This window comes from Epinephelus moara, chromosome 5 (assembly GCF_006386435.1).
Source record: "Epinephelus moara isolate mb chromosome 5, YSFRI_EMoa_1.0, whole genome shotgun sequence".
Taxonomy (NCBI): domain Eukaryota; kingdom Metazoa; phylum Chordata; class Actinopteri; order Perciformes; family Serranidae; genus Epinephelus; species Epinephelus moara.
Genome location: NC_065510.1, coordinates 8,404,498 through 8,476,294, shown reverse-complemented (window position 1 = coordinate 8,476,294; position 71,797 = coordinate 8,404,498). Strand labels below are relative to the sequence as shown.

Genomic DNA, 71,797 nt, shown 5'->3' with positions numbered 1-71,797 from the left:
ATAACTTCTTTGAAAATGGTCATTTAAAATAAACTAAGCTTCTCAAATGTTAGAACTTGCAGCTTTTCATTGTATTATATTTAAGTCAGTTGAATATCTTTGTGTTTTACTGTACAGTCAAACATAAGACATTTAATGACATCATCTAGGATGGGCACTTTTCACCGTTTTATTACATACCATAGATCAAACTATAATCAACTGAGAAAATTAATGGCAGATCAGTTGATCACAGTAGCTGTTCAATAGGGCTGCCACTAACAATTATTTTCATTGTCGACTAATCTGTCGATTATTTCTTCGATTAGTCGACTAATCATTTCATCGAAAAATGTGTTAAAATGTTGAAAAATGTCGGTCAAAACTTTGAAGAGGTTACTTCTTTTAATATTTCTCATACGTATTCAGTCTCTCTTTCAAACTCAGTGCAGAATAATTTGGAACCTTGTCTGAGTGCTGCTTGGGTGGAGATGGATGGTATTTTTTGTTGGCACGTCATTACATCTTTCCGGTACAGGGGCTAAAATAAGAGCGTTCACCTGGGTGTTGTAGTTCCATCACTGCCGACTAATAACCACGACTACTACTGAGTCATTTGACCTGGATGGGAATGCCCATTGCAACCTTTCCCATTACATAAAAAAGCCAGATATTAGCAGGTGTTAAAGGGTTTCTTGTGCAGTGCAAAAGGAGCTTTTCTCTGCCACTCAGCAGTGGTGGAATGTAACTAAGTGGACCACTTTGCTTTGCTTTACCACAAGGTTTTCAGAAATATTTATAGTCTGTAACTGCAGCTTACCAAATATGTTGTTTTATTAAAAAATATGACCACGCAAACAGCAAAAATGTATCTTAATGATTAAGCTGACATGTCAAAGAATTTTGACCTCTGTATAAACCAGAAAATCTTGATCAGGTGCAACAGCAGTTACAGTCACTATAATACCACTGAGCTCAAAGACCAACTATCTATACAGGCTGACAAGTCACAACAGAAGCATGGGAGGGTTTATGACTGTGGTGAGGTAATTGAAACCAACCACAGCTCAGGGTAGAACTCAGCCTTCACTTCAAGACATGCACTCAAAGTGTGGCCAACAACAACGGCTTTAATCCCCTATTTACGGTAAACTTGTACGGGCTGCATGGCACGTTTTGAGTCAACAACACTCCCTCACACATCCTCCATTTTCCTGTGAAAGCCAGCGCAGCACGACGACGCGCACTGTACCGTCGGCTCCAAGTTCAACTCTCCCTCAACAATGGAAACAGCAGAGCAGCAGACTCCCTGCAGCAGAGACACACCTCACAATTACACAATCCAGCTATGTAACTCAATCTCAATCCAAACATGCACAACACACACACACACACACACACACAGGGAGGGAGCCTCAGTGACCCACTCTCCTACCAAGGGTGTGTGGAGAGAGATGCCAAATCAAAAACAGAAAAATGTGGAGAAAGTGAGAACTTAAGAGGCTCCAGAATGAAATGATGGATGAGACACAACTGCAAGAAAAGGCTTTGATTAAAGGAAACAACATAAAACAGTCGAGGAAAGTAAAAAAAAAAGTGCAAGAATGTGAAAAGACCCAAAAGCAAAAACAAGAAGTCTCAAGTGTCCAGGGACAGAATATAATAATGCATTTGTGGTGTGTGTCCATGGAAATGTGTCTGTGTTACTGACTGAACAAAGCCTACGAGTTCTCATTTGTGTGTTGTGCAGAGAGAAAGTGACAGACTCCTTTTCTTCAATTTCCCTTGAAGGAACTCTGTCCTTGTCTGAGACACGAGACATCAATCAAGCTGTTGCACTACAACTGATCTTTGAACCCAGACCATGAGCACACAGACATGACGCACCTATGAACTCTTCTTGCTGCTTTACAGTTTAATTGACCTTTCTTTGCATGTGTCACCATATTGCGTTTCAACACCAGCTTAAGGAACTCAGCAACTCCCGACATATATGCTGACTTTCATGAAAAGCTTAAAAACATGAGATCATTTCGAAGGAAATATGAACTAGAAATGTGTGATTCCTGTGAAAACACACTCATCAATTCTATGTGAGCCCACCCACCAGTGGCACGTTGATTAGGGATGTCTGACCTTTTCTCTCGTCACACTGATTCCAACTGAAGGTATCCAAAGACACTGAGGACTGATAATATAATATTCATATACACTAATTAACTAACCCAGCCCGAGCCTTTAGTAGAACATAATGCCACTGTGAGTGTGTGTAAGAGGGAGAGTGATAGAGAGGGGGGAGAGGAGGTGGAAGGTGGACTATTGCGTGCATTGTCTCTGTGAGTTATTAATAACTCAGAACACTGCAGGTCTGACCGCATCACTGCTTGCAAAGCAAGTGCTTCACTTCAGTTGCCAGCCACGGATAAGAGTCCACATCGAGTCCACATCTTGTCCCACCTTTTCCTTTTCCTTTTCCTCTTCCTTGATGGACAGCCAATTTAGTTTTCTGAAGAGGGGGTCCGTGACTGAGGACACTGGCCACATTCGTGTCTGACATTTGCTACCTCCTTTCAATTTCCTCCACAGGTTTAAGAGTAGGAAAAAAAGAAACATTCAAATACTGAGTTGGATGTCGGCTACCATGGCAACAACTACAGCTTCGCAACCTAGAAGCATTCGGGCCAGCCCTAAAAATATGTTTACTTTATTACTTGGTACTTGGGGAGTTTCTTGCAACCCTAGAATTAAGATAAAAATATTCACAAATGAAAAAACACTTCTGGTTGCTGATAAGTAGTGTTTAACTTTTGATTTAACACTAAAAATTAAAACCCTCGGCGCGCACTGTAGCACAAGCAGACAGATGCGCGACTCAGAGCAGCATGTGTCACTGACACCAGACTCAGAGCACAGCGGACCGGTGGAAAATGTCACCATCAGCATATCATTTTACATCAATAAAATAAATTCATTAATTCAAATATATATCATTATTTTGAGTGTTCAAGCAGGATAATTGGTCTCCATTCATTGCACGTCAGGCTTTCTATTTCCTTGTCGGAGATGGTGTTGCGTTCAAGGTCCCCCCAAAAAAACGGGAGAAAAAAAGGCTGAATATTCGAATTTTTTTTTTTTTCACAATCGAACCCGTGCCATCAAACGAAGCTTCGAAGCTTCCAATTTTTTGGGTCAGCCCTATTGTCGACTAATCTGTCAATTATTTCTTCGATTAGTCGACTAATCATTTTATCGAAAAATGTGTTAAAATGTAGAAAAATGTCGGTCTGTCTCTCCCAAACCCCAAAATTATGTCATCTAATGTCTTTTTTCGTACTCATGCTAAAGGGTTTTAGTTCACCATCATCTCGTGTAAAGCTGCCAATATTTGAACGTAAGAAGCTGAAATAAGAGTATTTTGGGGTACTTTATAGTACTTTTACTTTTAAAATAGTCACCGATTACTTTAATAGTTCATTAGTCAACGATTAGTTGACTAATCGTTGCTACCCTATACTGCATATGTAAAAAAAAAAAAAAAAAAAAGAAGTTGTGTCTCCAGAAGAAGCTGCATGAAATCTGATAAATTACCTCAAGTGATGTCACTCGAGTCGAGTTGAGGCTGCAGGCTACAAATTTGAATATGAAAAAACTGAGGGTGTGGGGTAGGGATGTCATGAGAGCCGATGCCTCTGCACCAAGTCGAAGCCAAGATTCTGAATACATGATGAAACTTATTTTTTTCCAGTGCTGTGGGTACTGCGTATGCAATTCTTCTGGACATAACTAGACAGTATTTGCGCCTACAAGTGTTCCAGTGTGTTGTTAAATGGCAAAGGAAGAAGAACGCCTTCCAGCAGGGAAGAAACAAAAAGTGCAGCTGCAGCAACAGCTCCACCTCGACTTGTTCAAATGAAAAGTTTTTCCTGAGGCCAGCATATCTAGTTGATTCTTTGTAATGGGAGCGCCATATATTTCTGCTACAAACGCCAACAGCCTGACGAGACACTGAGAGTCCATGCTTGGCATTTTTTATTCTTGACATCGAGAGTTGAAAAATATTCAACTTTTGGTAAAATGCTGCGCTACTCACTCACTTTTTAGCCGGCTGTCCAATCAGAATGGAGGAGCAGGAGGACAAACAGCCGACCTCAAAGACCTCCCATCACATCTTACATGTACAAGTGCTGAACAACAACAACATTGGGGGAGAAATGCGCTCTGGGCTATATGTAAATATGTTTCCTCGCCCACAAAATCTCATGAACCCACACAGACCGGTACTTTAGGTTCAAGGTGGATCATCAGGGATTAATGATAAAATTAACTGGTATTGTACAAATACTACATTTCTGGTATGGTGACACACCTTATGTAGGGTTAGACAGAAGTGAGCCACACCTCTGTAGCTCTTCACCTCTGCTCGAGGCCAGCAGCTTGAGGCTAATAGCTACTAGTACAACATATTCAAATCTACAACCTAACAGTCCACGACCAAGTTGGATTGTTGGTAATATAAGCACCAGGTTTTGGTGAGGAAGGAGAATGCATGGAATGAAAGTTTCGATCCTTTGTTTTTCAAACTGTCCTTGATGAGTCGAACCATGCTATTCTAAAACGTTCATGACTCATATAATCACGACCAATTTTATACTTAATTATATTTAATAAAAGTTCTTGTACAGCTGCTTGTTTGTTAGACAACATTTCACATTTGAAAAACTGTGGATTCTTTGTCTGACTGACTTATAGATGTTTTAGTTCATCGTTCATTTGGTTGTTCAGCCACCAATTCTTGTGACTGAACACTAGCTGCATTTCAGTGTGAAACCTGGAGGCTAAAACCTTTGATCATTTCTTCTGGTGCAATTTCACAACTGACAATCAAAGCAGCTGCAAAGCAGTCGAGTGAATTTCAATCTGTGACTTAAGTATCAAAAGGTCACAAAAGAACAAAGTTGTTGTTCAACAAAGTACAACAAACGCTTCCCTGTTGTAGATTAGAGTGTACAAAAGATCAAGACGGAAGCCATTATTTTTGTAAGCTTGATGCAGCTCAAAAGGTCGAAAGATGCAGTTGGAGACAAACACCAACTTCATGTCTATCAGATTAGAAAGTCTGAATACACTGTATTTGGTGCAATAAAACCATGTGTCTGGCAATTCCGGTCTTCAATAACTAATACATCTTCTCAAATATGCATGAAACCAGACATAGAATATGCAGCTACAGATTTTAGATATATGCAGCTGCAATCACAGGATGTGGAAACACCGCAACCAAATCCCCACAGAAACCCAGCTCTCATTTCACACTCTCGTAGCTGTTTTTAGCTAAAAAGCTCCAAAAACCAACTGCACACAACCTGCAGCACTAAGAGAAAAGTGATTAGTGTATTTAAAACAAAAAAACCTTAATATGGTAGAATAAGTTTTCCAGACACGACTTCAAAACAATGTTAATGGTGCTAAAAAAAATAGCACAACAGGTTATTTAATTTCTTGCAGAAAGTTAGAGACTGATACTTCTCTCATATCTGTACAGTAAATATAAAGATACCACCACAAACCAGTTAGCTTAGCTTAGCTTAGCTTAGCACAAAGACTGAAAACAGGGGGAAACACTTATGCTGGCACTCTCCAAAGCAGGGACAGGTATCAAGAACTGGTACTAAACGGGCACCTGGCCAAACCGTGCTGCTATCTGTAAAACATTAATTAATTCTAACATAACTGGCATTTTCAAATTCTTAAGTTCTCTAATGATGAAGGAGCTGATAATCAGGCGATTACATCGGACACTGCAGTACTGCAAGTTTACCTTCTGTGCTGTCCATTCATGGCTAACAGGGGAAAACACTCCAAAGTGTGGGCTCACTTTACTAACTTTTATGAAAGTGCTGCTAAATACAATCAATGTCAAAAGGTAGTTGCGTGCAAAGATGGTAACATCAGGAACCATGTGAAACACTACAATCTATACATCTAAAGCAGTGGAGCATGTTTGACTGCTGTGATGCTGATGGGATCTGTCAAACTAAAATTACGACTGTCTTGACCTTGTCAAGTCGAGGACAAATTAACACTCGTCATAAAAATAGATCTGTTGTTATTAACTCAGGACACTGTTAGCATCAGTTTTAACCACTCCCTCATCATGCATAGAGGAACCTCAGAAACAATTAAACTTGTTTCTGCAAAAAGTAACATCAAAATAACGTCTGAATCTTTTCACATCGTTTCATGTCATGTCTTAGCCTGGAAATCCAGACTCACATCTAGAAAGATTTTGAGTCTGGCCCTCACCGATACACCCTTCCTACCCAAGGGGCGGCACTAACTGAGGCATATTAAATGCCGCCGCATGCAATTGGATAGCATGATAGCCAATCAGAGCAAAAAACAAGGTGACATATTCATTGCAGTTAGCCCCATTTGTTTGCCGACCAGTGGGGCTAACTGATATATTATGCTTTTTCCGTGTCCCATCTGCAAGACAGCAAAAACGTCCTTCCTGGAAATGAAGGCTTCTAGGGCAGTCTTCTGTTCCTCTCTCAAGGAAAAAGATAAGTGTAGTTGGCTTAATGTTTCTTACAAAGCTAAATTGAATGGACGCGGTCCCTGTGGCAGCTGCCATCTTAGCTGTTTACTTTTCGACTCCTACCTCGCAGCGCTGTCCTCATCATGTTACGCCCGCCCAGAGCCCACCTCTGTCAGATAGACTGATCTGATTGGTCCGATAGCGAATCACCGGGCTCTGCTTGTCGGGGCCAGATCCCCGTGCAGTGCAAATTAGAATTTGCTAGGGGCGGAGCATCTGGATTTCCAGGTTAGTCATGTCTTTATTTTTCACACCAAATTACAGAGAGTAGCAGGCATGGGACGATACAAAAATTTCACGTCACAATCATCCCTAAAGTTATTGCAATTCATGATATTATCCTGATTATCATTAAAATATGCGCAAAACTCTTCATTAACTTTTTATTGCATAGGACACAAATCTTTTTTAGTAAACAACCTTTTTAACGAAAAACAAACAATCTTAAAAAGTCAGGCCATCATATCGTTCGTCACATAAAATATACCAATACTTGATTAAGATCTTTTGCATTTTTGGAGGTTGCTGCATATGCAGCCTGTTTCTGACACAGTATTCACAATTATGCTGATAATGGCAATTTACAACAAGTTATTGTAAGTGTTTTCATCTGGATCCGCGATAATCTCGCACATCATCCCATCCCTGCAGAGTAGTATCAATAATACACCTTTTCATCAAAATTAGCACTTGTTCGCAGGTTTTGAGCACTGCTTGGGCAGAGACAGACTGTATTTGTGGTGGTCATCATTGCATCCCGCCGGTAAAGAGACTAAAATCAGCGCTCTCCCCCAGGGGCTGTGTTTCAATCAATGCCGATCAGAACCGGATAAATAACTGTGACTACTGCAGAGTCATTTAACCCGGTGTGAATGCTGATTGTAAGCTTTTCCATTACATTAAAAATCCAGACTTTAGCAGGGGTTAGCAGTTTTTTTTGTGCAGTAGAAAAGGGGCCTAAAAGTATCAATACACCAAAGTATCAGTATCAATTAAATCCTAGCAATACTCATCCTTAGTCCAAAGGAAACACAACCTGCCTTCCAGCACCTCTAAGGCTCAGTAATTAGCTTTTCATATCGAAACTGTTTAATCCACACAAAAACAAAAATATAAAAACAACTTTGGCTCTGAGCCGTCGACTGGCAACCTATGGAGACTCCAGAAAGTTACTGGTTGAAACGAATAAATAGTCCAGCACACAAACTGCCATGAAACACTCCTCCACTTCAGTTCTTGAACAAATTAAACAAAGAGAATTTCCTCTAAGGTATCTGGCTGCTGGGTGTAGCCTTAAATTAAGCATACAGTCATGAGCGTGGGATCAATTTTCTACCTCTCTGCCAGAACGCGAATAAGTGTATTTTCCAATGTGTCGAACTATTCCTTTAGACCTTTATTCTAAAAGGTAACGCACGGACTGCTTTGTTTTTGTTTTCTGTTATAAAGCATTTAAGTGATTATCCTGGTGCTACACAGATTTAACTGTAAAAGTACACCAAAAAACACGAATAAAATATCCCGTTTAAAGAGACTCATGTGATCTTTCAGCATCAGAGTAAAGTAATGTCTGATTATAGCATTTCCAGCGTAGCTCATTAAAACTTTAGGTGCATTCCTAAACTTGACCTCATGGTATTTCCCCTCCCAAAGAAACTGACAAAGCATTTGCTTCCCTGACTCTGGGCACCAAGTTCACTGCGGTGCTTCCACTCTGTGTGGTTCTAAGAGGCCTGCATTTGCATGACCGTGTGTTTTTATGCATCACATGTCTGTTTGTGTGTGAATGGACTTGGCTGAATCAGTAAACACCAGTTTGAATGCAAACCAGTTATTACCGGGGCTGCCACACCCGAGTCTCTTCTTCTCCCTCCTCCCTGCTCTCTGAAAGTGGAGCCTCAGCACATCAGCTTCAGCTAGCAGCACAGAAGATTTACACCACACACGCATCTGTGACTAAAACCAGTCCTGCTGCAGAGGTGGTGGTGGTTTGTGACGTCTAATTCCAGGTAGAATCTGAGTTTCCACTCACCCCCGCAGGCACACTCTCTCTGGTTGCATTTCTTCCAATTCTAAAATGAGTCCATCCAGCTGTGAAGCATGGACATGCAGCTAATGAGACTGACCGTGCGTCATCGGCATAATGATTAACTTTAGCTATTTAATCACACAGACGCATGCATACACACTTTCTTTTTGAACACACATGAATACCAATGTCATCAGCCCACCAGTGAGGCTTTTAAAAACATAGCTATTGCTTCGTTCACACATAGTGGAACCCCTAAAACACAAATCTTCGAAAACGCTGACCACGTTTTAGTATGAAAACTATGGGCTTGCATTTTCGTGTAGACGGACGGAACCATGATGCAGACACCCATGTTCGCTTTCCAATTGGGTTTTATCAGTCACAGCTTGTCAAGACATTATAGCCAGGTCTGCATTCCTTTTATGATTTTACCTTTCTCGTCTTGATACTCCTCCACTATTGTAATAGTTTCCTCCGGCGATGGATAATGCTCCTGTTACTGCTCTAATATGTCGCCATATTTGCTTTGTGACGACTCCCAATCTGTTTTCCACCACCTTGACCGCCTTACACTCACGTTACTATCAGTAACAGTTCAACCTTTGTCGGTAAAAGCAAAGAAATCTCTGGTTTTACTTTTCGCCATCTCTGTATGCAACCGCAGAGTAGGCAACCTGCTTCCTGTTTACACCTGCACATGCATGCCCAGTGTACAAAAACAGTTATGTGAAATGTATCTTCAGGTGTGTTAGTATGGATGGAGAGTAATTCTGAAATGGAGCTAAAATCCTCATGTTCGGGGATCGTTTTTGCTTTAAACGAAAACATGTTAGTGTGGATGTGGCCTGAATCTCCGTATCATAGTGACGTTCCTGCAGGTGATTTACTTGAAGTATTTTAGATAAGACTGGATTACAAGTACATAATGACTGTATTTCCCCTCAGTGACTCAACTAGTCTGAACATCTCATGTTTCTCTTGAACAAATTAGTCATCTGTTCACCTCATAACCTGTGTTTACCAGAAACATCAGTTTGATAAACATGGCAGTGACTAAACTGTCCCATATTTTATACATTAATGTATGCACATCAATAATCAATTAACTGATAAAGCAGTACATCAGTCACAAACACTGTCCAGTTCCAGCTTCTCATATGTGAAGATTTGTTTTATATCACTGATAATTGAATATCTTTGGGGTTTGGACCGTTCAATGGACAAAGCAAGAAGTTTAGAGATGTCACCTCGGGCTCTGAAAGGCATTTTCACCTTGATTGAACTCTATGGTTTTCTTTGAGGCTGTAGGTCGTGATGATTGGGTCTTGGGATCATTCAACAGTGACATTCAGTATGATACCAAAACGTTACATTTCGATCTCACTTAGAGAAATATGAACAGGTTTTTAGACAAAAAAAAAAAACATGTCATTCAACAGAAGACGCCAAATGCTGATTGTTGTCTAACTCCAGCAGTCATACCAGAACTTGACCTGAGCAACAACAGTCTATAAGTGAGATAATCTTGACTTAGATCAGAAACTATCTGATCAAACAATAAGTCAACAAGTTCGCAAATTCAATCACATTCAATGTAGTTTGAGCACTTTTTGATGAAGTCTTACAGACACATTTTGGTTGATACCAAAAAAGTATTAGCCTAAGGTCCGACAACCAGCTCTAGATGCTGCATTGGACTTGAGATAAGTATTTGTGCATTTAATCTATTAAGAAAAAATGTAGTAAAATGACTATAATTGTATTTTAGACAAAAAAATGCTATTTAAAGACATAAATTTGGGCTCAAGGACACTGTGGTGAGCTATTTCTCACCATTTTCTGATAGACAACATGTCTAATCAATCAATTGACTGTTTTTTTTAATGTATTTTTTGGCCCTCCATTAATGTAAATGGAAAGAAAACTAGGAACACTTGAATTTTTTTGCAGTCCGGCACAACTCTACCACTTTTTACAGCCTCAACAAAACTGCTGTTAAGGTGAGTCAACACTCTGTGACACAGTGTCAACACTACAGGTACAGTATGACCTTCACAATGATTTACCGCGGAGCTGTTGTGTGTCTGATTGCATTAGATTGTACAGGTAACTAAAACACTGCAAACACCTGCACTGTAGAATGTGAACCATTAAGCAAGTCATGTTATCTGTCTCTCTTGCCTGACACAATGAAGGCTTAGGGGAATCATTTATACTGTAGGATACACCCTGATAGATTCAAAAGAAGGACACAAAAACTGAAATATCAAATGGAATATCTTGAATGGAAGAAAGATTACACTGCTTTTGTTTAAGGATAAGACAAGAAGAGAAAAGGGCATGGTGTTGAGGATGTTGAGGCTGTAATGAAGTCCAGACTCCCTCCACACCGCTGAGAGACAGTGCAGATGCCTCAGCATGCTGATGGAGCCCCGAAACAATAAATACCAACAACTCGGTCTGCTCTCCAACTGCGCTCATTTCAAACTCACAGGAGATATACTCAACACAACAATGAAATGTATATGAAGACTACTGAGGAGAAACATCTGAACTCACCTTTTCCTTTCGTCTATGAACTCGTTTATCAAGTAAATCCAGATCCTCGTCCAGTAGAGAAACAATGCTCAGTCGTACCTGGAGCCACCTCCTGCGCACTTTCACCGCCCTCTCAGCACCAGGTGTAAAAATGCGCCACAATATTTTAAAACAAAAAGCACGTTATTGTTATTTGTCTCTTTTTATCGAGGCTCCATTCCAGTTTTTTCTTTCTGTCCCGCACAAACTTGGTGGATACTCCCCTTCACCTGTGTTTGGACTTGTCTCCTGCTTCCGGTGGTTTGAACGGTAGTTACCTGTGCGGAGTGATCCGCGCTGTGAGTCCCAGGAGGAGCAAAAAGGGTGCGGCACGACTCTCCGCTGACTCTGCTGCTGCTGCTGCCGCCTGTCTTTCACAAAGGAGCGAGATGGTATGCTGCTCCAACCAACCTGAGGGAAGGAGCCCCGCCCCCAGCGGCCCCCCTCATAGTTGACGTGGGGAGGGAACAGCCAATGAGAGTGCAGCTGGAGAGTGATTGACAGCGTGGGTGGGGCTGATATTCAGGCGGGTTTATATGATTGTGATAGTGGGAGGTGAATAAGATGCTCTAAGGTTAGTTGTACTACTTAAATTTTTCAATTCCCCCTTTTTCTGAATTAACAAGACTTTTATCTCAGAAGTCTAACAACTGTTTTTTTTATTTGTGAAAGCAAGACGAGTACAACTTTTACATTTGTTTACATATCACTAACATCACAGCTTAAAGGGGAACACCACCCAAATTAAGAATTCCAATATCCTCCTGAGACCATTGCTGTGTCTCAAATTGCATACTTCTGTACTTACATTTAATATTTTGAGGGCATAAGTGCGTTCACACTGAACGGTTTTCTGTGAAAACGGTCAAGAAGTTGAGTGTGGAACTATGGACACTTCTCGCCCTCAATGGTCGCCATCTTGGCTACATAGAAGGAAGGGGAGGGACCACTCGAGGACTGTGCGACCATGAACGTCGCTGCATTGTATAAATGTAATGGTGTGTCTCAAATCACATACTTCAGTTAGTATACTTCTATGTAGTATACTATGTGCACTATGTACTCATTGGCGTAGTGCGCAAATTTCGACAGGGTAGTGTTGTCTCAAACCAAACACGACCGTTGTGCACTCACCGGAAATGACGACTGCAAATTAGCTAATCAGGAAACTAGCATTAGCATTTGCATTATCGTTCACAGTACCAAATCATTACAGACTGCTAAATTAACCCAATAAACATACTGCTGGCTTATATCCGACAACAGTATAGTGGTGCTTAGCAAAAACACATGTATTTGTACACTTTAGTGGCATTCACAGTCGCACAGTCCTCGGCCGCTATTTCCAGTTTGAAAAGTGGTCCCTCCCCTTCTGCTACATAGCCAAGATGGCGACCATTGAGTGCGAGAAGTGTCCATAGTTCCACACTCAACTTCTTGACCGTTTTGAGTGCACCATCCTGGTACTCAGAGTGCACTGCATTTTCCATACTTCTCAGTGTGAACGCACTTATGCACTCAAAATATTAAGTGTAAATACAGAAGTACGCGATTTGAGACACAGCAAAAGTTATACACGTTTTTTGCACTAAGCACCACTATCCTGTTGTCGGGTATAAGCCAGCAGTATGTTTATTGGGTTAATTTAGCAGTCTGTTATGATTTGGTACCGCGAACGATAACACGAATGCTAATGCTAGTTTGCAAATTTGTTATTTTGTTAAAGTGCACAACGGCCGTGTTTGGTTTGAGACAACACTACCATGTCAAAATTCACGCACTACATCAATAAGTATATAGTGCACATTGTATACTACATGGAAGTGTACTAACGGACGTATGTGATTTGAGGCACGCCACATGTGTTCATCACATTTTGGGTTTACTTGACCTTACACTTCATTCTACTTTACTCAGACCTGTTTTGTGCCATCTAGTGGTAGCTAGAGCACAGTACACTAATCCATGTAAAAACAAGATGGCAGCCATTTCTGCCAAGTCAGTCTGCAGCCAATCCCAACTCAAGAGTGGATAAGGTCCAAAACCTGATCATATTTTATGGTTGACATTTTTTTTTTTTTATGATTAATAGTGTTTAATGACAGTTTTATGACAACAAATCTGACCAATTTTAGCAACAGTAGGAAGCTAAGACACCGTTAATTAGAGAGTACTCGTTTGAGGCCATTGGGACCTAATTATCGTTTAGATACACATCAGGTCCTACTGATCCCAAACAGCTAGAAGAAATTAAAAATGCATACCAAACAAAAGTTCAGGTCTCAGGAGAATATGTTATTTCCATGGCCTGGAGGAGTGGTTATTAAAATACTCAATAAATGGTGTCTGTAACTTAAAGAAGCCATCAGCTCCTCTATGAGAGAATTTTTTTTATTTCCAAGCCTAGAAAAAAACATCACATCATTCAGCCGGATTGAAAAGGTGGGTGTTTTTGGAGATTTCTATGTGAACATTTTTCATGGCAAAATTAATTAATGTGATGATTTTTTTTCCGATTCATAAAAACTTTTCTCAGAATTCTGAGAAAATGACCTTGTTAATTCAGAAAAACAGAACATTTGTTTTCCATTAAGTGAAAGCAATAAGTTTATGTAGGTTAGGACTACCTGTATGTTTCTTATATATTATGGTCTTGGGCGGATTTTGAGACAGTATGGGTCCCAGATCAAGGAAGGAGAGAATGAGAGAAATAAGAAACAGGCACAAGTCCATCAAAGAGAGTGGATTTTATGAGCTTGTTAAATGTAATTCTTCATCTGCAAAGGTCTATTGTTGGCTTCTTGGTTAAAATGCATGACATAAACATGATTGCGGCATCCCTGGTTCAACGCCAGCCGCAGGCTTTTGTTGCACGATCCCTCCCCCCTGTTTCCTGTCACCTTTCAACTGTTGACTGTTGAATGGGGGGAAATGCCTGTGATAGTTTAATCTCCCACTACTGCTTTAAAAGTAACTAAGAGAGAAGGGGAAGTCCCTGAAGAATAAAAATAACCATGTAAAGTACGCATACCTCAGAACTGTAATCAAGTACAGTTCATTTTTTCCACCACTGTCAATTACATTTGAGCAACTTTCTTCTTTCCTCGTGGTATCATAACAAATCCCTTCAGTGTTCTGCATTGTATATAAAAATGTTGATGTATGTCAATTTTGATTGTATTTAAAGCACACGTCAGCATTCTTACTCTGTAGGTTGAATCTTCATTTTTAATTCGCTGTTTCCTTTTGTTTGACATCAGGTTAGTTTCACTGTCACATTTTGTTTAAACAACTCAGGAGAGAAGAGAGCCGCTTGAAGGCAAATATAAGAAGTAGGTGCTTTTACTTTTCAGAGGTGTGGACTCAAGTCACATGACTTGGACTTGAATCAGTCTTGAGTCACAAATATTGTGACTTTAGACTTGACAAAATCAAAAAAGATTTGCAACGCGACTTGGACTATAACACCAATGACCGGTGACTTCACTTGGACTTGAGCCTTTTGACTTTAAAATACTTGAAGATTAACAAGTATGTTATTGAAAAAGTGCGCCATTTGCTGAATCAACTAACGTTAGCCTATGCATCGCCAGCGAGTCGACGCTTAATTCCCCAGATCTACTTTGTTTGAACAATCCAACATCATCCAGTCAAGTTGCAGGGGAATGCCATGAAGAACTAACGTTATGTTAGCACCAGTGGGAAAAGAAGATACCAAAGATAATTTTGTTCACGTACAAAAATTACGCTGTAGTAAAAAAATGAAATAAAAAAATTGCGATGTTCAAAACAAGTGGGTCAAAAATTACAGACAGAGACACAACAACTTCCAACCTTGCTCGACGTTTGAAACTGCATTAAGAACGGGGGAAGGAGCTGAGGGTACTATTAACATAGTTAGCGAGCTGTGGCGACCTCTAGCTCAGTGATTCCCAAGTGGTCCAGCCACAAGGGTCCATATGTCTCCTTAGTCATGAGTTCAAGGTCCACATAGTTTAATATATGCGTCATACTTGCATTTGGCCATGACATCAAGCTAGTTTGCTGTCTCTGTCAAGTAGCTGTCTGTTAGTCACTCACTCTACAGGAGGAAACTGCACTTTGAAATAAAAGCTCTACGCCAGAAATTAAATAAAGTGTGGTTGTTTTTTTTACTACTTGACACATTCTCGAGTCACTTGCAGTCCATTCAGAATGGATCTGTGAACCACTGCTCTAGCTCACCTGGTAGAATTAGCGTCCCATATAGACTGATTTCTTTGCAATGGCAAGGATTCGAATCCAACCCGTGGCCCTTTGCTGTCTCACACTTGTTTTAACAAATAAATACACATTTTAAAAAAGCATTAACAATTTTTATACGTTTAAAACGGCATTTTGGCGAGGAGCACATCATGACCTGTTTAGGACTCGATACTCAAAGTTTAGGAATTGGGACTTGACTTGAGACTTGTCACAGACTTGGTCCCACCTCTAGCGATTTTTAGATAGGATTTGTGCAAATTTGCAGGAAAGCCCAATCAGTCTTCTTTCAGCATTGGCAGTATAAAAACAAAATCAGGGAGTGCGGCAAAATGCCACCTGCCTTATTTTGTCAATACAGAATGCGCCTCTTTCAGGGCAATGGGGGGCGTGAGCAAGTAACAAAACGTGTAGCTCAGCGTGTGACGTAAACAGTGACGTGGGAGGGAAGCTGCGGCTGGTCAGTCCTTCTGCGATTCTCTCGTAAGTCGGCCCGTTCTTCACCTTCCCCATCATCTGACGGTTAATGGCCTCTTCATTTGCGAGGGCAAGGAGGGCGCGCAATTCCTTCGCAGCTTGACGGCAAAACGTCCCAACATTCGCTGAAAATCTGGCAGTGTAAAAGGGGCTACTGTTACTTTGTGATGTCAGAAGCTATGGCAATAATGACCAATTACATTCCGTGGGCCAGCATAACACACACATACCCACATAATTGTTAAGTGTAACAACTGTAGAAACACACAGTCCCTCAGTTTATAATGATTCTATTCCAAGATACACAATTTAACTCCTAAACCTTTTTTATGCATCTGACCTACTGACCTTGTCTTCATCCTCATCACAGCCAAATCTGCCTTTCAGTACAGTACAACAATGACAATAGCAGCCCCAGAAACACCACCACCAACCTCCAGCAACAATGGGCTGTCAGGCTCATCTTTTATTCAGAGGACGAGGGCACGAGGCCCACAGGCAGCCCAGTTCACCACTCCAGTGAGAGGGCAGAATCCAGTCACAGAGATGAGATGAAACTATGACTGGTTATCTTTGTTTTTCCTCCTCAGTTTGGCACAGGGATGACAGGGGATGAACCTGTAATTTAGGACGGGCTGTTTACACTTGAGATTGCTGCAATAAGGTTTATAGAACTCCAGTGGCCTATCAAAAGTGCAAACTCCTGTCTCATAATGAAAATGAGCCGAGGAAAGAGGGGAAAAGATAAGAAGGAAATAACAGGAAGATTGCACGGCAATCAGAGATGGAGCAAGAGTGAAGAGGCGGGTGCGAGGAAAAAGTGGACACTCTTTCCTGTTTACGCAAATGGCCGAGCGTGTGGAGGTTAGCGTGTGAGAAATGTGACAGGCCTGTTTGTATAACATGTACAATCTGCTTTCCTTATTAGGTGGGTTGCGTGTCGCAGTGTGCCGAAGCGTGTGTTCCAGCGGTCATAGTTTCCACTTTGTTGTATAGGGGTCATTCTGTTTTTTCCTCTCAGCGTCACAGACAGCTGCCCGGTGGCTGGGTTCTCCATCACCATGGTGATGAAGATGCTGATTGCCCTCCATGCCCTCCACACCTGTTTCACATGACCAAATAAATCTTTCATGTTTGGGCATAATACCCACCCTGCCAGGGTTACCAGCCGGCCAGGGTGATATACTATTACATCTAACGTCTGAAATTCTCTGTTATTGCACCGTGAATTACATCATATGACAGTTTGTCAGGGTTTGTCTACCTGCCCTGACGGTAACATGAGAAAAAATGATTGTGATACCATGGTTGATTTTCTAGGATCAAGATTAACGTCATGGGTGTGAACTGATGGCATTAAGACAAACCAGCATCTGAAATGAGGAAATGCTGCAATGAGTCAGTTTAAGTGGAAGTGGTCACTGTGGTCCTGCACTATTTCATACTGATTCTTTTTTGTTTGACATGAGGCACAAAAGCCTACAGTTTTGCTAAATCAATGTCCCATAAGTCTTGACTCTCGACTTGAAAGGCACCCTGGGTGCTTTGGTTGTTGAAGTTCTGGGAGACCATGTCAAGTTCTGCCTGTTACATGCATTGTCTTCTTTCAAAATACAGCACCATTTTCACAAGAAATTTACCATTTACATACAGTCTCTTTCAAAATAAATGCACTACAACAACGCACACTGACATTTTTTTCCTCCAACAACAAACACACGTGGTTGGGTTTAGGAAAAAAGAACAGGGTTTGGCTTAAGAATCCTACGGGACACAAGCACTGGTCTCACAGGTGAAACTCGGTGTTTGTTGGACCAATCCATCACAACTCCCACTCGGACTTTCGTTCTTGTCCTGCCACGTTTCCCCCTGACGCCGCTGAGCACCAACCGGCCGCATATCATGCCAACGTTAAAGGACAGCTTTTTTCATCAGTGTCTGACACCGCAAGTCACTGCCATAGCGCTGGATTTCGATGACTTCGACTGGATTGGTTTGAACTATACCAAAGAAGTCAGAGTTTTGCAAATTCTTTTTTTTTTTACAATACATTTTTTAAAATAAAATGTTCAACAGGAAAATCAGAAACAAAACCAAAAAAATGACAATAGATAATCTAGCGAGTATTGACAGACATTAATACAAGAAAGAAAGCTATTTAGTCACAGTAATGTGTCAAGCATTAGTGTAAGATGTCACTCACAAGTGTACTACACTGCATCATCAGTGTCCTTGCATGATCTGATTGTTCCCTCCTGACATACATCCGCTGAAGTTGTACCACTGTTCATTAACCATGTCATTTTTTCAGTTAAGTCTTCCTAACATCTCAAAATTCTTTGGAATTTATCTGAATCAGCTGCTGCAAAAATTTAGCATAGCGTTACTTCAGGCAGGACACGTTGTCAAGCTCAGCTCACATCCCAGCTACATCAGCTGATCTCAAACAGCCCAATCAACTGATGAAGCAGCTGATTGATGGAAGGGAGTCAACTGACAGATCCCATGATTCCTTTCTATGCAACCAATTGGCAAATCTCATTCAGGGCGCCCTATTTAAACTGCTCTGGCCTGCCTACTGTTGCTGCTTCCTCTGCAAGCCGCTTTGCAACCCGCCTCCACCCCAGCTCCTCCTTTTCATGCTGTGTCTGACTTATCAGTGTCATTTCTGTTTGTCACTGATGCTGCTCTGTTCTGTTCCTGGGGGGTCTTTGCTGCTGCTCTCCGTGCCTTAGGCTTTCTATGTATGCACATGGAAGGGCAGGGAGGTGTGCTCTCTCTGCCTCAGGATTTCCTTGTTTGCATGTGGAAGGGCAGAGAGGTGTGCTCTCTCTGCCTTAGGCTTTCCATGTAGGCACATGGAAGGGCAGGGAGGTTTGCTCTCTTTGACTTATGCTTTCCTTGTTTGCATGTGGAAGGGCGCAGAGGTGCGCTCTCTGCCTCAGGCTTTCAAAGTAAGCACATGAAAAGGTAGAGATGTGTGCTCTCTCCGCCCTCTCCAAACAGTGCTAAAGAATGGAAATAGCCCATTGTTTAGCACTGTTTATGGAATGATAGCTGGTTTGGAATCCTAGCTCCAATAGCTGGAGCTGGCTACATCTACTTTGTTGAGATTGTTTTGTCAATTTCTGTTCCCGAGTTCTGTTTCCTCCTACTATGAAGTCAATGAACTTACAGGCCTTTAATTCAACTTGTCATCCCTTATGGCAGATCCTAAACCCACAAGGTTGGGAACAACTGCCAAATAGCTAACTCACTGGGCCTATTTATGTCACCAGGGGGTCATAAAGAAATAAAAATGTAAAAACAAAGCCAAAAGGTTATTTCGAAAAAAGAGAGCTCTGTTACTAAAAAAAAAGTCAAAACAGACAAAAGGAAGCTCTATTTTAAAACAGGACGGAGAAATTGGAGGAAAAGGAAATGTACTGTGGATCCCAAGGCAACAAGGAGGAAAAGCAGAAGTGCTTGGGAGTGATTTATTGAGGACGGCGCGAACATTCTCAACCAGTGTGTGGTGAAATGGCAGAGACAGAGAGGGAAGGCCCAGTCAACAACTGAATGACAGCCAGATCACCTCCCACAGGCGACCATGTGCGCCGTAAAACAGAAAACTGCAGCTCATGAGAGCAAGTTGCGTGTGAGCAGCAGAGTGTGTCAGCAAGTGTGTGTTTTTGTCAGACTCATGTGGGGTCTTGTGCAACATGCTCAAGTCTGAAATGTGACTGTATGTGTTTGCGCGTGCATAAATCACACATGGAGCTGCTTATTGTCATCTGGCATCAATTTTTGGGAGTGCCTTGATGTCCCAATGATTGCCCTCATCACTGATTTCCACCCCCCACTGCTCTTAATGCCATTAACGGGAAGACTGCAGCAGTTCTTACCCAATCTGGGTGCGGAGAGGAAGCCATACATGTGCAGTACGAACTGGCAATGTGGTACTGTACGTTTCTAAAGCCCCTCCATCTCCCCCCTACCACACAAACACAAATGCTCACATTTTTCTCTCTTAAAAGATGACATCAGAGTTATCTGAGCAGATGCAGCTCTCTGTGTGGTCATGCCTGTTAAAGAGACAATGTGGATTTTTGGGTTTGTTTGCTGTAGCAGAGACAAAGTGCCTCAATATAAACATAAATTGGATGAAATCTAAATTTGTTGAAATGTTTGTACTGTTGTCTGCCAGAAAACGGTGGATTGTCCCCTCTGGATTGGGAGAGACTTACTGCCCCAAGCAAGGGAGTTCAAATACCTCAGGGTCTTGCTCATGAGTGAGGGCAGAATGGAGTGTGAGATGGATCAGTTGTTTGGCGCGGCGTCTGCAGTGATGCGGGCGCTGAAAAGATCTGAGCTGGAAGGCAAAGCTTTTGATATACTGGTCCATCTATGTCCCCAACGCTCACGACCAAAAGAATGAAATCAAGGATACAAGCTGCCGAAATGAGTTTCCTCAGTAGTGGCTGGGGTCAGCCTTAGAGATAGGGTAAGGAGCTCAGACATCCAGAGGGAGCTCAGAGTAGAGCCGCTACTCCTTTGCATTGAAAGGGGTCAGTTGAGGTGGTACGGGCATCTGAGCAGAATGCCTCCTGGGCGCTACCCGTTGGAGGTGTTTTCTAGGCAGGTCCTACTGGTAGGAGAAGGGATTACATATCTTGTCTGGCCAGGGAGCTCCTCGGGGTCCTCCAGGGGGGGCTGAAAAGTGTTGCTGGGAAGAGGGACGTCAGATGTAGAGACGGACCTTTCGACTGAAGAGTAAGATCCTTTTTGTTTAACCCAAAACAGCCCCAAAATTGCTTTCACCAAACCCACCAGACCATTTAAATAAACAATCATTTATCATCGTAAAACAACACTTTATTCAAAGTGAACAGAAACATATAAAACACTCAAAGGCTGTCTTGGTTTGTCTTTCCACTGTCCCAACAATCATCAACTCTGGTTTGGTTGAAATAAACCCTTACATCATCCAGTTAGATGTGAAAATAAGCTGCCTCTATACACGCTAAAATTACTGTTTGTATATATGGAGTCTGGTGGGATTGGCGATAGCGATTTTGGGGCTGTTTCTGGTTAAACAAAAGGTCTACCTCTGTGGGGATCCTCTCCGTAATGTTGTCAGATACTGAGCCTGACAGTGGTAGAAACTAGTTGAAGTAAACGGACGTGCATAAATGCCCCAATTGCTTACAATGCATCCAGCAACGTCAGCAGTGGTATTGCTCAATGCTAGACCAAATACAAAAAAATGTTGCTCCCATCAGACACTCCGACACAAAAACATGGGGGAAAAGGGTCTGTTTGAAACATCGTGAACGTACCCTTTAAAAGGTCACAAACTTTAAAGACTTTTCAGATGTTTCACTCTGAAATGTGGTGAAAAACCCCCACAACAGAACAGATTATAAAACTGCTTAATAAATGAGTAAATGTACTTTTCTCCTGTGATAAAAAACACACTGGACCTGAAAGGAGGAGGTCAAGAATGCAAAGAGCCTCTCTGCCTCTATAAGAGTGTCACATGGCTGCTCCACGAACACTCAGAGCTTACTCTCTAGTATCTGTTGCCACATGCAGTAGTAACTAATGTTTCTCATTCCTCTTCTGCTATTCATCCACCTCTCGATATCTTTCTGCCGCTGTCATGCTTTCCCCCGCGTCTCGCCATATTTTTCACTTCTTTATTTGTTGAGCCACAAATGCTCCCAGGTTCCCTTTTCCATGTTACATTTCTAAATCCCACTTCAAGCTGCCAGCAGCCTTTGCCACAAAACTCTCAGCCTTAAGTATTTTCACATTCCCGGACTATTTGCTTTCTTTCTCCATTATTATCTTTATCTGGAGAAGGAAGAAGCGAGCGCAGTATATCACCAGCATCCCTTATCTCTGTGCTGGTCTTTTCTCATCCTCACCTGATAAATTCAGAGGCCTGCTTGGCAGTTTCCCCACATTCAGTTTCACTGATCTCTCGTCCAAGTGTTTTGGAAATGCAGTAGGTTTCTGTCACGCCCTGGACTTGATTTTAACAAGTTAAATGCAATGCAAAAACCACAAAGGCGCTCATTTGAAAGTCAAAGGCGATGGACAGGAAGAGTTTTCTGCTCGCTGAGGAAGATAAAGAACAGTGGAGCAGAGCAGATCGTCACAACAGCAGGGTTATCAGCGTACATGTTATCAGACTGCTCAAGGCCTCGGGAGACACAGTTTAGGATACAGTTTAAATAACTGGAGTTTTATTAGCTGTGTGTGTGTGTGTGTGTGTGTGTGTGCCAAGGCTTCAGATGTTTGATACATGAGACTTGCAAAGCGGCGATGTCTAAACTTGCTGCGGATCTGTTTAAATCATGTGACTGAGGACGTTTGAATGTGCCTGCTGCTTCTTTCCAACCTGCGGCTGGTTTGAACTGGTCTCAACCACAACATCCTCTGTTGCTCTGTTGTAAAAGCACATCCTGCACAGTGGTCCAATTACAGAGAGTGTCCTTTAACACCTTCGAGTCTCATGAAACCTCGTGTCCTTCTTGCTTTTCACTGGCTTTCATTTCCTTTCTGTTTGTGTATTTCCTATTTTTATCACACGTTATTTCCACAGCAGCATCCTACACTCCCAAATATGCAAAGAAATAGCTAAATAAACTCCAGATATCAATGTTTTATTCATACTTTTCTTGATTCACATTTTTTTTTTACATTTTTCTTACTGACAGCATCCTAATAAATGATAATAAATGAATAAAATACAACATACCACACTTTGTTTGGACAAAATAATGAAGCCCTGGATGTATCCAACACTGTCCCGTGTTTATATTTATACAGGTTAATGCAGCTGTGACTTAATTTATAATCCCTTAAAGGAGCAATACTGGTATCTAACGGTGATGACTGCAGATTGCAACCAGTTGAAACTTCTCCGTTGTACAAAACGTGAACTCTCGGTTAGGATTCCTTAAGTGTTTACTGTTTAGGAGCCGAATTGACCCGTCGCAAATCCCACCCCTCGAATGCAGACTGGCTAATCATAGCTTAGCATCAGACAGCTCCAACAACACAGCTGTGCTCCATTGACTCTAATGCAGTCGTTTCCGATTTCCTTCATTTTCAGGCTGGTTTTGTGGATTTGGAGCCAAATGTTGTGCCTGGGCCACGTCGTGTATTAATGATACTCGTTACCTGGAGAGGTTGGAAAAAGATATACGTTTCTTCCCTGTTCCAAAACCAAAATCAGACCCTGAAAAGTGTAGGGTTAGCTAGCTAGCTACTGAAGATATAGCCTACTGAATGTATACACATGCTGCTTTTGCTTTTTAATGATTATAACAGTGAAACAAAGACCGACCCTGCTGTACAGGAACCAGTGAAGTGAAGCAGGGAAACTTTGCTGATATTCAACCAGCTGTGTGTCATTACAGTGTGTGCGGATGAATGTTGCTAGGCTTCCCTCAGGGTTCTCCGCCCATCCGGGAGCAGAGGTCCGCTGGCTGAAGCCAAACACTGTTCACCTGCGCACACTATGGTTCAATATCATCAAAGTTTCCCTTTATATTCATTGTTTTCTGTGGCGATCAGCAGTGATGTGATGGTTCACCTTTGAGGGAGGAAATCTGAACCATGCTGCAAGGAGTTGCACAGACAAGTCGGTTTATTGTAATTTGTTTGTTTCCATAGAGGTGTATTTTATCATGTACTATTTTCATCCAAGACCACTTTGGGCAGACGTGTTTTTAGGAATGCTTTAATGTGCTATCCTCTGGGGCTTTTGTGTCATGATAATTCTTTAACTTGTTGTGCTTTTAAATTTCTAATAGAAATCATCAAATCAAAGCCATGGACTTGAATCTCTGGACAGGGATGTCCACATACTTTTGGCTACATTGGGTATGTTGTGTTCAAAGCAGTGAATGCGCTCCAACTGTACTTCTTTCTTTATAGCGCCCCCCTTTGGCTGAAACTGGATCATTGCAGCTCACAATTAAGACCACAGAAACACAGTTTATGTGTGCATAAGACAAAAACACAAATACAAGATTTTTAAACTTTTTTTTAAATATTATTTTAATACTTTTCTTAAAAAAAGATGTTGTACTCCATAATCTGAACAAGATGAATCTATTGACCTCAATGCCTCACTCACCAACATACCAACAGGTTGTTCTGGGGTAAAATAAATCAAGAGGAAAAAATAGCAAAGGGAAAAGAGAACAAAATAAACTCAAAACAATCAAATATGAAAAGGGAAAAGAAATGAATGAAACATTAAAAAAAGAAAGAAAAGAAAGCGATTATAGAATCGAAAACACTCACAGATCTCTGGGCCAACCTACGGAAACCGAGAAAACCTCCCGCTTCCAGAAAAACACAATGGCACACGACATCCCAAAAACAGATTATGGACGATGAAAACATTTTTAAAAATAAAAACTAAAAGACAAGAGAGACAAACAAGAACCTATTATACAGACTGGAGAAGCTGTGAGGGAGATAGTGGTGGACGAGATGGCTAAGAGAGACTAAAAACATGTACATGATGAAAGGAAATAATAAAAAAAGAGAAGATGCAACTAATGAAAGAGTTAAGTGCAGCTGCAGAATGATGGGGCCTGGTAAGGAAGTGACGTACAATGATTTTGGAACCGCTTCTTCAAACTATAACAGAGCAAACTGCTGCGTGACGTCGGATTTAAAAAGGGGATAAAGGAAAATTAAATAGCAATAAAAACATAGCCTTTAATATAAAGTGAAAAGAAGATGCATTTTACATGTAAAAAATGTGAATGAACTTTCAGCACTCAATAGATTGGTTTTGGCATAGAGTTGAGAAAAAAAAACAGAAAAGGTATGAGAGAGAATAAGACAGACGAAAAACAATCCTCTCAATAGAATCATAAAAAAGTTTTTTTTTCTTCTTTACAGTAAATTCTACAAAATCAAAACCAGAGCTCAGAGATGAACACAGAGACGAGCTTTGCTCCCCGAAATCCAAATTCCTCTCATGTTCGTTTTCGTTGACGTTTCGTCGTATATAATATATATTCATGTATCTATTTATATATATAATATGTATAATTTGTAGGGTATGATTGTTAGTTTACAGGCCAGAGCGCTAAGGCAAAGGACACACTCTGAAACTTTTAAAATGCCATCGTTTCCCTCCTCATCGCCCCCCGGATGTTCAACAGATCGAAGCCTCCACCTCTCCAATTAGTGACTGAAGAGAGAGAAACAGAAGGAGGTGAAGGGAGGAAAGATGCCTTACAAAAGTGTGTGAATGTGGCCGGGGTGTTGCGTTCCCACTGTGTCCTGAGAAAACAACCGACTCTCAGATGACCACTGGACCTGACAAACTAGACCACACCAGCCCGCCCCCCCTCCCAGTTAAAATCCAACTTAAAATAAAATAAAAACAGAGACAAGATTAGGAGAGAGGAAAAAACAAAAAGTGATCTGTCCATTTGTAATTTGTTCACCCGTTCCTTTAAAACCCTCTTCTCTTCTCTTAGACATTAGAGAACAAGGTTTTTTGTAAATTTTCCACACAATTTCTTAAATTAAATCCTCTTCGCCGCCATTATTTTATTTTAAAAATGTAAAAGTTCTGTCCCCTCCTTTTCATTCTGCCTTTCTCGTTTCCCCCGAGGGAGCCGACTATCTGATTATTTCGCTCTCCGTTTTCCACCTGTCACTCCGGGAGACCCAGAACCAGCAACCATAAACGCCAAGCCAGACACCAAAACGTATCTGAGGTTGGAGGAAAACAGGGCTGCTTATTTCAGTTTCACTTCCCCCCTCTCATTCACATGACACAAGCCAGCTGTTTCAACTACTGAGAGAAAGGGACAGTTACTATCAAGTCTGTGAGTGTGTGTGAGTGTGTGTGTGAGTGTGTGCGAGTGTGTGTGAGCAGCGACCGTGTATATCAGAGCATCGTGGTTTATATGCATGTTTGTACTGATGTTATTTACGTATGTGTGTCTATAGGTCCGTCTCTCACTCCTATCATCTGCTTTTTCCCTTTCAGAACAGATTCTCTTCAAAAATGGCCATCAGGTCGCTCTGGAAGTTGATGTCAATGGTGTCGGCCATCTGCAGGACAGAAGAGAAGAACAAGAAGTGTTAAAGACTTAGTTTAGAAATCAAGAATTAGTGTTTCCTTTTTTAGTTTTGCGCGTACCGCCTCTCTCCTGCGCCTCTCCTGCTCGCGGCGGCGTGCCATCTCCCTCTGGTCGAGAGTGTTCTGCGTCGCAGAGGAGGGTGTGGGCGGTGCCTGTGGCTGTGTGGGTGGGGCCTGTGGGGAGTGAGTGGGCGGGGTGGAAGCCGGAGGTGTGGGAGCAAGCGGTGACTGTTGCTCCTGGCGACGGCGGGCATCTTCTTGCGCTCGACGAGCTTGCTCTATGGTGTCCTCGTCATCACGGCTACTAAAAACAAAACAAAAAACAGGAGTAAAAAGTGAGACCCCGATCATATAGAAAGTGTTTCAGCGTTTTTGCCAGAGCGCTCTGAACTCCATGAGCTGAAAAAACTTCAACTCAAAGCGGAAAAGCGCCCCACGCCATCTCTTTTTTGGGTCATCTTTTTTCCCATTGTCTGATCGGATGATTTGAGAGGCGGGCCTTCTGTGGTGGTCACGACAAGTTTACAGTCATCTGTAAATATGCCTGGAAACGTCCATCATGGAGGAGAAGCTCCTGGACCAACTGGTGGTGCTCCCCATGATCCACCCTCTTTTTTAGGGTCTCATGTACCCACACAGATCTCTGTTTCCCTGTGCCCAACAAACTATTTGCTGACAGCCTCTCACCCTCAACCAGAGCTACAGCAAGTACCCTCTGCTTCAACATGTCAGGAACTAGCTACTAATTACTGTGAAATTAAAAAACGGTAGATTGATTACACGGGAAGGTCAGGGTAAGGACGTGATGGAGTGGTTGCCGAACCAATACTGGATTTCTCAGACTGACACACAGGGCTGTGAAGGTATGGATTTTACTACTACTACTTACTTACTGTGGTTAAAATGCAACATTACACCATGGTTTGAAAGTTACCTGCCTACACAGAGTGTTACACTCATGTACATCATGAATTTAACTGTACAATTCTCTGACTTATCAGTGAAGTTTAAGAACTACACTGCAGACTGGATGTTCCTCTCTCAGTGACAGAGTAATGTGACGGCTGACTCAAATGAAAGGGTCCAACCTGGGTTGAGTACACATTGGCAGGTCTGCCTCATGGATGTGTGGTATGAACGGTCATCACTGCACTGCATTTTAATGAACTGGTCATTTGGTCACATCTCTGGCTTGCGTCAAGCCCCAGTTTCACTCCCTGTTCCTCTTCTTACATTTCTCATACTCATACGCCTGCAGTTACATCTAGGAACTTCTGTTACAAACAGCAGCACTCCTTTAGTGTGGAGGACTGTGATATTTACTACAACTTCGGTAGTATCTGCTGCCTTAAGCTTGACACACAGCTCTGCGCAATCACCGGAGCAGCAGCTCCAGCCTTTCAACCTGACTGTGGCATGGCAGCCTTCACTGCTGACAGGCTATGTCTATATAATATTTAACAAAATAAAGGTGCGACCAACTGAGAAAGTTGTGGGAAAAGTTAGTCTGGAGTCCTGTCTCCTGGAAATCACTGACTAAAAGTTGTTTTGGGATGTATAAATAGACCCATTTTTCAAAGCACAACAGTTTTCTTTTAAATTTTACACACTGCAAGCAGCTTTTGCTTTACAGTCTTTCAGTGCAGTATTAAAATACAACTCTGATGTGTCGGCTGATTTGAAGCTTGAAGAACTTGAGTTAAAAGCTGCAGATGAAAGTGTGATTTGCGGGGAATGTCTGACATTTTGACCTGCGTAAACAATGAGGGCAGATTTATGACCCTTTTTCAAATTGAACACGCAGCGACACTGGACAAGAAGTTCACTGAGAGGATTATCTATCTCAAGGAATGTTCAAGTCTCCGAGTTGTGTTAAATTCTTTACTGAAATTAATGAAAAGCAATCGCTGCTTGGAAAGAAAGCAAGGCATATATGAAAAAATAAAAAATTGAAGTACTCATAAAAAAATGGAGGTGGCTTGTTGAATGTGATGATAACTGGTGTAATTTTCAAACCTCTGATCATTTCTCAGAAGTCTCTATATCTCCTTCTGAGACAGTGACTCATGCTGATGACTCATTACACACTTGTCCTCCCACCTACCGTAGCTTTTCTTGCTCTCTCCTGGCCTGTTCAGCCTGTGCTTTCAGCTGCCTCTCCCTCTCCTCCTTCTCCCTGGCGGCCCGTCTGAACTGTTCAAAGCTGTCGCTGGAGGAGCGCACGGAGGACGCCGGCGTGGACTGAGACCTCTGAGCCAGGCTGGCCCAGGAACCCATGTTCTTTAACTTCACATCCTGTGAGCAGACAGGAGACAGAAGGGGGTCAGAGAATGACAGCAAACAGACAAACCAGAAGGAGTTGTGTGGATCTTCTCATCTCTCACACTCACACACACCTGTGTCTTCTTGGGAGCAATAGGAGTTTTGGGCTCTTGCTTGATTTTGTTGTCTTGCTGGGAGCAGGGTGGAGCTGGGGAGTCAGGGAGGCGAGAACTTGGGCGAGAACCATCCAATGGCTTCAGGTCTAATCCTGAGGGAGACATAAGTGGGGATTAACAATACATACAGATGTAACTTAAATTATCAGAGAAGGGATCATAAGCAATAATGTCTCCTAAAGTAGCTGTTGATAAGTTTGGTAGGAAGCACACAATTTTTTCTGAATTCAAAGTAACAAAAAGAGTGACACGCCTTTGACTGCAGGTAGCTTCTCGTGCTCTCTGACATGTTCTGACACCTCACTCAGCTTTGGTAACCAGAATTTTGATAAAACAAGATGTTGCTCTCACTGTGTTTGTTGTCGTGTTTGTGTGTGTCTTGACGCATGGCAGGGCTGAAGGGCGAGGGGGGCAGGACTGGCGACTGAGAAGGCTTCTCTTCTTTGACCGCCACCAGGTTGGACCTCTGCTCCTACAGGCAGACACAGAGCACATTAACAGACTATTATCAAGACTCAAAAACAAAACAAAAACATGTTTTCAGCATTGAAATTGAGGACGTTTATTAAACCTTCAACTGGCTCAAAATACACCCATGTAAATGAGGCACAGCAGATTTTTTTTGCGAGCACACACAGTCAATACACACACACAGCATTAAAATAAAGGCGCTCGCTCACATGTTTCTTGGTCTGTGAGGGTGACTGCTGTCCCATTGTGTGGAACTGAGGCATCTGAGGAGAATGCATCATCAGGGGAGAGGGACTCTCACGCAGGCAACCTAGAGAAACAGAACAAATATTGCAAAAACTCCTCTTTTTAACTCACAGCAAACATTAAATGTGCAGTACCAGGTATGATAAGATTACGTCTAGTGATTCCAAAACATAAGGGTCAATTTTGTAAACAGAAATAATCTCAATCTCAGAATAAAATGATCCAAAAAGGCATAAGTGCTTTAATGTCAAAGTACCGTTTACCACTGCAGAGAATACTGCAGTGCTTCAATAGAGACCATCGGCTTGTAGGTTGTAGCTGTCCTTTTTGAGGAAGCTAGCTTGCTCCACAACGTGGCCAGACGCAGGTATGACACAATATATATTTAACCTAAGTTTTACTGTCACGGACGACAAACAAGACACACTGTGCTGTATGTATTAAAAGTAGAGCCCCAATTAGTTCTCCTTGCAAATGCTTTGAGTATTTGGGTGCTGTTTAAGATTTAATTGTACTACTTTGCTGCAAAACTGTTCACTTCACTTAGTCTTAACCCCCATCAGCAACTGTTTATTACCTCCACCAAGGAGGTTATGTTTTCGCCGGCGTTGGTCTGTTTGTTTGTCTGCAAAATAACTCACAAAGTTCTGAACGGATTTTGATGGAAATTTTCAGGAAAGGTTGATAATGGGACAAGGAACAGATGAAAGGTTGAAGCGAAGTGTATAAAATAATAAAATGGCGGGAAATCCGAGCTGATTGGCGGAGGTCTGCCCTCTCCGAGTGCTTTTCTAGTTTATAACCTGTATTCCTGCTTTTACTTCAAGGAACAGTGTGTAAGATTAAGGGGTATTTAGTGTCATCTAGCGTTGAGGATTGCATATGGGAACCAGGTCAAACTTCTCCACAAAGGTCTCTTCCTCTCCAAAACAAACAGACCCGATGATTTAAACCAATAAAAACACAGAATACACTGTACAGCAGATTCATATTACAAATCAGTGTCTCTCCTATACTTTTCAGCATATCGGAAATGGGCCACTAACCCAGCACCTGCCAATGTGCGCTCATCTTCTTACTGAAAACTTTTTACTGTCAGAAAAAAAATATTTGTGGAACAGAAATATATGTTTTTATTCACTCTGATTATTATAACCTCTACCACTTCTTACCTGTTGAGAAAGGCTCTGCTTTGCTGCGTGGCGATGGCTGTTGTTGATGTTGCATCTGTTGTACCTTCTGCTGCAGGGCCACCCCCTTCTGCTGCTGTGACGCTGATGTATGTGTAGGTGGGAACGGCTGGCGCATGTGCGCGTGGCCTGAGCTGTGTCTCTGTGTCAGGGCGGGGGTCGGGGTTGTCACAGCCTGTGTGTGCATCGACGCCATCAGCTGAGAGGCGCCCTGCGCGGGCGAATGCGTGTGCGTATGCAGGGGCTGCGTTGGCGCGGTGGGTCGGGCCTGGAGTGACTGCAAGAAGGTGTGAACTTGACTGAGGGGCGGGGTTTGAGAACTGGTGGGAGTTGGCTCTTCGTCGTCCTCCAGCAGGGCTTGGGGAGGTTGTGCCGAGAGGGTGCCCAAGATGCCGTGCGACGGGGGTGAAGGGACGCGGGGGCGAGGGACGGGCTGGGGCAGAGTGAGTGGAAGCGTAGGCTGAAGCTGGGGCGAGGTGGCTGGAGGCAGGGAGGGGAGCGAGGACGCGGGGGGCTGTGAGGGTTTTGGAGGAAGTGCTGCTGCTCGGTTGCTAGGTCTCGATGGTTGCTGGGGAAGAGCATTGTGGATCGCTGCAAGAGAGAGATGGAACATGGTCAACAGCAGAAGTAAAATGAATAAATTAATTGCTCTTTAAAGGGTGGATTTCCATAGTTATTTTTTATTACTGTATCAGAAATGGTTTTAAAATGAGTTTTTCACAATTATTTTTGAGATATTAAATCGTGCAACAAAAGTGATTACTGTGAGTCAACAGATTGATGATGGAAATAATCACTTCAATGCAACCCCAAAATTAATACTGTCAGATTCTTGTCCATTTCTAAAATTAACTACACAGACAGAAGTTGAACTGAAGTCACATACCTGGCGAAGGTATGATGGGATGTTGGTTTAGGAAAGGGTGTGTCTCAGTGGGCGTCTGGCCGGTGGGTGTGTTTGCATTGAGGAGGCCAGACACGACGGGGGCACCAGCAGTAGTAATGGTTGGATTGGGCTCTGTGTTCGACTGCGTCAGGTGAGGGTTCATGAACTGAGCCAGAGGATCAAATCCGGAGCTCATTAGCTGTGAGGAGTCTAAAGACTGAACAGGAGGAGGGGGGACAAACGGTGGTTTGGACTGGACCACTTGAGGCTGAACCTGGGGCTGAGGCTGAGGAGGGACTGGGCCCGCTCCGCTACTGTGGGTCATTTGGTGCAGCCTCTTGGTGTCTTTGTTAGACAAGACCTTCTTCTGCATCTTGGGAACCAGCCCTGGTGGATGAAGGTATACGATACATACAGAGGAAATGTGAGGAAAGCTGATATGCTGAAGAATTGCTGCTACTGTTCCTCAAAAACAATACCCTGACGATGTTGTGCGTGCACGACGTTACCATTCTCAGAGTCTTCACTGTCAGAGGAGTCACTGCTGCCTGAAGATGAGGATCCTGTCTTCATCTTTGTCACATTTGTCATTTCCAGAGACTTCTCTACTGCAACAACACACAACCGAAACATTCAGCAACCATTCTGAAGAAAAAAGAAAGCACTGGGGAAAAAGTCTCACTGGGGAGGTCTGTGCAGTGATTCCTCACATTGATTACATTCAAGTAAATGCAGGGAGTTATATTCCTTTACAACACACCTGATGGCTTGTTAATAGGGCTGTTGTACCTGGATGAAATCAAAATAATAATTTAAAGCAAAAGTTTGACATTTTGAGAAATAAGCTTATTCGCTCTGTGGTGGAGAGTTAGATGAGGAGATAATACTCAGATATCAGGATACAGCCAGGACAGAGCCAGGCTAGCTGTTTCCCCCCATTTCAGATCTTTATGCTAAGCTAATCAGCTGCTGGCTGTGGTGTTATACAGGGTGTCTACAGGTATCAGAGACTTCATTCAAGACATTTTTAAACCAAATTTAAGACAGATTTTTGGACAAATCATCTTTATCTTAATCAAGCACTGCAGGTGAGTATAAAGCCAAGTAATATAGCCTCTGCACGTAACTTCCTGTGCAGAGGAAGGTTTTATGTGGGAAAATGGTTATTTGAGTGTTTCAGCTTGATCAACAATTTGCCATCAGGTAAGTGCAAATATATAGTAAAAGACAGGATTACATTCAGTAGTAGGTTTTGTAGTTTGTAATTTTAGAAATGAGGACTTTCACACAGAAGAGCCTGAATCATGTTGAGAATTTATTTTTATTTTTTTTTTTAAATATATGGATAAATGAAATTAAATGAAATGTTTGTGGAAACTGAGACGTCAGAAATTAAAGACTAATAAATGACTTTTGAGGATTAATATTTATAAATTGAATTAAAGATATTATAAGACAGTTTAAGGACCTGGAGACAACCTTTTATAATTAAAATACAGATATGAAAGTAACATTAATCTTCTTATCTAAAGGTGTTTGCACATATAGTCCTTTTTCCTCTTTCTGGCAACTTCAGCTCTGATGAAGCCTCAGTCCTTTTTCTGTTCACACTATAGCCTATATATCATATATACTGACATAGTTCTGTTTTTACTTTGACGTGCCACTGCAGTGCGGTTATGAAGCCCCTCACTTTCAGATGAACTTAAAATTGGAGGACACCCGTAGTGTTTCTGTGCTGTAGACTGTTGCCATTTGATGTATTCTACGTTCCACATCTGGAGACGTGCAGTATTTTTCGTGGACCAAACAACTACTCATCCTGAGTCCTTGCGCACGTTACAGGCCGACGTAGTTTCCTCTGTTTTTTCAAGTGTCCCAGTGCATTAGCATGTGATCTAGAGGGCTAAACACAACGGCAAAGAGCAAAGTGAACCTGGACCACTTTGTGTTCACAAGGCACAGGTAAAGCGAACTGCACCTTGTAGCGAACCGAGGGGTCTGAGTTCTTCTTGAGTGTCCACATAAGCACAAAAAATGCAGAGTCTTCGCTCTGAGTCCGTTCAGAGGGCTGAAAAGGACCAAGTGTAAAAACACCCTTACTCTCCCAGAGAAAGCAAACAAGCATATTTCGCAAACTATTTGCAAATATTCCTTCAACATTTTTCAGATAGCATCATACTTTACATAACAATATAGCAAACATGTACTTAATTACACGCAATGTATTCAAACTGATCCAGCATTGTCTGTGACATGACAGCAAATGTGTAAATGAAAGTGAAACTAACGATTGTGTTTGCTTTGATTCACTTATTTGGATCACACAAATCGCATTCACAAGCAGTCGATCCTGTGAGATGTATAACAGGATTAACAACTCTTTATACAGTACGTAGCCTTCAAATGTTTCTCTGCCAAATAGTGACATTGCCTTTAATTGAGTGGTAGAACAGGACCTTAATGTGCTATGACTCAGGTGAGAACTGTCAGAATCACAAAAGTTTCCTGACAACCATACAGGAAGTGCTGAGCACTCATACAAACAGCCTACCTGACGGCTTCTTCTTCTTCTTGAGGCAGCTGGAGACGTATTTCTCCAGCTCTCTCAGCGTGGAGGGCTTCAGCGTCTCGAAGTCGATCTCGATCTCGTCCGGGTTGGAGTTCTTCAGCGAAGGCTCACGCGTTTGGATTATGTGCACCACGCGGCCCAGTTTGTCACCGGGCAGCTTGTTGATGTCCAGGCTCAGCTGGCGCTTCTCCTCGTACGACATCGGCTTGCACCTTTCGACTGACACGCCCCCAAATGCTTCTGGTGGGGAAAACATAACAGCAGGTTGATACTGGGTCATGGTTGAGGACACTTTCAAACAAGAAATCCTGCTTAACACATCTCTCATTACCTATTTCATCTTCTGCTTCAAGAGAGGCCGAAGGGACGAGAGGAGTTGGCACAGGCTGAGGGGGTGCAGCTGGACGACTGTTTTTAACTCCTTCTTTCTTACTGTAATTGTAAAATGATAAGATTAGCTCCAGCTGACACAGCTACAGTAATATTATTTATCTTATTGCCTCTGTGACACCTACCCCGTCTTTTTTCTTTCCTTCTTTCCAATTATTGGATCCTTGCTGCTCTTGCTTTTCTTAGATGTCTGAAGCATCACAGACGGAGGCGCCTCCACAGGTTCCTCAGATCCCATCTTCTTCTTGTGCTTTTCTTTCTTCTTCTCCTTCTTCTCCCGCTCCTTCTTCTTGGGCTTGCTGGCCGGGGGCTGTGAGAGTGCTGCCAGCTGTTCATGGACAGCTTTGAGCTAGAGGACACAAACACACACACACAGTGGGGGTCTTACGAGACGAAAAGACAGCATCCTGCACATTTGCGTCTCCGTGTCGCAGCATTCACCCACGTTCGGCAAAGCTGTTCTGCGTGGCCCACCCACCTGTTGTCTCATAAGCCTCCCTCCCCCTTCATTTTCCATCCTCTAACCTGTTCCTGTAACTCAGCCAACCGATGTTGCCTTTCGTGTTCTGAGTCTCCTCCCGAGGACTCCGATTCGGACGAACTGGAGCTGTCGTCTTCCGAGACAGCAGAAGGAGGCGGGGCTTGTCGAGTGGAGGGGGCAGGGTGGAGGGCCGATGACGGGGTGGGAACAGGGGCGGGCTCCTCTGGCTCATCAGGCATTTTGGCAAAGCGCATCTCAAACACGTCCTGTCAGGATAGAGGACAGCAGGACAAACTGTGAACTCTACATGAAGCACAAACCAATACGTTCAATACATACATGGGAACAATGAGCGAGGGTATTTCAGAACTGGATCTAAAATGGAACCAGTTAACAGTTCCCAACCATTCACACTTTTATTCTAATGGTAGTTTTTGTCATAATTGCTTAAAGTTTTACGATATACACATAGTAGTATGAGACAGTCTGTGGAAAAAATCATGTTCGTCTGCCTCCTCATAATGCTTCTAATGGCTTTACAGTACATAAATGGAAACAACCAATCAGAGCCATAAGCCCTTTTTAGATAGGAATTGTGCAAATTTGCAGGAAAGCCCAATCAGTCTTTTTTCAGCATTGGCGGTATAAAAACAAAATCGGGGAGTGCAGCAAAATGCCACCTGCCTACTTTTGTTTATACAGAATGTGCCTTTTTCGGGGCAATGGGGGGCGTGAGCAAGTAACAAAATGTGTAGCTCAGTGTGATGTAAACAGTGACGTGGGAGGGAAGCCGCGGCTGGTCAGTCCTTCAGCGATTCTCTCGTTAGTCGGCTCGTCCTTCACCTCCCCCGTCATCTGACGGTTAATGGCCTCTTCGTTTGCGAGGGCAAGGAGGGCGCGCAATTCTTTGTCTCCCCAGTTGCTCATCTTTACAGTGTCTGTCAGGTTTGCGTTTCCCTCTTGCTACTAGCTGCTCGCTAATTCCTGCTATCAGCTGTTTCCTGTTTATCCACCGCCAGTGGGTCGCATGTGCGGCGTCATCAACAGCTCCTCCCACAAGTCTTCAACAGCCCCTCCTGTCGCAGAAGGCCGCCTTGGTCTGTTTAAACTACGAGGCAGAAAATTGGGCGCCTCGGATCAACTCGCCAATCCGGCTGTGTGTGTCTAAACGCCCCCAAGCTGCCGGCAAAACGGCCCAACATTCGCGGAAAATCTGGCAGTGGAAAAGGGGCTAATGAGTCATTCATGTCAACCACTGCTCATGAACTGTAGCGCTGATCAAATATGAATCAAGATTCTGTTATTGTATTGTGCCATTTTCATCCACTTATCTGGGGCCTAATCGCGGGGGCAGCAGGCCAAGCACCCCAGACATCCCTCTCTCCAGCAACGCTTTCCAGCTCCTCCTGGGGGACCCCAAGGCGTTCCCAGACCAAATGAGATATGTAATTCCTCCAGTGTGTTCTGGGTCTGCCCCGGGGCCTCCTACCGGTGGGACATGCCTGAAACACCTCTAACAGGAGGCACCCAGGAGGCATCCTGATCAGACGCCCGAACCACCTCAACTGACCCCTTTCGATGTGAAGGAGCAGCGACTCTACCGCGAGCTCCCTCCAGATGTTGGAGCTCCTTACCCTATCTCTAAGGCTGAGCCCAGCCACCCAATGGAGGAAACTCATTTCGGTCGCTTGTATTAGAGGATCGCGGATGTTGAGAACAGTAGAGCCAAATTGAAGCACCGTGATTCACATGCTTACAGTGTGTTAGAGACAGTGGATTTTTAATGGCTGATATAATAACGATAGTTTGGTTCAGGAAAAAGCTGACAGCCAATTAATCAGCCAATAACACAAAAACAGAAGTTTCTTATCCTTGTACCACGTAGGTCTACAAGGAACTTATGTGGCCTGCTCATAAATGACGGGTAAAATCATTTTTATGTGGGACTGCACTTGAACAGCATGAAAACAGTCTACTGTCCGATAGTTTCAGCAAAAATGACAAAAAGTTATTTTTTATAAAAGTTACCAAGTGTAGCTTTAATTATGTAAACACAAACAACTTACAAATACATACACAATGCACATACACAACAGGAGTGGAAGGTAATCTGACCCTGGTCATACAGTGTATATAATATTCATTATGGATTGCACTACATGTGTGACATGACGATTACCTGTAATTTGCGTGCCATGTTGACCACATCATGGTCCGGGGGATTGTACTTGTAACAGTTGGAGAACATCAACCGAACGTCTGCTGCAAGTTCTTGAGGGTCTCTGTATTGTCTGTTGTCTAGCTTTTTCTGCAGGAGACAAACAAACGCACTGCCGTGAACAAAACTTATCCAAATTCTTTAAAATGTATTCTTTATTTGTTGAACCTAAAAAAAAGCTGTGCCCTGCTGAATCAATCAATCAATCAATCAATCAATCAATCAATCAATTTTATTTATAAAGCCCAATATCACAAATCACAATTTGCCTCACAGGGCTTTACAGCATACGACATCCCTCTGTCCTTTGGACCCTCACAGCGGATAAGGAAAAACTCCCCCCAAAAAAACCCTTTAACGGGGAAAGAAAACGGTAGAAACCTCAGGAAGAGCAACTGCAAGGAATGGAGTGTATTTCAACCTGGATATTTTCTTTGTACCAACCAAACGGCATCTATAAAGTTGACAAGTACCAAAAAGAGACACTGTGCTTTGTTAAAATATGGACCCTTGGGAAACTAGCCTTGAGCTAAAAGGAATACAAATAAACCTCATTTTGGCATGTGGATCAAAACCTAGGTATTGTCTTGGCAGCTGAACCTGCTCCATTACATGATAAACCAATCCTAATAAAATCACCTTGATGGTGCTGAGATCCATGGGGTGCTTGATGATGTCGTGGTAGTCGTGGAGGCCAAGAGCTTTTACATCAACAGGCTTGTAGAAGGGCCAAGCATATGCTACATGTTTCTTAGACAGCATCTCTCTGACGAGGCGTGCGCAAAAACGCAACTGATCCTGTCGCTTCTGCGTAACTGTCCCTCCCGTCTCCAAACCGCCTCCCAGGTGATGCTGAGAGTCCGGCTGCGAGGTGTCTTTTTTGGGTGTCTTAGACGGGCGGCTGCTCTCTCGCCGCGGCCGAGTCTCAGCAGAGACGGGAGATGATTCACTGAGCTGGTCGTTGGCTGTGGGTGTGGTGGTGTCTGCTTTCCTCTTCTGGCTCTTTCTTTGCTGTTGGAACATCAGAGATCAGAGGTTAGAGAATGACAACACATGAGCTTGTGATTAATTATTAATAAATAATGACTTCTCCTTACCTTGACGAGGGCGGGGGAGCTCTGCAGCATCGGGGCAGGATGGAGGCCTGGGTGTGTCGGGGCTGGAGGGGGAACAGAGGTCATGCCCTGAGCCAGGACGTCAGGTGTTGAGAGGGGAAATGGAGGACCCAGATGGGGTGCGTGGGAAGCGGGTGTAGGAGGCACACGCGGGGGCTGAGCCTGGGCCAGAGCCATGGGCAGAGCCATGGGCAGAGCCAGAGGCTGAGCCAGGGACAGGGCAGGAGGGCCTTGAGGGGTGGGTGCAGTCCGGGTGTGCGGGGTGGTTGAAGGGGATGAAAAGCCCCGTGTGTGTGGGGTGGTGGAGGGGGACGATGAGTCTTGGCCTGACTCTGACTTGCTGATCACACCTGGAAGGGAGAACATAAACACAAGAAGATCACAAAGATGAAATAAAGGATAACTAGAATTACCACCTCGCTGTTGTGGACCTCCGTGAACCATTCAAGTTACAGTTACAGTTTACATTCACCTCTGTCCAGACTTATGTGTAGCCATGACAGCAGATGAGGCTTCAAATATGAATGTTGCTGCAAAGAAGCCATCTCCAACTCGGCAGCATCGAGGTTCTATACAATCAGCAGTTTCAAAGTGGACACCCAAGATTAGTGTCACCAATTCAGTATCAGACCAAATGTCTCCCCTTCTGTTTCTGAGTTATGGCGTTGACTAATGGCTGAAAAAGGGTTTTGGCAATACACTATAATATCACAGTGAAGCTGACCTTTGACCTTTTGGATATAAAATGTCATCATGTTCTATCACACATTTGTGTTTTGTTATAACGCAAAACATGTTTTGTGGGGTCACAGTGATCTTTCATAAATTTTTTTTATTCATTCATTTTCCGTAAGCGCTTATCCTGTTAGGGGTTGCAGGGGGAATGGAGCCTATCCCAGCTGACATTGGCCGAGAGGCAGGGTACACCCTGGACAGGTCGCCAGAATATCACAGGGCTGACACATAGAGACAGACAACCATTCACATTCACACCTATGGGCAATTTAGAGTCACCGATTAACCTGCATGTCTTTGGACTGTGGAGGGAGTCCGGAGCACCAGGAGTAAACCCACACTGACATGAGGAGAACATGCAAAGTCCGCACAGAAGGGCTCGAACCCCCCATCCTGAGTTCGAACCAGGAACCCTTTTGCTGTGAGGCAACAATGCTAACCACTGCACCACCGTGCAACCCATCCAAATTCTCATCAGTCCATCCTTGAGTCCTAGTGGACGTTTGTGCCAAATTTGAGGGGATTCGTGGAATTCTTGTGTAACCTCTTCATGAAAATGGGGTGGACATGAGGTCCCAGTGACCTTGACCTTTGACCCTAACCACCAAATTATATTCAGTTCATTCTTGAGTCCAAGTGGATGTTTGTGCCTAATTTAAAGAAATTCCCATAAGGTGTTTATGAGATATTGTGTTTGTGAGAATGAGATGGATGGGAGGACAACTCAAAAACAGTATGCCTCTGGCCACAGCAGCTGTTGGCACGGAGACATAAAAACACTTATCCACACCTTTAGCTTAAAACTGTCTGAGGGACTACAAAACGTTCAACAATGGTGCAACAAGCCTAAAACAATCAAGGTGTAGCTGATGAAGAGGGAAAACAAGTACAGAAAGCATAAGAACTGTACATACAAGCTTGGCTGGTTAGGTAAGTACCATTTACTTGGAACAAAAACAATCACACCTGTCATAACCTTTGCTTCTTAAGGGAGGAGGGATGATTTAAGGCAACAAATACAGCACTGACATCCTACAGCCCATATTACATCCTTAACTCATACCTCCTTCTCGTCTGCCTCGACGTCCCTTGGTGACCACAGTGATCTCCTTCTCCTCCTGCGGCATCTCTGTGATCTTGTGGAGAAAGACTTTTTCCAAGGCCTCCGCCATTAGGACAATATCATCCCCAGGCTAAACACACAAACACATGCACATTTTTAGATGGCATGAGCTCTTTGTGCAGATGCTTTCCTTGGGAAGGAAAACATCTTGCTTCATAACCTAAATTCCAAGTTCAGGGAAGTCACATGAAACCAGAACTCATGTGGCTAGTGGCTGACCTTGTTGTAGATGTAGCAGTTTGTGAACATTGTGTTGAAGTCTTGGATGCACTCCTGGGCATTCCAGTAGTAATTGTTCTCCAGACGTTTTTTTATCGTGCCCATGTCCATCGGGGTCTTGATGATCTTGTAGTAGTCCTTCGGGGAGAAGGAGAGCAGGTAGAGAGTATTAGATTTTTATCTTTTTCTGACAAAAGAATGTGGAAAAAAAGACGAAGTTTGCTTTGTCAAAACTATCATTTATGAGTTGAACATACATGATTTATATCAACCTTGTCACCAGAACACCAGGTTAGTTTTCGCCAAAACTTCGCTCTGCTGTGCATGTGTTGTGTCCAACTTTAGTGTTGGCTAGTTTGACCATGAGATGCAAGTGACAGCTAGCTTGACAGCAGTCTTTTTCTCATCAGCAGAGCTAGATCAACTGGTCCTCCTGTGCCTCTGGGGTGGTCCATAGGCAGCGTCGGATGTTTCTGCATCAAGCCAGCCGTCACTTACATCTCCGTGGTCAAACCAGCTGCCGCAGACTGCCCCCGTATTCTAACTACGTCTGCTTTTCAAAATAAGGTTTTAAAACAGTGTAAATACTACATGGGGATAAGTGAAACTGAATTATTTTCATGGTATTGAACGTTGTTGTCAGGCCCTGCAGTCATGCAGAAGAGGCACTTTTAAAACAGCAACGTTAACCAAAAAACTAAGAAATTGGACACATGCCAGAAGTGACACAGGAAATGATGTAATACCATGCATGAGACGGAATTTTTTGTTGTCATTGGCACACATGTTCACACAATAGCCCATTTCCCCATCTTTATTATTTATAGCCTGGCTCTCCTAGCTGCAACAACAACTTTGGTCCATATTGCAGATGCAACATGCACGCTACAGTAAAGCTCCTATTGTTGCGGGCGACCCCGCCTTCAGGTTTACCCTCAACCTATGCCTTGCACTCTCATTGGCTGTAGCTTGCTGACAGGTCCCTGAGAGGTCCAGATATATAGCCTGCTAGATATCTAGGAAACGTCTTCAATGCATCTGTGAGCCGAGTCTTTGAAGCGTTCACACTTCACACAGCCAACGCCGATTTGCTTCTTATGTGAGGCTTTTGTTTTGGAGCTCCATAAACTGTTAGCGAGTGGAAAATCAGGGCTTAAGTCAAGTAGTGTGGTCTAGATATGAGGAAACAAGTCACAGCTTTTTCTGGAGAATCAATTAAAAAATAATTTCATAGAAATTCTGATGCCATCAAAGTGTTTCTGGACTTTCATTACAGGCACGCAAACACACAGACACACGACTCACAGGTAAATTGAGTTTGATGGCATCTACAGGAGCTTGAAAGGGCCATGCAAAGTGGTGTTTCCACAATGTCTTCAACACCTCTTTAAGCAGGAACTGAAAAAGAGCACAATCATACAAAAATCAATTAATTCAAGTCCACACACCAGACACAGTTTACACATGTACAAACACACAAACAGAAATCTCCGTACCTGTAGCTGGTTGGTCTGTCGTTTGGGTCTGGAGGGGTTCCATGTTTCTGGGGGTGGAGGGTTGAAGGAGAGAGTCGGCGGGGCAGAGGGAGGGTTCTGGCTGCTGCCAGCCTCCAGTCCGTCTCCCATCGCGGTGGTGGGTTGCAGTGACTGATAGGACAGTTTGAGTAGATAGGACCTGGCTGGGGCAGGTGGGACCGGGGGAGACCCCCCTCAGGCCATTACACTCCTCACTCAACTATCTGGAAGACAATCAACAAAAGAATCATCACGGCTGCCACTACTGTTACCATTACTGCGCTTGTTAGTGAAGCCAACTCTGATTCAGTGCTCTCAAAATAAAAACCACAACCACATCTCAAATCTGAAACAAGCCCACAACCACATCAACCCAATATTAAGCAGTTTCCTTCACTCTCAGTCTTAATGTCACTCCGCAGTGTTTGCATGTTGCTTTAAGACTACACCTTCAATGGCATCGGGTATGTTGAGAGGGAGACAACCTGGCAAGGTCAACACCATCTCATCTTTGGGACTGTAGCTGCTCTGAGAGCAACTGAATTTGTCTTAATGTGGTTGAAATTCTCTCCCTTGTTGTAGTTCGTCTTAAAAAAGGCATCATGTGCTGAAGACACACGTCTCTGTTTACATGCGCCAACAAATGGATGAATTCCAGACCAATTACAACCTGTTAAATCGATGTCAAAAGCTCAGCATAAATACTGACTCATGGCGTAAGATCAAATAAAGACTGTTCACATGCAGGCTTTCTGCCTCATCAGATGGAAGTGTACGTAAAAAATGTAAACATATTACAGATTTCTACACTTCTACCACTCGAGCTATGAGACATTAGGTATGAGTATAACGCTATCAAAATGCAAAAAACACTAACTCTGGTTTACAATAAGTCATACTGTATTACATTAGACTCAAAGTGCACAGATAGTGTGAAGCCACTAAAAGAAATAACAGTGCAGGTGACTATACGATGATGCTGTTGCATGTGAATCATCATCATCAAAACTTAAGTGTGTGTAGGAGAACATCCTCTGTTATCATGGAATTTCCACAAGATATGATTTCTGATCCTTTATGTTACTGTTCATTTTGAAGTACAGCAGATACCTGTATTTGTTATTGAATTGCAATACAAAAATATCAATATCATCTAGCATCCCAATAATGTTCAAAATGATCTAAGAGCTTAATACGAAACACAGAGGCTGGATAAAATAAGGTAAAACCTCACGTTCATAACACACACAACACTCAGATGCTGTCATATGCAATGATGTATGGCAGGGTGGAGAGTAGAGACTGAAAGGAAGTTGGAAGAGAAATGTCTCAAGCTTTCTTTCTGAAGATCAGTTGCCAGGTAACATTTGAAATAGGACATTAGTTATAAATATGGATGACACAATTTTAAAACAAATAGAAAACAGCTGAACGTATGCCATGAAAAGTAAGAGGCTGTTATTTTACTAGTCAGTACAATGTTAGTGGTATCAGCATGCCAAAGATGTTTGGATATCGATCAGAGAGTTATAAAAGAAGGGGCCTGGGCTGTAGGTCGAACTGCAGTGACAAAATTTGTTTTTCCAATGGTAATTGGTGAGTAAGAGCGTCACTTATCAAGTACACATTAACACACAAATACTGTGCTGGATAATACCTTTATTTACAAAGGGTCCGCCCAGTTATATCATGCATAAGCAAGGTCAGTCTATTCAATAGTACTATAGCAGAATGTTACAATTTACAGTTAAACCTCAGGTAGGCAGTTTTGTTTTGGTGTCACTAGGCAAAAGAAACATAATTAACTTTGAGCTTATTGTAATTCAAGAGGTCTGAGAGAAAACTAGACTTCTGCACCTCCTCTTGGCTCTGTTTTTAGGCTACAGAAAATCTAGGCTATGATGGGAGACTGGGAAGCTAATGGCAGCTAGTCACAGGTCATTTCCGAAGGTATCGGGTGTTCCTAAAAGGCCGTTCTACGAATGCAGATACACATGCACATACTTTCTGTAAAAGCCTGTTTCAATGGTAGAGAAAGTTGCTATTCCAGCATTGGCAATTAACTGCAGTACCTACACTGCAAAGCAACCCAACACAGGAATACTGACTTATCAAAAATAAGAGTCTACAGGTGAACCTGACAATAAATGAAATAAAACATGTGTCAATGTTGCTAATAGTTTAGCCTCCTGCGAACCATAGCCAAAGGCTCATGGCTGCAAATTCAAGTTCACATTTATGTAGCTAATGTTAACTAGAGCCTCGAATCTCAGTGTGTCCTCCGCCTCGCTCCTTGCCTCTATACAACAACGTGCCGGGAGAAGAACATGCAGCAGCTTGAGAGACGAACCCCCAGTCAGCAGCTGCAGAAATCAGAATCCAGCAGCTCAAACCCCAGCACCAGGGGACCGGCAGTATAGACCTCCTGCCCGATCAGCAAACTTTCTGTTGCTGCCATTACACAGGTTAGACCCAGCGCTGCTGCTGGCCACCAGCCCGCTGTGACACCTGGTGCCAAGGGGTTTGCACTGGCCCAATTCGAGCCCTTATAGCTGCCGACTAAAGGTCCATGACTCCGGAGCTGCTGCCTGCTCTCCTCCTGGCCAAGCAGTCCACAACAAGGGTGAGCAAAGCAGACAAACTGTGGGTTCTGATAAACAGAGACGGGCAAGGAGAGGCTGAGGGGAATGCGCTTCAGGCAACTCTACAATGAAATAAGATTTTTTTATTTTTTTTTTGCCTTTTCCAGATTTATGCCTACTCCAGCTTTAATGTCAGGTAATCGTGTATTAGTAGAAAGTCTATGGAAATTTTTAACTAGGAAACAGATACTGACCAATCAAAAGCCTTAATAAGGAAAAATAATTTAGCGTGATAACATGATCAGTGTATCACTGCATTATCCAGATGTACTGACTAGGGTTGCAGCGATATACAGGCTTCAGGGTTTACCGTGATACAAAAGTTGACGGTTATCAGACTGTACATTTGCTTATCTATGATACTGAAAAAAAAATGCAACTAAACAAAGAATCTCCCCTTCAGTTTGGATATTTTCAAAGGGGACGATTTATACACGTACTTCCATTAACAAAATGGTTTCAAGTTTCAATTAAAGTATTAAAACATTTGTTCAACCAAAAATAAGCCTGTTGTTTTTATTTCTTTGAGTCATTCTGACTAATAATAATATAAATTCTGTAACACTGTGAAACCAAAACAGTGATTGTTCTGTGAAAATCTAATACCATTGCAACCCTAGTAGTGACAAACAAAACATTGGCAGATGCCATTTCCTTTGGCTTCATATGGTGTACGCAGATGAAGCAAGATAATGATAATAATGACAATAATAATAACATTTTACTTCAGAAACTGAGGCTATTAAGTGTAGAAATGACCAAAATGTTGCCACTGGTGAGTGAAACATTTTCATTGTCAAGGCCTTAGTAGACCAAGTAGTAAATTCTGACACATCTGAATATCAAAAAGACAAATGACTTTCTGGACACTCACGTTTGTTGCTATGCAGCTGCGATCTAATCCAATTGCGGGATCATATCTCAGCTGACGGGGCGACGATTTCCTGAGGTAACACTGGAGGTTTTTCAGTGACACGCTGGGGGGCAAGGAAACCACAACACACAGATAGAGGGCCGAGTGTCACGCCTGAGAGAGAGATATAAAGAAAAGATGGTGCCGGATTAAAATCAGCCGAGTTGTTTTCAACTAACCTCAGAATACACTACCAGGTAAACATTTGGCCAGGCTGTGTTGCAAGCAGCCGTGATCAGAGCCCATGATACAGGCAAAAACAAATGCTATTTCGATGAAACTGCACCTGTTTTTCTAACCCAATGGTTCCCAAACTGGGGGTCCCTAACCCCACTATGGGTTGCCAAAGCTTCATGAGGGAGTCAAAAGGCCTTCTTGATTTTAAGAGGTTAAAGAGAACTTTTTAAAAATATATACAGTTGGCCAAATCTCAGCCTTTCATTAATTTCTGTGAAGAAAACTAAATGAAAATGTTATTTTTAAAGTTTAGTTTGTTATTCAACATATAAACTTAAAATAAATCTTTTTCTTTGTCAGAAGAGAAACCATTAACTATGTATGGATATTAAATTAAAAAAATAGACAATACAGAGAGAGAAAGAATCATATAAAAAGATACTAAAAATATCAGGAAAACAGATCTTTCTATTTACAGGAAATAATCTGCTCAAAATTCATTCAAATTGCTCCTTTTACACACACACTTCCTGCAGTTATTGCGTTTACTATTTGGGTTAACTGTACAGTTTATCAGCCATTCTATACTGTTGTCGTTATGCACTGAATATTAAATGAAAAATCCATTATCATATCACTTAGTCAGGGGTTGTCAGCTTATTTAATAATAGAATTGGGTCTTTTACGGGAAAATGTTGGGAAACATTGCTCTAACCAGATCATTTGAGGCTGCACCTCTTTTCCATTCATCCTGTACAATTTTTAAAAGGGATCCACCAACAGTTAATCAGAGTTAATCAAAAAATGTTTGTGAATTTCTCCTGGGAATGACCTCTTTCTAACTGCAACTGTCCAGATGAGCTGAGACTTACACATTTTGTAATACACGGTACACAATTCTTAACCCAAGACAGCATCTTGACCCAGCTTTGATGCTTTAATAGAGGTTCTTGAGATGTCATAACCCTTCACCTTGCACCATATCTGATGTTTCTACACCCCTGTAGTGTAATTATCCATATGTTGTGCAAGCAAGAGACCCTTATGAAATGTGTCTCCTGATTCTGCTGACAATCTATGTCTTCTCGGACTTTGTTATCCCAAGTTAAGGTGCACATATCATGGTTGAATATGGAATGTTTTGGTATGTTCTCTTCATTATTCCCCAGGGAATCAGATAGAACAATGAGAAAGTTTGTAAGAAGAACATTATTATCAGTATTTTAGTGGCTCTGTCAGCTTCGTTTTCAAATATGCATGTAAAAAAATTATTGACGTATTATAATTTTTGTGCTATAGTATACCTTGTGTGGATATATATTTTAGTTTTATGAAAAGCTAGCTGACGAGGATGTGAGTTCTGTAATTTCCACGGTCTTATGGATGCATACACTGAACCCTGACCTTGAACCGTTACTGATCTGGATGCCGTTTGATAGTGTATGTCACAGGGCTCAAAGGTCATTTTTTTGGAAGTTCTCTGAGGGACAGTCTGTCCAGGTACAAGCAGAGACAAGAGCTTGTCTTCAGCCTGTCGTGAGCTGACATTGTCCTCCCTTAATAAATGCTGAATTTCCTCCACAAATACCTAAATCTTTATGTTGAAAGAAAATTAAATTTGTTTATGTGTATGCAAATATTGTGACATACATGCCCATCTTCTGCTACAGGTCCATATCACAAGCTGTTAAAGACATTTAAATGCTGGGAATCTGGCTCTTTCCTACAGGAACCAAAACAAACAGTGTCACACCAGATAACGAAACTGTTGTCGTCAACAAGCCTCCAGGCATTAATCTACACCACAAGAATCTAGAATAAGCTTCTTAGATGGACTGTGCATGGAAACAGACCTCTTAGTACATAATGTCCAATGTTGTGATTTATGCCCATTTTAACCTGAGGTACCCTTCTACCTTACTGTTAACATATATTAATGTAAATGTGAACTGACTTGTAGACTGTGGCTGACGCTTTAGCCTTGAGGCTTTTAAAAAATCCAACCATACCTTGAGAAGCTACACAGTCTCGACACGATGCAAATGCGTTCACATAGTGTAGAAATGTCGCAGTTAATTTAAATAAAACACCAACGGTCGAGACAGTGAAGCGAAGAAACGCGCTTTGACCCATTAATTAATTATTCTACAAAATTTATCAGCCATTTTGCTACTATTTCGTATCACGTAGCAGATTCTTCATTCCACCGGTGACGTTAGCTAGGAAGCTAACGATGCTAAGTGCCATGAATAACGTTACTTATCGACACAAGTGGACACAAAGACACATTTTTTTCAGAAACAACTTCGCTCTCTACCTTCGCCTTGCTAACCTTCCATGACAGTACATCGCCATGTCCACTGTGAGCAGCTGACAGCTCCGCACGTAAACGGCCTTTCAGAATACAACTTGGACGGGATTGATATTCTCGAAATGACGTACGTCGCACTTCACATGAGCTCCTGCGCCATCGCGCGTAAACTACGCTGCCAAGAGGACGTAACTTATGTCACGAATACGGCCTACGGGGCTACAAACAAACAGCCTAGCAGCTAACTGGTTAGCATGATACCGACCTGCAGCTAACGTGCACACTGACAGCACGGAGGGTCCCGTGCCACGAAAACGACCTTAACGCGAGTACCGCGAGGAGGAAGACACAACACGGAATATGCACAATAACACCAAATCACGCTGATTTAAAAGACAAAAAATCATCTATCTCGTGTGCCCGAACCGGTGCAAGGCCTGCGAAGACAGCTCATGCTCCGCTTGCCGAAGCGCACACTGACAGCGCGCGAAATACGCCCCCGATGTCCGTTGTAAACGTTTTACCGGATCCCCGGGGTTGTACGCTTTCGTTTGATATACCAATGTCATCCATAGAAAGGCGTAAAATGCTATTTTTACCTTCTTCAGTCGGTTGTCAGCGCTCGCAGACCTTCCTCGCCCCAAATCCAGAACAAACAGTCCCTTTCGACGTAAATGACGTCAGACGCACGGGGGCGGGCCGAATGTGTTGTCAGCCGAAATGTCACCCGCAGCTCCGCCTCCTCCCCCGGGGCAACATCATGCAATACCTCGTAATGATTTCAGCGATACTCAGGTAGGTGTCCTCCACACAGATTGTGTCTTTGGTCACTTTGCTTTAATAAAGATGCCAGAAATAAATAAGAGAATAAAGATATGTTCATTATGCATGCTTTTATTGCGGTTCACCACAAACGTGTGTGGGGTGACTGAGTGCATGTGGTGCATCGCCATTTCTATTTTTCACCTCTTGAAGAACTCTTTATTTAATGTAATGACTTACAACCCACAGAACATCACAATACAGAGAAAAATATATAAATATAAATAGTGTGGAAATGTAAAAACAACAGAAAAGCAATATACTCCCTATCAGCATTTACAACCTATTGGTTCAACTATTGCGCCTTCATTGAAAACATGAGAAATATTTGCTTTTTTTATTTTTTGTGTATTTAAATCTGTTCATACAACTTAGCAAATACAGTTACAAGGTTGATGACGTATGCTTGTATGAACTGATGTATGAAGTAATTTAAGCCATCAAATTGTCAGTAGTAAACTACATGACAAATAGAGGCATAAATATAAAAAAGTGTTTTAATGAATAAGTGTATACATTTAGTGGACACCTCCTTTACCTTACATGTAGAGATTTGTCTGGCAGCACTCAATCTGCCATTGAATATTAATGAAAAACAATGTCAGAAGGTGTTGATGTGCCCTTTCTAAAATCAAATCATTTCGTGAAACATTACTCCTTGATTTCCAAAATGTGTTTGATACTTGTTTGGGGCAGAGGGAATTGTTATGCCACCTTGTGGTCAAGAATGGTGCCAAATTCAAGGATGCTGTCATGACTAGATATTAAATTAACATCCACATTAATGTAAAGCAACACCAGCCCAGGAAGCTTCACCTGTGGATGTAAATGCACACCATCACTGCCAACTGCAAGCTTGAGTGTATTCAAAGTTATGTGTTTCAGACATTTTTGACATAGCTGAGTTAGTGTCTACATTTTTCAGAGAACCTAGCTTTGAACTTTTGACCTGGAAGGCATCCAGTTTGTTGCCAGTCCAGCTAGTTTCTTATGTTGACTTTAATCAAGCACATGACGTGTTACAATCTTAAATACAAAACATCAAAACAGAGACTTATTCAACAAGTTTATTTCTTACTCAGAGTGAAACAAGTTTGTTACATGACTGATATCCATTCTAAATATTTCACACTTATTCTACAGACAGTCCCCATGATCATCTCAATCACCCCAGCTGTAGAATAAAAAGCCCACCATGTTCTAGATTTTACCAACAGGTTGGAAAAATCATCCGTTCACCGTCATCAATACTGGCAATGGACAGAGCGCTATGACATCATGTAAACTCTGATAAGAAGGAAAGGACACAATATCTCATGACTTTACAATACTCAAGATGTCTTGAACAATTCTAAACCAATTAATCCAGAATAAGAATACTTTTAACAAAAAGGCACAAGAAAAAGTATTACGAGGAATAGTTTGACATTCTGGGAAATACACGGTCGACTAACACCTCTGAAGAGAGTTGGTAAGCGTACATAACAGTTAGTATACTGCTTTTTTTCTTCTTGTTTAACTTAAGAATATTAATAAAAGTATTTCCCAAAATGAGGAGCTATTCCTTTAACAAAAATAAAATGATTCTCAGTCATTAGACAGTGAAAACTGGTGGAGCAAGTATGTATATTTCTTAATATGCCTGGCAATGAGATGGGTTGAACGGGACTGTGGGGGTCACTGAAGAAGTCACACACAGGTTGCAAAAGTCATTCATCATTCTTGCCTTCCTCCTCCTCCGCCTCTGCAGCCTCCAATCCTTCCTCCTCTGCCTCTGCAGCCTCCAATCCTTCCTCCTCGGCCTCCGCAGCCTCCAATCCTTCCTCCTCTTCCAGCTCACCTTGTACTCCCTCCTCGCCAATCTCATCGTGCACCACATATCCCTCTTCCTCCTCCTCCTCCTCTCCAACTTCAAAACCTTCCTCCTCTTCCGGGTTCTCCTGCTCTTCTCCCTCCTGTCCCTCCCCTCCCTCCTGTCCCTCCATTCCTGGCTCCTCCTCCATCTTTTCCTCCTCTGCTGCTGCTGCCTCTGCTGCTTCTTCCCCCTCAGCCACCGCCTCTTGGCTCGTCTCCCCCTCGGCCACCTGCTCATCCTTGACTGCCGCTGCCTCTGTCTGGCTGTCTGCTGTCTCGCCAGTTAACTCCATCTCAGACACGTCCATCACCATGGAGTCCTCTTGATCCTGGTCGTCTTGGTTACCAGTGAATGGATTTTCACCCTGACAAGGAAAGAACATTTATAGGTACAATTGTTTGTCTATGAGCCCCAGCATTCATGATTAGCTGGACTGAAATCAGGGATATTGATGTCTCTACATGCATGCACACACCTCAAGGGCTTCTTGCTCAAAAGTTCATCTTTCACTTGTGACTAGATGATCTATAGACACATTAACATGGACCTGGCTTTATTTGTGCATGCAAGATGTGCTCTGTATGTAAAATGTACTCTGTTATAAATGCTAGCCTGCTTCTTCCCACGGCATTGAAAAATATGCTCAGATTATTTGTGTTGCAATATCACATGATTTAGAATCAAAGCTGTTCTGAAATGGCAGGAGCATCAAAGTCAAAGTGTCATATCATGAAACCAGTGTGGGGTGTATACTTGTTTCGCTTGCACTGTGGTTAAAAACATGCATTTTTTCTGCGACCACAAACTCTTATCTTTACATCAAGTTGCAAAACAAGAGCACTGGTAAGTTTAGTGCAACCGTTCACGCCATTTGTTTTGATTGCTAGCTCATGCCCAGGCACAAGACTCTATACATACCTTGAGGTAGCTCTCCAGCTTCTTGCCAATGAGTTTGTGGTTGAGGATGCTACGTGCTACTGACAGACTGGCCCTCTTGGACTGCTCCATCATACCCTTGAAACACAAAGAGAGCAGTCCCAAGTCATACACAGAACAAAGTACAAACATCCAACGAGCAAACATCATTACAGAACATCAACCAGCACTGGGCATCATTTGGTGTGTGAAGCATTATGGCTTTAAAGTTAATGATGATAACTCTGCAATTCAATTAATGTAAAAACACAAGTTTAAGTTCTTCTAGCATTAAATTACAATGTTTGTGTGCCCTCTTTGTACAGACACAATTATGTCCCTTGAGTCACTGTATAAAGGAGCTGTATGAGACATTCAGAACATTGATATGGCAGCAAACCACTATTTACTATATAAAGAAAGTGCGAATTAATCGGAGCGTCTCGGTTCTTTGTTGTGGCAGCCGGTCTAGCAGTGCGTGTGTGTTAAGGCCCTGACACACCAAGCCGACGGTTGGCCGACAGTCAAAGTCGGGCCGTCGGCGTCAGCAGCTTTTCGACCAATTGAGCATGTTGAATCAGCGGCGGCGGTTGAATCAGCGGCGGAACTTGTCAGTGAGAGAGATCACTCTGATTGGCTGTGCAGGTTTTATTTCCTCGCCCCTGTAGCGAGTGAATCTGCCTGTAGTGAAACCAGGGCTAACTAGTGCTTCCTCCTCAGGCTCCACTTCACTCAGCTGCCTAACAGACCCGCTGCTTCTTCCCACTTTAACCTGAATAGCCGCAACATGACTGGAGGGAAGCACAGCCAGTTAGCCTCTGTAGCTTCCCTGCTAGCCCTGGCTCTCCATTTGGATCCAACCGGAGCACCCTGCCCCGGTTTGTTATTCAGGTTAAAGGTCAGGGTTTGTCGGGCAGCTGAGTGAAGTGGAGCCTGTGGAGGAAACACTGGGACCGTCTGGATAGAATAGAATAGAATGTAATACCACTCTCTCATTCCGCTACTTTGTTTATCTCATGCATTCCTCGGACTTCCTGTTATTTCCTCACGCAGGTGCAGAACGTACGCGCTACTTGGCCGTCGGATGTAGTCTTTGTAGTAGGGCTGGGCGATAAATCGATTTTATGGATTAATTCGAATTTGTAGTTTAAGCCGATTTGTTTTAATGAAAATCGAGTTTCTATTTACAATCCGCCACCGCCGCTCCACGCTGGGCCCACGCGCTTGATACGCAAACAACATGGCAGCGAGCGGGGAAGAACTCCTTCAAGAAAGGAACGAGTCCTTCAGCGCTTTTGTGTGCTCACCCTGTGTGTGTGTGTGTGTGTGTGTGTGTGTGTGTGTGTGCGCGCGCATCAGGGCCGAACTCCGCCGTGCTCGACACAGAGAGCAGAGGAGGATTTTAGACGCGCACTGTGTAGGGACAGAAATGACATGCCGTTGTGTCAATAAGATAAATAAGTGTTCCCAGCGCCAAGCTGGCAGACCCCCGAACCGTAGTAAAGGGACCTCCGAAGACCATTAGCTCCTTTAGCTTGTGTTAGCTCATTGTGGCAACAACAAATAAACAATGGGACTTTATTTTCCACACTGCAGGGATGATGCACAGCCTCTCTCATCAGTGTCTGACTTTTACATAGAGGGAAATAACTCAAAAACAGCATGCAGAACTGTGTAGGCTTCTTTACTGTGGCTGCTCGATGTAAACAACATAGCACATGCCTCACTTTCTTCCTGAGGCGCATCCGTCTAATGTCACACACACCACACCCGGCGCACTAACATCTCATACCTCCTACATCAACTACACACATACACAGCTCCGCGCACACATACACACAAGCCACACACATCTGGCTCAGCCTGTGACATAAGGCTATTAATTTTGTTTAATAAAAGGACAAGATATAGACCTGTTCTATAGGAAAGGTAACCTTAAATGACTTCTGTTGTGATCCAATATGATGGTAGGGGAAACACTGCCGTATGATAAGAAAGGGGTCTGGTGGAAAGCGATCACAGATGCAGTCGCAATGTATATTGCAAGAGATATGGTGCCCATATATAGGCTACCGTGGAAAAGCTGGGGTTTATTCACATGCTGAAAGTTTTGGACCCCAGGTATGTGCTACCAGGCCGCAAATATTTTTTTTATAAGTAGGAGGGGAAAAAAATCGATTTAAATCATGAATTGGATTTTTTGTGGCCATATTGCCCAGCCCTACTTTGTAATGTGTTCAAATGCAACTGACAAAGGGCGACGTGAGGCGACGTAGACGACGCAACAGTTGGCTTTCGTCACCGCTAGTTCTTTGATGGCGGTTTGGTGTGTCAGCACCTTTAGTGCATGCAAGTTCCTGTGTGTGTATCCCACTGGTTAGCTAATCGCCATGGCCCTGCACTGCGCTGCGCTCATGCAGCAGTGACCCATGACAGTGTCATTCCGACCCACAGTAGCGGAGTGGCGTCACAGTGGAAATGTAGCACCCATCCTCCAGTTCACGACCTGGGTTAGCATTGTTAGCTCTGTCAGCACTGTGAGCTGGTAGCTGCTGGCTCAGCCACCGCTATTTGAGAGCCATGTGAAAACAATCCATGCCCATACTGAATAATAGATATGCTCTAAATGTCACTTCAGCTTGTTTGTGTTTATGTAGTATTTAACCAATACTGCAATTTAAACTGTTAATATTCTGTATGTATTAAAATCCAGGCCTGTATGGGCAGCCTTAAACATTAATTTGTGCCAAACATGAAAACACAAGGTGCTTGTAATGCTTTTTGTTGAGGTCTTCTAAAGTTCTTTTACAAACCAGTCAGTGGAAAAGGGGTTCATTTAACGTTTATATAAAATATTTAGCAATTTAAGGGAAATCTGTCATACCTTCCGGTTGTAGTTGTGGTCTGGAGACTTGATGTGCTTCTGTATCAGATGGGGCTGCATGGGAATGAAAAGGTCACAGGCTGCACAATGGGCAGCTTCCACCTTCCTCATGAAGTGCTCCATACCGAGCTCTACACAGACAGTGAGAAATATCCGCAATGAGCAATCACTTACATTCTTCCCTTCTTTCACACAAACACACACACATAACACTTGCTGTTGCTGCTTACCCCTGGTGAGGTCCTGCTCCTTGTACACCTGGCAGATAGCAGCACTGTGGTTTTCCAACTGGCTGACCCTCTGCTCTGTCTTCTTAAATTTGTTCTGCAAATACTCCTACAGAAACAAAACCATAAATGTTTTATTAGTGACCCCAAAACTGTCCAAACAAGAAGTTTAATCCTAATGGGTTATACTGCATAACTGACTGATTACTTTTAGTATGGCTTGGGTGTTTACTTCTCTTTAAATAGGAAAAATACCATCAACATCTTAAAATATCATAGAATTAAATATTGTAACCTGGCAAAGAAAACTACATCTATGAATATTTTGATATTTCTGTGCAGACTTGGAAGTTAGGATCTGGGTACAGCCCTGTCCCCTGCCTTACATGATTATCTATACCCTCATTTTAGTGCATTTACAATTGGCATACCCCTTGAATTTTAAGCCCTAATGCAAAAATACAGTGTCGAAAACCACATTTCGGTGTCTGAATGTGACGTTTGACAAATGTCACTCACCTGTAGGAAGTCTGTAGTGGGCTTTGACAGTTGGCCAGAGAGGAACTTAAAGTGGTCCTTGTGGAAGCGACTCTCAAGGTGAGTTTCCATTTCCTCCTTATAGAACGAACGGAACTTGCAAACAGAGCAGGCAAACATCACCCTGAAAAAAAAAGATCAGATCGAAGATCAGAAAGAGGCACAGTATGAAAAGAGGACGAGTCAGATAACCAAATAATCCAAATTACTACATAATCATAGCTCAGTGATTGCAAAAAAGCCCAGGGGTCAGGGGGTCTGTAGTAGGTTCTCTCACCTTTCCAGGAAGCCCCTCCTCTTCCTCATTTTTGGGTGTTTCTCCTGACCAGGGGTTGGGGTCTGTTTGCCCTGTGGACTTTTCTTTTCCTCCTGTTTGGGTGAAGCTAAGCACAAGTACAAGAGCAAATGTTACTAAGTTCAGGACAAGTAGCTGATGTACACTCACAACGTATATGTCATGAAAGGAGGGAAGAAAAAAATAAAAATAAATAAAAAATCAACGAGGAGCAACTGTAGCCTACCTTTATCTCCATCTGCAGGTGTTGTCTCCTATAAAGAAAAGTTTCCCATTACTCATCTTTTTTAGAAAGATGCATTAACAACGTGTAACATGCTACATCTTTTATTCAAAATTAAAAACTCAGAGTTCCTCTCACACAGGCTCAATCTACTCACCGCAGCTGCAGTCTTTGGTTCACTGTCATCACCATTTTTCTCTGCTTGCTCTATCAAAACAGAGCACATCAACATTAGGCCAAAATCGTCTGCCGAGTAATTTTTTTTTTTGTAGTACATCAAGACCTAATTAAAGTACCTTGGGTAGCCTCTGACCCTGTACTCTCTGTCTTGTTCATCTTTGACTCTGGCTCATCAGCTGCAGTAAGCGTCTGCTTTCTCTTCTTCTGGACATCCCGCTGTGGCTTCACCTGCTACAGTAAACAAAATCAAGTTGCACTCACAAATACATTTTCTGATTGAAAATAACATGTGGGCAATACAATCACAACTCATCAATACATCAATTAATTCTACACTTAATGCTTGTCAAAGTTAATTAGCAGACTTGATGTCTTCCTTTTCTGGGCATTCCCTCATTAATAGTGTTAGCCTTATCTTAAGACTACCCAAGAGTGGGGCAAAAGGAAAGAAGGAAAAAAAAAAAATCAAAATAAAATCCACAAAGTGAAATCATTCAACACCCCACAGGTAAACGGGACAAAGAATTGGGCAGGGAGTGTGGTCACTTGCCTTTACTGTACAAAAGGGGCAGTTCCATGCGGTATTTCTGACCACAATAAATAAGGGCTGGGCAGAGTTAGAGGGGCAAGTGATATATATCGAATGTGTGTCGGGGATTATTTGTGACAAATTGCTTTGCATAACACATAGCAGGTACTTGCACTTTAGGCTGACTTGCCGGTTGGTTGAGGATATGAAAAGGAGGGAATCAGAAAGGGCTTAACTTCTGCCCAGTGTCTGAGGAGGTCTTATTTGGCTGGAGGTACTTACTTTGTTGAGGGGTCTCTTGCGGCCTCGCTGGCGGCCAGCCCGTGGGCCCCCTCCAAAATGCCTCCCAGGAAAGTCGTGAGGCCCTTGAGTGGAACCCTGGTGGAAGCCCCCACTCTCAGGGTACATGCGGTTGGACAGGAGGGATGGGAGCTTGCCTCTACCACCTCCTGGAGAGTGGCCGCGGTGGGACTGGCCACCACTACCACTTCCCCGCCCACCTCCGCCTAATGGAGTGGGGTCAGACCTGCGGTTTCCAAACCCTCCTCCAGCTCCTCGACCCCCGGCACTTCCACCCCTTCTGGGGGAACGTCGGCCTGCTCCAGCCCATCCTCCACCTCCAGAACCTCCTCCCTGGCCACTGCTGAAGGACTCCCTCATATTCTGTCGCATTTTAGCGACTCCATAGGAAGAGGAGGGGCTGTCAAAGCCTCCTCCTCCCCCTAGCCCAATTCCCCCTCCGAAGCCCGAGCCTCCTCGCTGACTCAACAGCATGTTGTCCTCACGGCCATTGCCATAACCATAGCTACTGCCGCCAGATCTGTAGAGATCTCGGGAGGAGGAGAGAGCAGAGGTGCGCGAGTCGAATGACTCGTAGTGGTCATACCTGTGGGAGGGAGGGAGAGGGTTGATAGAGAAGAGCAGAGAGCAAGGGAGGCAGGGAGGGCAGTCAGGTTCGGATTTCTCCACCTGCTTTTCCTTCTCCTCCATGGTCTCGCTTTCTCCATTTGTTTTCTTGTCACTCCCAGCTTTATTTCAGAAACCACATTAGATCACAAATAGATGATCCAAAACAAGTGAACACTCTGCTTGTGGTCTTTTATGAAATAGTAATGATTTTTCTCTTATCATTAAGTTTAAAGAAACTCATCCAACCACATTCTTTGTTGGAGGTAACAGTATCCTGCAGATTAGGGGAAATGCAGTTTCTTAGGCTGTGAAACCTTAGACATGACCATGGTCCATCAGAACCAGCAATGTCTTAAGACACGTGCAAGAGGTGAAATATCCCGGAGAGTGACTGGATCATGGTAAATACTCAAGAAAAGGGGATGAAACATAAACTGGGGCTTTTTTTTCAGTGGGCAAGAGTGTTTTAAAGATACAGCAGGCAGCTTTGAATTAACAATTGAGCTTGACAAAATAACAATCAAGCTAACACCTTCACACTCATCTCTCTTGCGTAACCTAAAGCCAGAACACAGGGTTAGGTCACATGGAGGATGAGAGAAACAACGTGTGGGAACAAATAAAAACAAAGGCAAGACAGAGGCAATGTACACAGAGTGCTAGGTAAAGATGGACTGGCTTCATGTGCAAGGGTGTCAATCTGTTACAAATGGAAAAGCTGGTCTTTAATTACACCTCCAACAAGGGGTCATGCATTTTCATGACATCTAAGACTTTCAGGAATCCCAACAATTTTCTTCCCAGCAATCAGAGAAACCACCACAAGGCAAATGGGCAGCAATCAAAGCTTCTGCATACGCTGAGGCATTCAAATACAGCCTGAGAGCCACTCATACTCTTCTCATCCCAAACAGGAAGTGATGCATTTTTTTTTTTAACCAAGACTGGGTGTAAAGACCAAGTAAATGCCTTAGCAGGCTCAAACAGCCCAATTTATGTTAGAAACCAAAATGTTCTGAAACAATAACAACCAACTTTCCAATTACACTGGCATGGACGTCATTTTTTACTTTTTACATTTATTTTACAGAACTATGTTCTACTACAGGGATATTTCGAAATCCCAAACTAGGACAAAAACCTGTTTGACCTTTTAATTACCAATGGCATTAGAAGGCCTGAGCATATTTTTATATCATAGCAAAATGTGAATAAAGAAATCTACGGCGATTCTTCTTCATTTGAATCAAAAAACAAGCAATATTTAACTGGTTGAATATTGTCCAGGCATGCGGCAACATTCGAACACAATGTCCTCAAGCAAGCCGCATTACGACATATGCTTTGCTATGTTTTTTATCCGTTTAACACTAAAGACACTGCTAGAAAATGTTATACTCTAACTGATACAGATGTGTGTCAATTGTATCTGGCTGTTGACGATAATATGGAGAAGAAAAGGGGAAAAAAATAATATATATATATTACCTGTCACCTCGAGACCCTTTCAACCCCCCCTCCAACTGAGTGAGCATGTCCAGACGCTGGTTAATCTTGGCAATGACTGCATCCGCATGTGTGCCTGTGGACGAGAGCAGGGACGATCCCGAGAGACCTCTCTTCATGTGGCCTCCTCCTCCTCCATAGCCCCCAAGCCCGGACATTGAGTCCTTATAACCTCCTCCATACAGGTCGAAGCCACCAGAACCTAACGAGAGAGAGTAAAGTGTTAAAATGAACACTACGTTGAAAATAAAAAGCCTTAAAATCAACTCTGCATTCTAAAGACAAAGTTTGGGTATCCTTGTGTCATTATGCAGAGATAAACTATCTTCACTCATTTCCTCACCTCTGCTACCTGATCCACCACCACCCCAACTGGAGTAACCTGCAAATGAAGAAAATGCAGTAATATAAACAAACTGAAAGGTGACTGGGGCAAATATTCAAACTTTAACAGCCCTGGCATCTCATTACCTATAAGACCACATATTGTGTAGTCACTCATGCAAATACCAAGTTGCCAATAAGTAAGAACAGAATGTACGAGAATTGTAGGTGAACAAAAGAACTGAATAAACGCCTCATGGTTGTTCAACTCCCCTACAGCAAGCCGGTTGGACTCTCATTAGATTCTTATCAGACAATGAATCTGTTAGATTTCTGTTTCTATGGCGTGACTTCGTGCAAATGAGGAAATCAGACCTGTTTCAGATAACAAAACCGTATTAACGACGATATTGTAAACGCCATTGCAATATATAAGTTTTGGAAGCATTTTTGTTGAGGCGGCCATTTTAATAACAAGCCTTTAAAAGTCGGTTATTCCCACACTGACTCCATTTTAACGGAATTAGCCAGCTAACTTTAGCATAGTATTTAACACACCCTACAACAACCCAACAATGGGCCACACAGCCCTCGATGTTAGCATATTAGCAATTAAACAGCCTGATGACGGAGAGGCTAACGTGGCTATTTTTCGTTCATGTTAGCTAGCGGGCCTGCTTTGCCGTTAACATTTTGTTCGTTTATTCTGAAATGAATACATGAAATTGAGTACCACAACAACAGTTATGGGACTATAAGCTACTTAACAGTAAGCTAATGCTTCTTTGTTTCAAGCTACAGCCGGCTTCGTTGTTGCTGCTAGCAAGCGAACTAGCTAACAGCTAACATACTGGGGCTACGTTTCACGGTAACAAAGCAAATGGGTAACCAGAGAACTAACGTAATTAATAAACGTAGCCATGCTGAATGTATCTGTAGCACTGGTTGTGATATTTAACACCAATGCAATTCCAGTGAATAGCTAACGTTACCTGAACCGTATCCTCTGCTGTCCATGGTATTTTAGTACGTTGTTCAGCACAGTCCGATTTCAATGAGCAACAGCAGCCCCAGCGGCAGTTACGCCTGAGGAATATTTGTCGTGCAGAGCAAAGAGACGAGATGTACCCGCCCTACTCTGTCTTCCTCTGTCTCTGATTGGCTATCTCATTACTCATTCTTAGATCTAACCAATCCAACAAACGAGGACATTGAGTACCAGCCAATCACAGTGACAATACGGCGGGTAACGCCTCGCCATCCTCGGGGAAAAAAAAAAAATATATATATATATTTTTTAAATTTTATTGAATAAACGTCATCAGTACAAACATTTCAGGCATATTTGACAAATTACTATAAAAGATGTTGGAACAGCTGTCAAGATAAAAAAAAAAAAACCCCGAAAGTAAACAGTGAGGGTCTTACTCGAGGAGTAAGTATAGTTCAAGTAAAGAATAAAGTCTCAGGGCATTTTTATTAGACATGAAAAATAAGGATTTCTTGTATAGGTTCAGTTCATTCTTCCATCCGCTGATGTGGGGTTTGACCTTGAGTAATTTGCATCTGTGAATGTAATGTTTACCGAGTATAATTAAATTGTTTACCAAGAAGTCCAAGTTTTTCTCCTTTAGCTGTACTCCGACTTTAATAGACATCCAGTTCAGCTGTTGCAAAGTGATTTGTTTGGTTAACATCCTGCTTCGAAAAGCTAACCAAAAATCTAAAACATGTTCACACTCAAAGAAAATATGTTCCACAGTTTCAATGTCTCTTTCACAAAATCCACATGTATTATTTTCCCAATTAAATCTTATGTGCAAGAAATGGTTAGAAGGATAGATATCATTTAGAATTTTAAATACAACCTCTTTTGCTTTATGAGGGATTGGATAAGACATATATCGCTTCCGAATGTATCACCAGTTGTTGAGACATCATTTTAAAAGAAGTTGGAATGGCTTTCATTACTTTCTCATATTCTTCGATACAGCATTGCAGGTTATATTTAACACAAAGGTTCTCGTGGGTTAGTAGATTGCCCTGATTATCCATAAGATGCGATACTGCCCAAATACCTTTGTCTAACCAAGTCTTAAAAAATAATGACTTACGATTGGTCAAAACATATCTATTATTACACAAAGGAGAATTGTGAGGAGTAAAATTGTGTTTATATATCAGATTCCAGTAAAGGAGAACTTGCTGGTGATAATTCGAAAGCTTCACAGGCAATTTATATACATCGTAATCACAGCGCAATAGAAAATCAATGCCTCCCATTTTTTGAAAAATTGCTTTTGGAATGGTAAACCAAAAAGAGTCTTTGTGCAGAATAAAAGAACTGAGCCATTTTAGTTTTAGAGCACCATTCATAACTGAGAAGTCAATAGCATTTAAGCCGCCCTCTTCGATACTCTTGACCACATCAGCTCTTCTAATGTACTGGCATTTGTTCTTCCAAATAAATTTGAAGTTTAAATTATTACTAAGTTTAGTCATTTTGTCTGAAATTTCAAGTGAAAAGGCAGGATAAATAACTGAAAAAAAAGAAAAATGGTTTACAGGCCTTACCGACTCGTGTGGGTCTGATACCCAAAAATTAAATTAAATTTAAAAAAAATTGTTTTGTTGTTGTTGTTGTTGTTGTTGTTGTTGTTTCAGAAAAAATGCTCTTGTCAGTGTTATCTACATATGCATTAATATAAACGCAGCATTTTTGTTGCAGTTATTAAAGGGAGAGGTCATTTTAATTTATAAATTGGTAGATTAACCCGCAGCAGTGCATTATAAATTCATCACATAAGTTATCTTAGGCTATATAATAACATAATCTGCAAAGTAACAACTGCTGTTAAATAAATGTGGGCGAGCTGAGTAAAAAGGAAAACATTTAGCTGTGGTGGAGTAGAAGTATATAAAAAAAAAGTGGAAATACTCACCTGAAGTAGGTACGAGTAGGCCTGTGTCATAAGTGTACTCAGTACTTGAATAGCCTTTTAAAGTTACTATAATTTCTAATGGCAATTTGTCTTAATTATGATCAACATGGAATAACAGAAACAGTATTTCAAATTAAAAGTATTCTAAATTACAGTAAATTCAATGAGTAAACAAAGCTTTCCATAGCACTGAATCACTTTTTCTAGTCACACATTTGATACAGACATATGGTGATATCTGCAGATCATGGCTTAGTATTGCACATTGTGAAAACACATTATGAAACACTTTTCTGTTTTGTAAAACTTGGCGTGTCTGTGTATATGAATGCATGCATGTTCCGAAATATAGGGGACAAATAGTGACTGTGGCTTTCAGACAAAGTTAGCACAGTGTCAGTCAGTCTATAAACAACCAATAAATCCAATCAATGATTAAAGGATTGGCCTACATAAAGTGATTGAAATCTTGACAAATGAGCTGAATGGAAATCTAACTGAGACAATCAGAAGGTTGAAAGCTCCCCCGTAAATTAGTTCGGCTGATGTGTGATCTTACTTTAATCAACTAATTTACCATATGTCCATCATTTTGGTGTTTTTAATTTTGTTTGTTTGTTTTTAACTCACCACATGATAAGCAATTACAGCCATCCTAATCATTGTCCAATGAGTCTCTGTATCATAGTTCCACAAAATTCCCATGTTCAGAGGCAGAAAGTTGAGCAGCTGGACAACTGATTAGTTATTTATTCATTTATTTATTTGGCAATGTTTTGAGAAAAGTTTACAGTACAGTAGCTTTAATCTCTGCAGAATTAAAACATCACAGTAAAATACATGATACAATAATAAGAATAAATTGATATTTGAAGGGGAGGGAGGAAGCAAAGAGGCCTGTACAAAGCCATCTACTGTAGGCCTATATAAAAACAAAAAAATATGCCATTCAATAATGTAATTACAGACATTATTATCAGACAAACAAGACACAACAAACAAGAATAAGTAAAAACATGTAAAATATAACAAGAAAATGATTTAATTGCAACATGAAAATTGTTAGGCTATAATACAAACTGAGTGGATTTGTTGCCTAATGATGGCAGCAGTATGCAACAACTCACTCCTTGGTTCACAGGCGGTTAACAAGAGCGTGTGACATACAGCTTTATAAACACGCAGTCGGCCTTTATGAACGGATGTGTGAATCAGATTAGAATCTTGCATCCAACCCCAAGTGGTTGCTAAGGTAGGCAGCAGTAGATATAATAAAGGACAAGGATAACCTTTTTGTGACCTCCGGGTTCAGCTGCACAACATACTGAGCTTACAGGTGCCTTTGCAGACAGACATTTTATCTGCACTCCTGCGAAGTAACCCTTACGGATTTCTGAAATCCAAGCTGATATTACACAGTGTGCTCCTGGTGCTCTGCTGGCTCTTTCGGTGCTGCAGGATTCATGGTCTTGAATGTGATTCTCTCATACAGTGAGTCCGCCTGAAGTGAGAGAAAACATATGACAGCGCAGGGGGAACACACATGGACACACAAACAGTTATTTCTAGGTCTCAGGTTTTGGACTCACCCGTCCAGTTCGTGCTTTGTCACTTTGCTCAGTGGCGGAGCTCAGAGTTTTCCTCCTCCTGGATTTTATTAGACATATTGAGCACATTATTAAGGCTAAAAAGGGACATATTAAGGCCAACAAGAAGATTTTGAATTCAGGGAATTAAGGTGCAAAAATGGAAATTTTTAAGTCTTTTACCTCATCACCAGGTGGAAGAGCAATACAGCCGGCAGGATCAATGATACAATAGTCAGCTTTACTGCGTTCAATACCACTATTGATGTCAGGGCTGGAGAAAGATTGATGCAAGATGTGAGTTACCAGTGCAACATATTTAAAAAAAGTAAGAGACAGAATTGTATTTTGTAGCTTTTGGCCATAAATGATAATCTGTGTCCGCCTGCTTTTACTCGATCTCCCTCTACCAAATGTAAAAGAAGTGTCGTTGGAGGGTGGGTAAAGTTACAGCACCTTACTCTTCTGATATTGACCTTTGAGTACAGGGGAGCACAGTTATGTTGATATACATTTCATCAAAGTCAGATTGAGCGGGTGATGTATCCTGCTGCAGAGTACAATTCAAATAAACACAAGAAGTTTGTGCTCTAGAGAAAGGATCAGCACTCAGTGAATAACCTCCTAAGCCCTATGATAAGCTATTATGGCAAGGCTTAACTATACAGACCAGTGAGCAGTGATAACTAACATGTCTTTGGGGTCATCAGGTGGGAACCTCCTTTCACCAGTGTTTCGTCTAGTTGGTCCCACGACACCTCCAGGAGGCTAGACAGTGATCTCTGGCGTCCCAGAGACACTCCCCTAATGCCAGGTCTCATTGCTCCCCACACCAACCCAACAACCTCCTTTACCTTACTTGCACATGGCTTTCTCAGCCCAAACAACACTGCCACCTTCAACAATCCCAGGCTCTGTACATGCGAGCTCCAGGTAGAGACAGTGCTGATACTACCTTTCCTAGCACATTCACCATACTCTATTTCACACGCTACATAGCATAACTCCAATATAAGCTAAAGTTAAAGGAGATAGATAAACTCATAGGATCAGCAAGCACACTCACCTTGCAACATGGTCTCAAACAAAATTCAAATAGGCCACTCCCACACTTAAATAACCTTCCTCTTCCTGGAAAAATCAAGGCATTTTGCTTCAACTGTAAAAGTGCCTCAAAGCCAATTTAAGATTTAAAGCCATACTCACGTTCGACAATGAGAGTCTCCACAGGTGAGCTGATGTTTTGGGGGCTTTCGATGGCACATGAGTAGTTTCCTTCATGCTGACTGTTGACTGAGTTCAGAACCAGGTGTTTGTTTTGGTTCTCTGTCAGGGTCAGAAGTAGACTGTTAAAGAACCACATGTAGGTTGTGTTGTCAGGCAGAGGACAGCTGGTGCTGCAGGTCAGTGTGACTCTCTGGCCCTCTGTCATCACTGCAGAAGGAGTCATTGTCACTTTCAGACCTGAAAAAGGGTTTGATAGATCAATTAACCAAAAAGACAAGTTGTTTAAGCTTTTGCACACCTATTGGATAAACTGGCTTGCAACCATCAAAATACTTGATACCAATTATTTCAGAGGACATATGAACCAGACCTAAATTGTCTTGTCTCAACATTAATCTGCTGACAGCTGCTATCAGATTCCCCATTGATCAAGAATAAATAAGATATATAGGTATTAAAGCTTCAGTATTACCTGTGACAACTAAAGTGACTCCAGGTAAATCAGACTGTGCCCATTCACGGTTGAGAGTAAAGGTGTATTCTGCTGAGTCATTCTTCTTCAGGTTGTTGATTCTCAGCGTGTGGTAGTTGTTCAAACTGGCAGGAAACTCCACACGGTCTGCATCCTCAGTCAGAGTTTCAGCATCCTCCTCATCACGTCTTTTCACTTTATGCCAGTGGCCTTTATTACGGCGTTGCGAGCGGGGCTGCCAGTATTTACTTATAAGGTTCACTGAAGAATCTTCCAGAGCACAGAGTCTCCTGCTGGCATAATTCACAATCCAGTAATCTTTCATAAGACCTGAAATAAAGAGGAAAGACTTTTAGTAACAGCTTAAATTTACCCTGAAAAATATTCAGCGTCTAGGGTTTTAACCAGCCTTAAATTTTCTTTATACAAATCCTGTGCTAGTGTGCTACAGTATTTATATTTAGATTTTTTTCAGGATAGGCTTTTGTTTGGCACAAAACAGACTGGGAGTAATACACATTTGAGGCTGGAAAACCAGAACTTCTTGCAGGAATATCCGTAAATGACAAAGAACGTAACAGCCCTGACTTTCGAACAGTGAGTGGGATTTCAAGGTGACATAAGGAAAGGTGCTAAGAGGGCCGAGAATCTCTGCTTGAATTGTGTTGAAAACTAAGCGAGAGGAAAGCAAGAGACTGAAAGATAACTTAAAGTAAAAGATAATGGGATATTTGGTCAATAATACTCGAAAGCATTTATGTGTCTTATTGCCTGACTGTAAGCTGGTTCATACTCACAGAATCGATCAGAGTGCAGACCTTCATGGCCTTTCACAGCACAGGAGAAGGCTCCAGCAGAAAGGTTCATAAATGTAATGTGTTGACCCTCACAGTGACTGTACAAGACTTTTTTCCAGTACCACCTAAAGGCGGTTTGAGGGTCGGCCATCGGACAGCTGGTGGTACAGGTCAGTGTGATAGAGTTCTTCCCAAGAGTCTCTTGAATATGTATTTCTGTTGGGAGATGATAAAGACATGTTTCATCAGTCACTGTGGGGAGAGAGATGTGTTTCTATGTTTGTAAATGTTCGTGGAAACTTAACCTCTGGGAAATGTGATGGAGCAGGGCTGGTCCACTGATGTCTGCTTATAAGAACACATTTTCCCCTTAGCGTAGGCCACACTAAAGCAGGTCGATGTGACAGAATCTATAGAAAAAAATGACATTCAGTATTGTGATTGGTGAACTTAATGATATTAAATTTATTCACCTCCAGCTGAATGTTTCAGTTTTTCTTGTCACATTAGGGCCCACGAAGGTCCGACTGTTGCATCGACCCATGTCACCTGAGTCTCGGTGAAAAAGTTGCCTTGAACACACCACAAAGACTACAGCCAATGGCCAACGAGCACATACATTCTGTAACTGCATAAGAGGAAATAAGTCTCCAGACCAGCAGGCGGTGGTAGTCTGTAAAAAAGGGAAACCGGAAGATCGACAGGATGCTACTTAGTCAGTTAGCCCCATAGATTTATAATAATAACTAGATACCGGACCCCAAGATGGCGCCTATTCAATCCTGCCTCCAGTTTCTGCTTGGTTCACTGAGTTTACATTGTGATGATGTCACAGATGTTTAAATTGCTTTTCTTGGCTCAAAGAAAGTTTTACAAATATCAAACCTCCATGGAGTCATGACTGACTCTTTTTTTGCAGTCCGAGGTGTCCTGTCAACAGTGTTACATACACTTATTTTACAACGGTGGTCTACGGGGAAAATGCTTTTTGGGCCATAGAGGTTGCCACAGGGAAAAATTGAAAACAAGACTGAGCAGCATTCCGGGGGGCCTGGTTAGCACATTAACAACACAACCGGATGTTGAAAGAACAAACGAGTTTTACCGTGCACTAGCAACCAATTACAAAAACATTTAAGAAAAGTTTCTGCGAAGGAGCTCAATAGCTAAAGACATAATCTTACAAAATATAACCAGTTTGTTTTAATCTCATGCCCGCTTGACTATAGCTGTTTGTTTACTTTCCTCACTTCTGTCTCTCTTTTCGTGCTCTGAGCTGCTCTGACACACCAGATTGTTGGGCCATTCTAGTTTTGGTGTTGTGTCCCACATCACTGGTTCTTGGCAGCCCTTGTCAGCCTTTTTTTCCAGCTGATTCAGCAAGTTGAATCAGCGTCGGGCACGGCAGAGCCTGTCGGTGAATGAATTCCCTCTGAGTGGTAGTTCAGCGTAGTGTACGAGAAGAGAAACGCAAGTGAGGAAAGTAAACAAACAGCTAAAGCCAAGAGGGCATGAGATCAAAACAAACTGGTTATATTAGGTAAGATGGGTTTTTTTTGGCCATTGAGCTTTTTAGCAAAAATGGATCATAATTATTTGTGTTATTGTTTGCTAATGCACAGTGAATATGCTTTGTTCTTTCAACATCCAGTTGCATTTTAATGTGGTAAGTGGCTATTTGGCTAACTAGCATCCTGAATCCCACCTGTCAGTCTTTCGGTTTCCCTAGTACAAACTACTGTCGCTAGCTGATATTGCAAGTTGGTGTGTCTGGGCCTTTAAGCCAGAGGTTTTGGACTCACCCACTGAGACTTCAGGAGCTCTGAGATGCTCGTAGCCTTTGATAGCACAGGAGTATGTGACTGCTTCCTCACTGCTGACCAGCTCTCGGTACCAGGGAGACCAGTCCTCATAGAGAAGCTCTCTGTTCTTGTACCAGATGTAGACTGTAGGGTTTTCAGTCAGAGGACAGCTGGTGTTGCATATCAGTGTAACTGTCGGTCCCTCTGGAGCAGGAATCACCTGTACCTGCAGGTCTGAGATGATGGTAAATAAGATAAGAATCCATAAACTGATGTCTGTCTTTAAGTGATAAAAAAATGGCAGTCACTGTACCTGCAACACGGAGCTCGGTTTTGTTTCCCCAGCAGAGTTCTGGGTCGTCTCTGCAGCAGTAAAGATTTTCATCACTCTCTTTTAGATCTTTGATTGTTAGAGTGAAATTGCTCTCTTCAGACGAGTTGTACATTACACGGTTTCCATCTGCAGGGACCTCATTCAGGACATTCTTGGAGGCATTTTTGTACACAGTGTACCACTGCATGCTCACAGTGGGAAGTTCAGCTGAGCAGGGCAGATCCACTGACGAACCCTTTAATGCACAGATTCTGTTTGCCCGTCCAGAAACCCCTTTAACAGAAGATTTTATCAGCAAACATCTGGATTGATTTTTGCATGTTTACTAATTGTGACAATATGATATGCTGTAATTCAAGGGAATTTTCAGAGCTCATTCCAGTTGTTTTTATGGGGTGTGTGCATTTTAGGCATATTTGAAAATATATATTATAATTAGAGTAGTTCTCTCAGTCATCTGACCATTATATTTTAAAGCTTTTGTGGCAAGTGATTCTAAACTTTTGAGCAGTTATGTACAGGGCCGGGGCAAAGTGCCAAATTCAAAGTGCCTATACATGAGCAGTCTCCATGGGTCCCCCGCACTTCTTCTCTTGATCCATGTCTCTCTCACGCACCTTGTGGATTATTATTATTATTAAATTATTTGTTCATTTTTTTTTATATTATTTTTTGGGATCCTGATTTTCCTTTCTTGGGGAAAGACATGACAGTGTAATTTGGTGCTCCAGCAGCACAAGCAGTCACTCACTCGACTTTAGTTGTGTTTAGAGTCAAATCCATGTGCAGAGGTGGACAAAACCATTTTGCGCTTTTAAAGGGTCTCAAAGAGCGTCCACAATTTTGTACACAAAGTTCAGTCTTTTAACCAATTTAGTAAGCCCATTTTAATTTAGTTATGGCACTAATTAGCCTACTATAAAATAGAAAACTGCAGACAAAACCAGACTTTTTATTCCAGGCTTTTTGAGGGTCCCCCTCCTATTGGGTCCATGGGTAATCAGTCCCACTCCCCCCCTACTACTATACAGTACACCACTGGTTATGTAAATTTCCATAAAATGTGTTCAATTCTTTTAAATTTTTGTCTTTCAAAAAATATGGTTAATTTCTCCTTTTTTTCACAGATTACAGAGAATAATCACACATAAATTTGTACATATCATGTTCATAGTGTAGCATCATGTCAGAGGGGATAAACAATCAGTCATACCTGAGATGCACAGGATGAAACCCAGAAACACACATCCACCTTCTGCCAGCAACATGGCTGCTGCAGTCCTTCAGTTTCTGATCATAGAATTGATTGCATAACAGTATTTGTATCTCCTTTTTTACAACAGCCAAATTATGACCACAGTTAAAACATTAAAAATGTAACTCACCCGTCCAAACTGAAGGCAGTCTTTTGACAAAAGTGAAGGCTGAGGACGACAGAGCTTGGAGCACAAACAGCACGCAGCTCTGACATGAAAATATCTCTTCCTTTCTCTGTTGTTAATTTATTCTGAAGTGTCAGTGTTTTTGTCAGTGTTTTTACATCGAAAATGTTGATTTTATCAAATGTCATTGCTTTATCTCTTCACACATCACTGAGTCAAACATTTTCCAGCTATGTGAAGCTGAGTGTTATCTGTGGTTTGTTTGAGGGTTAGAGAAAGAAAGAGGACGAAGCTGTGAATGTAACCTTACTGATCGTTCAATGCACGTATGTTCATTAAGCCGCTGTTTGCTCATATTAATGTATCGCAGCATTATCCCAGTGATTTATTAAATGGAGCAATCAACGATGAAATAACAGGAATATTTGTGAAAATTTTAAATTCTTTTAATCCAAATTAGAAATTCTTTATAGTCAGACATTTCCAACAGAAAACAATCTAATTCTTCAGGAAGCAAAACGACATTAATCACGCAAAAAGACTGTTATTAAATAAGCAGTCACAAGAAATAACCATGGTCAAGAACATACATTCAAAATAAATACAAGTTTAGAAAAACGTGAGACATATAATGACAATAAAAGTTCAAAATGTGAAATTTAAACAAACTATGAAGAAAGACAACCATTTAACTCTTTAATAGAAATTGTTTAGACGCATTTTAAACAAGACAGGTTAGCTGATTATTTATCAATGAGAAAGTGCCAGAGAAGCAAGTCAAGCACAAACAGAAATGGAAAAGATGATAAAGCCATTTTTTAAAACTGTTCCAGACTCCTCTATATATTTGGACTATATGATCTGAATGCATTTCGAAGGAAAGTCCCTCTTCATTAATCTCTAGTACATCTCCACGGGCCCAACTGCCAAATACAGACAAATTTAACTTCCTTGATACTGTTTGCAGTTGCTCCATATTCACTTACATATCACATATCAGCAACATAAGCTAAATACACCAGCCTTATCACCCTCACTGTGGTTAGAACCCATGATGCTTTGCAGAGACACAAACAGACATGATGATGTGGGACAAAGTTATGCTGTTGTTTTTTCTTCACGTTGTCACCCATCTACCAGTCATGTGCTGTCACGTAACAAAAGAAAAAGTCAAAACATCTGTATCCAGTTTTATGCTTTTCCCCTGAACGTTACAATGTAAAACACATTTGTTTGTAAGTAGTGCGCCCTGAGTACGCATGTGTTCATTTGAGCTCGACTTGAGCAGAGCTCAAACACACACGTGTGCCCAGGGACGCTACTTTGCAGCGCATGAGACAGTTTGTACTGACATATTTTAAATTATAACGTTTTACCAACTTCATTGTAACACGGTGAAAAACTGATATACAAATGCTCATTTTACAGGTGAGGTATTCCTTTAAAATAAACAAATCTGGTCATCTCTAAGGGTTAACCCTCAAAGATGATTTTCACATTTAAAGCTTATTTCAGCAGAGTGGACTCCTCTCCTAAGTCCCCATTATAAGCACTAGAGGGAGCCAGTGATCACAGACTGAATGGGGCTCAATCCTACCAGAACTACACAGTTTCATACCAGAATAAGAGAAAAATACAATACAGTGCAATACAGTTAACTGATCTAGATCCACTTCTGTTTTTTGGCTCTCACATAGTTATATTGTGACTTTTACTTTAACGATTGCAAGATCACATTCAGATTTATCAAGGACAGAGTCAGTGCATGCTCACATTGTGTGCTTGAATTTAGGTCTGTTGGTAACTTTCAGCTCAGTTACAGTAATTTGTAATTGAAGGTCTTCTTGTACTGGCTTTAAAAAAAATTGTTTTTGGTCACACTGGTGACATGGCTCTAGGGATGACAGTGTCCGGTCCATGGTGAAATATCTTAAAAACCGTTGGATGGATTACCATAAAATTTATAGTGCAAACATTCATAGTTCTCAAAAAATGTATCCAGTGATTTTGGTGATCTCCCAACCTTCATCTATTGTCAATACAGGAAAATGTGTTTGCAACTATCAAAAGGAAAATGATAAATACATACAGTCCCTCCTCACAAGATGAACTGTAAAAACTAATGTGATTTATCGGAAAACTTGGCTAAAATCAGCTTTTTGTGATCTCGATATTTCGCTGTACCACATAGGCATATACTGCATCAGCTCTGAGCTTAAAATGTGACTCTGGAACAAAAGCATGCACAGACACCTTGAACCACCCAGGCAGATGCTACGCAGTCACTTCCTGCTGCTCAGTTGGTCTCTTCTTGCTGCAGTCCCAGGATTTATGGCCATGAGTGAGATGTTGATACACTGCAAGTCCATCTGCAGGACAAAGAGGACAGCAGAAG

General features: G+C 42.2%; 3 protein-coding genes and 1 long non-coding RNA gene across 9 annotated transcripts in view; all 4 read right to left on the bottom strand.

Annotated features, from left to right (window-relative positions):
- lpar2b (lysophosphatidic acid receptor 2b) overlaps positions 1-11,558 on the bottom strand; it is a 26,566-nt gene extending 15,008 nt beyond the window's left edge. For both annotated transcript variants that reach the window (XM_050044522.1, XM_050044523.1), the window contains exon 1: positions 11,169-11,558. The gene's annotated coding sequence lies outside the window, so the exon portion shown is untranslated. The remainder of the gene's footprint in view (positions 1-11,168) is intronic.
- Positions 11,559-23,930: 12,372 nt separating this feature from the next.
- LOC126391056 (bromodomain-containing protein 4-like) lies at positions 23,931-48,389 on the bottom strand. Of its 5 annotated transcripts, none has more exons than XM_050045648.1 (22): positions 48,254-48,389; positions 45,128-45,280; positions 41,594-41,835; positions 41,403-41,495; positions 40,098-40,235; positions 39,819-39,948; positions 38,003-38,370; positions 37,545-37,916; positions 36,867-36,995; positions 34,732-34,953; positions 34,332-34,555; positions 34,148-34,248; positions 33,799-34,056; positions 31,754-31,852; positions 31,245-31,631; positions 30,341-30,949; positions 29,132-29,232; positions 28,803-28,923; positions 28,410-28,543; positions 28,118-28,308; positions 26,074-26,317; positions 23,931-25,985 (listed from the first exon to the last, which is right to left on the bottom strand). In XM_050045648.1, exons 3-22 carry the CDS (start codon positions 41,720-41,722, stop codon positions 25,917-25,919), a joined length of 4,119 nt encoding a protein of 1,372 aa, XP_049901605.1. In that variant the 5' UTR covers positions 41,723-41,835; positions 45,128-45,280; positions 48,254-48,389; the 3' UTR covers positions 23,931-25,916. The 5 variants fall into 5 exon arrangements, with proteins under 5 accessions (XP_049901605.1, XP_049901610.1, XP_049901607.1 ...); XM_050045653.1 differs by having other exon boundaries at positions 26,074-26,314; XM_050045650.1 differs by having other exon boundaries at positions 31,754-31,849.
- A 1,140-nt stretch (positions 48,390-49,529) lies between these two features.
- Positions 49,530-59,960, bottom strand: akap8l (A kinase (PRKA) anchor protein 8-like). Its single transcript, XM_050045647.1, has 13 exons — positions 59,853-59,960; positions 58,880-58,918; positions 58,519-58,738; positions 56,404-57,007; positions 55,709-55,823; positions 55,570-55,619; positions 55,416-55,443; positions 55,172-55,277; positions 54,877-55,018; positions 54,361-54,466; positions 54,131-54,261; positions 51,250-51,345; positions 49,530-50,695 (listed from the first exon to the last, which is right to left on the bottom strand). The coding sequence occupies exons 1-13, from the start codon at positions 59,875-59,877 to the stop codon at positions 50,186-50,188; spliced, it is 2,172 nt and encodes a 723-aa protein (XP_049901604.1). The 5' UTR covers positions 59,878-59,960; the 3' UTR covers positions 49,530-50,185.
- Positions 59,961-63,004: 3,044 nt separating this feature from the next.
- On the bottom strand, positions 63,005-63,705 carry LOC126390938 (uncharacterized). The gene is made up of 3 exons (XR_007570002.1): positions 63,572-63,705; positions 63,392-63,449; positions 63,005-63,303 (listed from the first exon to the last, which is right to left on the bottom strand). It is a non-coding gene; the product is annotated as an uncharacterized LOC126390938 (long non-coding RNA).
- Between the last annotated feature and the right edge of the window lie 8,092 nt (positions 63,706-71,797).

What these genes read in the sequence shown, in the direction of transcription:
- LOC126391056 (XM_050045648.1), bottom strand. Translation starts at nt 41,722, where the DNA reads ATGGGAGACGGACTGGAGGCTGGCAGCAGCCAGAACCCTCCCTCTGCC. An exon ending in TCCCATCATACCTTCGCCAG is followed by an intron (nt 30,950 to 31,244) that starts GTATGTGACTTC and finishes TCTCTCTTGCAG; the next exon opens with CGATCCACAATGCTCTTCCC. An exon ending in CCTCACAGACCAAGAAACAT is followed by an intron (nt 28,924 to 29,131) that starts GTGAGCGAGCGC and finishes GTCTGCCTGTAG; the next exon opens with GAGCAGAGGTCCAACCTGGT.
- akap8l (XM_050045647.1), bottom strand. Translation starts at nt 59,877, where the DNA reads ATGGACAGCAGAGGATACGGTTCAG. An exon ending in AACCAAAGACTGCAGCTGCG is followed by an intron (nt 55,444 to 55,569) that starts GTGAGTAGATTG and finishes TTTTCTTTATAG; the next exon opens with GAGACAACACCTGCAGATGG. An exon ending in CCACTACAGACTTCCTACAG is followed by an intron (nt 54,467 to 54,876) that starts GTGAGTGACATT and finishes TTGTTTCTGTAG; the next exon opens with GAGTATTTGCAGAACAAATT.